Raw genomic sequence first — 72,089 nt, 5'->3', positions numbered from 1 at the left:
CCACGATTCTCCTATCCCAGCCTCCCAAGTACTGGGATTACTGGCTTCACCGTGCCCAGCTTCCTTTTCATCTTTGATATTGTCTCTGATGTCATCAGGGATTGGTTTCCTGCAAATATTATTACTCAGAGAAGCTGTAAAAGTGAGGCACACAAAAAATTCCCTGTCCTCATCATGTGAGGTATAAAACATACTAGCTTCTAGAATCACGGAATTTTTAAAATTCCTTTTCTGACTGTCTGGCCTTTCTGGCTTACTGATAACCCCATCCCTTATAATTACCATGCAAGATCGACAGGGGAGGAGCATTCTGTGGTCAAACAATACCAACCATCAGATGATACCTGGTGTTAGTCAACGTGACCGTCACTGCGTATGACTATTTTTAAGGAAATGTACCATTTGAATAATAAATAAAACTCTCTTCAAATATGGGTTTCTATTTTTGCTTGGAAACACTAGGTGGAGATCAATTACATGGAGAAAAAAAGCAGATAAATCTGAAATAGGATTTAATTCCCTAGCAATCTTGAGTTCACCAGTACCAGTTTGGGGCATCAACTCCCTCAAAGTTAGCAAGCCAAAGCAATAAGTTAGAAACATATAGAGAAATAACCTTGGCATGAGAGAGGGGTTAAACTTTAGAACATGAAATATGATTAAATATCATATAATTCAGGAGGGCATGGTGGCACACACCTGCAATCCCAGTACTTGAAAGGCTGAGATAGGAAGATCACAGGTTCATGGACAGCCTCAGAAATCTAGTGAGTCCTTGTTTCAAAAAAGCCTGGGATGTGGCTTAGAGATAGAATGCCCCTGAGTTCAATCTCCAGTTGTATGCACATGCTCGTGCGCATGCACACACACATAGACACACACACACACACACACACACACACACACACACACAATCATTCAAAACACTGGTACGTCCTAGTAAACTGAGGTTCAGTTCAAAGACAATTATTTGCTCAAAACTCCATAGAGCTAAATAGTAGTTATTTTTATCTGACACTGTCATGTTGCGTAAGACTTGTGCTCCTGTATAATGACCATTTAAGACGGTAAGCTGCAAACTGTATAACCATTTGGAAGAAGAGATAGTTTTTGGTGGCCTTTCCACCCACAGAGCAGCCGTACTACTGAAGCTACCCACCAGCAGAAGGCATATAGCTGTTTTAGGAAAAATAATCTAATAACTACCAAATTGGTAAATTTTACCATCCACTCTCTGTCATTGAAGATTATGTGTTTAAAAACTTTGCATAATTCTGTACATTAAATTCTTTTAATGACAGGTGTGGTGGTGCATGTTTGTAATCCCAGCATTCAGGAGGCTGAGACTGAAGGATCGTGATTCGCAGACAGCCTCAGCTACTTAGTGAGGTCCTTTGCAACTCAGTGAGACCCTGTTTCAAAATATAGAAAAAAATATAGGGCTGAGGGTGTAGCTTGGAGGTAGAATATTCCTGGGTTCCATCCCCAGTACCACAAACACACATGCACATACACATGCACAAACCCTTTATTTTGAGAGTTATTGAAGAGATAGGATATTTGTATACTTTAAAAAAAATGTAGTAGCACCTTAGTAATATAATGACTTCAGTATTATAGAAACTAGGAGAGTCAGTATAAACGTTTACAACATTCAGGGCAGAGACAAGTCAAACCAAGTATTCAGTGCCTGAAAAAATAATACTATCACATCCTTAACACAGCAATATTGAATTAATGTGAAATTATAGTATAATGAAAATGACTATGAATAGATTTAGAATGATTTTGACAGATCAGCCAGCCTTTACCTTGGAAATTAGGGAACTGGATCACAGGAATTAGAGAACTTAGGTGAGTGAAATGAAGAAAACATAGGAGAGATTCTAAGCAAGAAAACCTACCCACAGAACAGGTTTGGCTTACGGACCAAACTGCAGTATAACTATTAAAGGAGAAAATGAGGATATAAGCTACTTGAAGAAGCAGGTGATGAGAACAAAAGTTAGAGTACAGTGGCATAAATTGAGGGTAGCATTCAAATTTATTTCAAACTTTGAACCAAGTCTGAAAGCAGGTGAACAACTGAGAAAAGAACTTTTCAGAGAAGAGTTTCCTTTAATAAAAGAAAGTAATTTAAACTGATCAAGAATTACAAAATTGTTTTAATATTTTTACTAGAAACAGGAACAAATTTTCTACATACGACAAACAGTGTAAGCTTTGTGAGACAGAAACTACCTCCCTCATGTCTCATCCTCCATGATTCTCATGGAAAGTGACAGAACACCATCTTGCCAAATATGTGCTTCCAACAATGACGACATTTCCCTGTGAGAGACACAAAAAACGAAGTGTCAAGAAACTTAGTGCTGTGAAACATGGAGCAGAGTAGGAACTCTTTTGAAAAATCAGGCATTAATACAAATGACATCACTAGGGGAAAGTGTTTCTTATGCAGAGAGAATATTAAGAGGATTTTTTTTCCAAATTAGTATTCAGTGTTGTTGTAAAATTCAATACTGATTCTTCAGAAGGTTCTTTGTCAACATGAAAATTAAAAATAATTCATAGAGTAATTTGAATAAGAAGCACTCTTTCAGTATATGTGCTTAATTTCACTGCTTTTGGAAAGAGACAATTTATTTATGTTTATATTTTCACTGTAGAAACATAGTTTTTTTTTTTTTCTATAAAACCGGGGATTGATATCAGGGACATTCTACCTCTGAGATACACCCTCAGCCCTTTTTTATTTTTTATTTTGAAACAGGGTCTCATTAAGTTGCTGAGCATCTCCCTAAATTTCTGAGACTAGCCTTGAACCTGCTATCCTCCTGTCTCAGCTTCCCTAGACCTGGGATTACAGATACATGCTACCATATCCCTGACTAGAAACCCTGGTTCTTGAACCAATGTTTATTAAGTAGGATAACATTTTTAAGGGAGCTACCATTACTGATATGTGGTAGACGCTAAGTCTTAATAGACAGATAGTATTATTTCTGTCTCTCTTTATTCCTCAAAAGGAAATTCATACATGTTTGACACTTGAGTGTTGAAAATGATAAATTTTATTTTTAAAGTTATTGTTAACCATTTCAACTTGGTTGGCTGACTTTGTTTACTTAATTACCATTAAAATTTTGAATGACTATTTTTTAAACTTACAGGAATTTAAAGAAAGGTGACTTCAAGAAATATCTGGAAGATGTAATACTGATGAAAATTGAACTTGGTCATTGGCAAATGTCCCCGTAGTTCACTAGTCCACCTGGAAAGTCAATGGGCGGTTGTCAGAAAGATCTGAAGACACAATCAAGTTCCCCTGGGTGAGGGACATAGGTAAGCCCAGCCTAAAGCAGAGAGGTTGAAGAGTGAGGAAGAAAAAAGGAAGTTCTCAGCCTCAGCCTGTGCCTGCAGCAGTACTGGAGGCTGGATCACAGGCCATTCCTCCCATCCAGTACTTGGCTCAGATGTTATAACAGCATAAATCCAGCAGTAAATATTATACTGATTGAAAAATGAAACAAACCTAACTATTCCCATTAGAATCATAAAGAAATAACTTAAAAGAAATACATATATGATGTATGAGAGAGGTTATGATACAAACATGACTACTGTCCAGCATTGCTTAGAAAATTTTAATCAAGAGAGAAAGAGAAACAAAGAGAAAAATGGGGAAAGACACATGAAAAGAACAGAGGGAGAGGGAGATGGAAGAAGAAAGGAAATATATAAAACAAAATAAAGGAAAAAAAATAGGGCTAGTGTAGCTCAGAGGTAGAATACCCCTGAGTTCCATCCCCAGTATCACACACACCAAAAAAAAAAAAAATTAAAATTAAAGAAATGAAATTCATGATCACTTTTAATCAATAAAAGTACCTAAAAATTACAAGATAAGCAATGAACTGTTGATGTAAATAAAAGTGTTCACAAATCAAAGTATTCCTGGGAGGGGGGGGTACAGAAAAACCAATGCTTTCTGACAGTTGAAGAAAATAAAATGAAACCAAAGAAGAAATAAATTGAAAAATAAGGCGTTGGTAGATTAAAGAACAACCTATAGAAGAACCAGAAAGGAAGGACAAGAAATTCGTCAAAGTATTTGAAATAATTTGGCATATGTTGGAAATAAAATTCTGAATCAGTTTGATTTTTAATATATTAGTCTCAATGACTAAAAATCAGAGTAGATCAATATTTTTTAAAAAAATAAATGGTACATAAAACCAAAAAGGGAGGACTAAGGAAAGAAAAGAAACAGGAAAACAAGGAAAAAGTAAAAAACATTTTAAATAGTTAATGAAAACATGTAATTACAGACATAGTAGAATGAAATACTGGCAAATAATTTCAAATAGAAAAAAACCTATCATATTATGTCACCAAAGGAAGAATCCAATAATAATCTTGAAATTTTTTCTTTTAATTTATTATTGTTACTTCTTATTATTCTTCTTCTTATTATTATTATTATTTTTATTAGTGCTGGGGGTGGAACCCAGGGGCTTTCCTACCTCTGGACTACACTCCCAGACCTATTTTTTTATACTTTATTTGGAAACAGGGTCTCACTAAGTTGCTGAGAGGCTCACTAAGTAGCTGAGCCTGACTTTGAACCTGTGAGATTCTCCTGTGTCAGCCTCCCAAGCACGGGGATTACAAACATACACCACCATGCCCGGCTTCTTTTAATTTTGAAGACCTAGTATACAGGCAGTGAGGTTGTGAAAACAGAACACAGTAACCCACTTAAATCTAGAACTTGTTAGATGTCTTAATTTGGGAGCCTTTTGCTATCAGTGTGAATGAATACTTTGATGATCTACAGGTGATCAGAACAAATAGAACGGTTACAGGAAGTTCCATTATGGATCTTCAGATACATTTTTCTCAGCCTTGCACCAGATACGGTACTGCTTTCATCTATCCCCAAACATGTGGACCAGGAACCATCAGACCCACTATTGGAACACAGTACTTAGAAAACAATGATGGTGTTACACAAGGTCATGCAGATAGAATTATATCAACAGACAGAAGAAATCAATTCATAAAATACATCAGTAGGAACCTCTCTTTTGTTCAGAAAAGAAATTATATATATATATATATATATATATATATATATATATATATATAAATTGATTTCCCAGATATTTATATTTTTTAGAGCTCTGGCTTTATGAAAAGCAGAGCTAAAAAAAGATTGATTCAAGACATTAGTAGACTGTCATGGCAATGCATTAAGTCTGAAGAAAACATGCTATAAATACAGTTGTGTAATTTTCTTCTTTATGTCATGCATTGAATGAACCCAGAGGAGACACATGGCCCATGAATATTACATTACTGTGTAGCTTTAGATGTATATCCCAGTCCTGTGCACTATGGATAGTAGAAATGGCAATAAAGTTCTGAAATGACTTCTTCATCACTCTTGAGGATGCCAAATAAATGTATAAAACAATAATTTAAATTTAGATCTAAATTATGCCTTCCAACCTACACACACTTTACAAATGATAGACTATCAGAAGAGTTTTTCTGCCATGTACAAAGCATGCCCATATCATCCAGGAGCCTGGAGTCTTAGAACTCCTTCTTATGCCCACTCCCCTTGTAATTAGTAAACAATAAGAAAACTTCTCAACTCTGCTCCTCACTCCAAGTGCCCCTTGACTCTGTCTTCTCCCCCAGATCCATACCTTTCCTGCTCACTGTGCCCTGGCACCAAATTTCAGGTGTTCTATATCACTGTTTTCAAAAACCTGAAGATATGGATGCAGTAGTGGGGAGCAGGTGGGGACCAAGGAAAGCCTCTTCTCAAGTGTCTCCTGGGGTTTATTTTTCTAAAATTACCACATAGAGGGGAATTGCATGGCTGCATTGTATCAAAATGTTTGGAGGGAGTACAGCAGACATGGGTTCAGAAGAGGCATCCTCCCTCTTTGCTAGCAGCAAAATAGCAATGCTTTCAGTGTGGTCCTGAGAATGAGCCCACACATTATCACAATGCTGGACTAATCCTACCACTTAATTGTTTTACTTCATTCTTAAAACCAACCGATTTGTTTCATACAACAAAGGCTCATACACAAGACTATTCCTTGCAAACTCTGACATCTCACTCATTTCATATTGTATCTGAAACCAAATGCTTATTTTCTGCAAGATAATTTATCCCCAATTTTTAATCTTCAAAATTATCACATCAGCACAGAATTCTGGGTGTTAAAATATTTATTGAGCTGGGCATGGTGGCACACACTTGTAACTCCAGTACTTGAGAGGCTGAGACAGGAGGATCACAGGATAACGGCCAGCCTTAGCTACTTAGTGAGGCTCTTTGCAACTTAAGGAGACCCTTTCAAAATAAAAAATAGGAGCCGGGTGTGGTGGTGCACACTTGTAATCCCAGCATTCGGGAGGCTGAGACTAGAGGATCGCAGTTCAGCAACTTAGTGAGGCAGTCCGCGACTTAGTGAGACCCTGTTTCAAAAATAAAGAAGAAAAAAAAAATAGGGTAGGGTGTGTAGTCGGAGGTCGAATGCCCTGGGTTCCATCCCCAGACCCGCAAAAAAAAAAAAAAAATTGGGCTGGGAGTGTAGCTCAGAGGTAAAATGCCTCTGAGTTCCATCTCCAGTACTGCAAATAAAATAAAAATAAAATAAAAAATAAATAAAATAAATAGAATAATCCTTTAAATTAGTGCTTAAAATATGTAAGCACAGAATTATAAATATAGTTTCAATTTATGATAACTTTCTAACAGTCACATCAAGAAAAATAAAACTGCCCGGCGTGGTGGCACAGGCTTGTAATCCCTGCACTTGGGAGGCGGAGATAGGAGGATCGCACAAGTTTGAAGCCAGCGCTTAAGAGACTCTGTTTCCAAATAAAAAATAATATATAAAATAGGTCTGGGAGTGTAGCCTGGAGGTAGAAGGGTTTCGAGGAACCCCAGTACCACAAGAAAGATAGAAGGAAGAAAGGAAGAAAGGAAGAAAGGAAGAAAGGAAGAAAGGAAGAAAGGAAGAAAGAAAGAAAGAAAGAAAGAAAGAAAGAAAGAAAGAAAGAAAGAGGGAGGGAGGGAGGGAAAATTGCCTTAGATATTAAGTAGAATAAAATATAGAGAATGCTGAAATTCTCAAGATCATCACTGAATGGTCCAATACAGCTTATTCAGTATAGTATATTAACCTTTGTTTTGCTGTTCTCTGCTTAATGCTCTTTCCAAATGGTTTCTTAATTATTGCAAATCTAATTACTATTAATATTTACTGACTTCAATAGATGCTGATCAAATTATTCTAATACAACGTTGTACTACTAGTACAACAAAAAAGTCATGTAGCAACCTTAGACAAGTCATGTATACTTCCTATGCCTCAGTTTCTTCATCTATTAAACTGAGCAGAAGATTTTTGGTCCTAGTACAGAGCCCCCCATTGTAGTCTTTTGATCTTAGCTCGGTTCACCAAGCATGAATCTATCACCCAAGCAAAGTGATTCAGAATCCCTTCCTAGAGTTTTTCAAACTGGTCTTAGAAAGTGCTACCTAGACTTCCTTGAGAGTGAAAACCGCAAGATGCCGGTGCTGAAGAAAGAAGGGTGAAAAGCTGGTTTGAGTAGGGGGGATAATGAAGCAGAAACCAGAGATTAGCAGAGTCATTAGCCTGAAATAGGGAGTCCTGGCATTGTCCATGTCCCCGGATCCAGCAATTTCTGGAGCTCATAGTAGCCCTGCCCTTCGAGAAGTTGATTATTCCCACTTCTTTCATCATCATTGATAACTTGGCACCCTTTTTATTAATATCTCTTTGCCCCAGATAGTTTAACTTGAGTTATACTTTAACCAAAAAAAAAAAAAAAAATCTTACTAATCCAGATGGTCACTCCAGAGAGCATCCTTTCAATAGTCTAGTGGAGTGGTGTAAGCTTTTCCTCTGCCATCAATTCAGGTTTAACTCCCAGCAAATTTAATAATACCAAAATAAAAATATCCAAAGAGGGGATAAATGACAAGATAAAGAAAATAAGATAAAAACTTGTGGCTTACTAGAAGTAATGAAAATCCTGAAGAACATAACCTGCTCAGAACACTAAGTGCTTTGCAAATATCTATTACTGCTTAAAACCATCACTTGAATCCTAAAAGTCTAGATGGCTCAACTCCTAAACTCTACTCCTAAAGATTTTAATAATTTTGGAAGGTAAATGAGTGCTATAACTTCATGTGTTAATTTATAAAGGTCCTAATTTTATAATCATAAACAAAAGTCATATACCTATATTTTCTGGGTACTTAAATTCTCAGAAATTCAAGATTAAAGTTAATAGAAAACACCAGGAGTGATAGCGCATGCTTATAATCCCAGGACTTGGGAGGCTAAGACAGGAAAATTGCAGGTTAAAAGCCAGCTTCAGCAATTTAGAAAGGTCTTCAGCAATTCATCAAGACCCTGGCATCAAAACAGAAAAGAAAATTAGAAAAGAGCTAAATGAGTGATGTATGCATGTACCTATGCATGCATGTAGCATCTTGTACACCATTAAGATAAGTGACTACAATGCATCCATTAAAAAAAGAAAAAAAAATAGGGATGAGGTGTGGCTTAGAGGTAAAATGGCCCTGGGTTGAACCCTCAGGACCAAAAAAAAAAAAAAGTTAATAGAAAAGATACTAGGAGTTATAATCTGGCACAAAGTAATGTGCCAATTTGGACTATCTATCTATCTATCTATCTATCTATCTATCTATCATCTATCTATCTCTATCTCTTTCTCTCAACTGCCTACAGAAGCCCAGTTCTACAGTTCTAGCATGGGAACACAGCTAGAGGTATAGGCAAGAGATGGCTTAGGGACTCATTCATTAGAGTTCTTTCAGGCCCTACAGGAACACTCAAACACTCTAATTTGGAGCTGTGCAGAACCTCTCATAGCTGACTAATGCAGATCAAGTTATAGCTGCTACTGTGGTGTAGCAATATAGCATATGAAAAGTAAAATATGGTTTGAAAGCAGTGTTTTTTTATGACCATGAAAGTGTTGTGTTCATTCACTCTTCTGTAAGAATTTTCAATGAATACTAGAGGTTCAAGATTCTTTTTTTCGGATCTGGGGATGGAACCCAGGGGCATTTGACCTCCAAGCTACACCTTGTAGCCTATTTTTTATTATTTATTTTGAAACAAGGTCTCACTAAGTTGCGGAGGGCCTCACTTAGTAGCTGAGGCTGTTTGTTAACCTCTGTCCTCCAGTCTCAGCCTCCCGAATGCTGGTATTACAAGTGTGCGCCACCACTCATGGCTTCAAGATGGTTTTAAAAAAGATTCTTGAAAATATGATTTGGTTCTTCTTCTGGACTGGATCTAGCAATGAAATTGGTGAGAAAGTGATCTTCTATTAGGATTGTTTTTGTATATAGAGCTTCTAAGATTTCTTGACTGACTGAGGTGGTATTGGAAGAGAGAGGCAATAATTAATGGTTTTGCATTAAATACCTAGGAAAGATGGAGTTTCCACAATTGGCATTGGAGAACTACAGAAGATATCCAACCACTTCTTCACAGAAAGATTCTGCGTGTTTCATTTGGCCTCCTTCCTGAACTTAAGCTATGTCTCTCAATTCTTTTGCCTAAATTTATTTTCCCAGTTACAATATTCTCTAGTTAAAAACACTTGTGAACCACTCATAATTTTCAAAGCCTCACACTAGAAACTGAAAAGGATATAAAAATATATTATGCAACTTCCCATGTTTCTAACCAACTATATGGGAAAAATAATGTGTGTACTAGTGATAATATAACAATGTGATTCAAATATGCAAAACTTCCTGAACATAATTTTTTTTACATGTAAAGAATAGTGAATAGGGGGCCAGGCATGGTGCTGCGCACCTGTAACCACAGTACTTGGAAGGCTGAAACAGAAGGATCCCAGGTTCAAAACCATCCTCAGCAACTTAGTGAGACCTTGTTTCCAAACTAAAAAAAAGGGGGGGGGGGGCTATTGTTAAGGTACAGTGCCTCTGAGTTCAATCCATAGCATCACAGAAAAAAATAAATAGAATAGTGAATAGAAACAGAGGTACAGTAGGGCTAAAACTATGAATAAGACATGACCCTTCTCAAGAAACTATAATATTTATATATTTTTTATTATTTTTAATGTTTCAATGGGCATTTAATGGTGACAATGACAGTATAAGAACAGATTCTTCTCTTTCTTTTATTTTTTTATTTATTATTTTATTTTTATGTGGAACATATTAAACATAGCATATATTCAGACTGTGCTTATAAGAAGCTTATAATTTATGTTAAGAATTCAATAAGTATAACCGGGTGTGGTGGCCCGTGTTTGTAGTCCAAGTACTTGGGAGGCTGAGACAGGAGGATCGCAGGTTCCAGGCTGGCCTCAGCTACTTAAGGAAACCCTCTGCAACTTAGTAAGAACATGTTTCAAAATAAGATAAGAAATAGGGCTAGGGGTATACCTTGGAGGTAGAATGCTCCTGGCTTCAATCCCCAGTATCACACACACACAAAAGGGTTCAATAAGCGGTATCTACTCAATGGTTACTATATAAACAGTTTTTTCAAAAGGCCATAATTGAAAAAATAAACATGAGAATTAAAGTTAAAAGGAATCACAGTCAGCCAGGGGAATTAAAATAAATGGGTCAGACCTGCAATTCCTTCATGGCCAGCTTGAGTTATACTAATCTATGACACTTTTTCTAACCTAATGCCCCGCCACCAAGTTTTCTCATCACCTGCATATAATCAGCAATTGTAAGATTTGCACTTATATTTATGTTGGCTTAGCTGCATGCAGTAATTACACTCCAAAATATAAATTTGAAAGTAGAAGCTTTATATTATTTAATTTTCTTTGAACATCATAGATATGATTGTGAAAATTACAAAATATTCTAAAATGCTGTGGAATGTCTTACTTTACTTAAAAGTGTCTCTGAGAAAGAGAGAGAGACAGTTTTTCCAAAACCCCCCAAATAAGGTCCTCTTTTTTGAAGTATATATGTTTTAGAGCCCAACATAGGTATCCACTTAGTGTTCAATATCATTACGCAAGTGCAGCCGGGCATAGTGGCACAAACTAAGTAGCTGAGGCTGTCCACGAACTACGATCCTCCGGTGTCAGCCTCCTGAATGCTAGAATTACCAGTATGATGCTTTGCTAGTTTTATTTTTCACGTTTCATAGGGATAAGTGTTTAAGTGCACATGCATACATATGTATATTTCAAAAAAATTTTAATATTATAATTTTGCCTTTTAAAGATGCTGATATTGACAAGGCATGATTAAAAGATTACTACACAGTGCTGACATTTTCACTTTGAGTGAATAACTAGTTATTCAAGCAACATTTGAGATTATCATAGTAATATAAATTGATATATCATTTTTATTATACTTTCTGTGGAAATTATACTCCTTTTCCTGGTCTGTCTTCCTTTATTAATTTTCATAGTTCTGTATTTTCCAGTTTTAAAGGTAATCCAAGACTTTTTATAGTCTTCCTTTCTCAACTAAGTTAAAATAATAACTGCATCACTCTGCTTTCTGTCACTATGAAAAATATGTGAGATAATCTTCTTAAAAAAGAAAAAAGGTTTATTTTGGCTCATATTTCCAGAGATTTCAGTCCATGCTCACTTGGCCTGTTGCTTTGGGCCTTGATAGCACAGTATATCACATTGGGAATATATAGCAAAAGAGACCTTATCACCTCATTGTGGCTGGGAAGCAAAGAAAGAGAAAGGAAGGGCGGTCTCTCAACATCCTCTTCAAAGGCACATTCCAGAGACCAAAATCCTTCCCTGGGCTCCACATCCTAAAGATTTACCATCACCCAATAGTTTCATAGGCCAGAGTCCAATCCTTTATAAAGCTCATACACTTTTGCAGAACATTAATGATCCAAAATGTAGCAAACAAACACAATTGAGCCAAGAAATTATTTATTTCTGGCACTACCTAACTCTGTAAGTCTATAGGTAAAAATACCCTAGGTAATATATATATTCATAACCAAAACAAATTAGTTGGTGGTATTTCTACCATTCAGTTTTCTGGTATTTATGTTTAAAGTTTGAATATTCATGTTTAATGTATCTTTTTCAAGGTGGATAAGAGCGTTTAGAGAAAGCTAAAAGAGTATGCCAAGGCAGTCCTAACTGTCAGGCTGAGTGACAGCCCATCATTCTGAAAGTCTTCACTGAAAACACTCCTCATTAGCAGCATGTTTTATTCCCTTCAGGACCTCTGCTTACCAGGACTTCAACCTGTAGTGGCTATATCAATTCTCCTCTCTAAATCTGAATGGATACTTCAAATCCATCTCTGTAAGTGTTATGTTACTTGAGAGCATTCAGTTTCTCTTCCTTTTTGCTACAGTAAAAACTTCATATAAAGTGAGATTTCTGGAGTTTCTTTTGGAAGAAGGACCTCCAGGAGAGCTTCTCTTCCCTAGCAATCATTTGGTATAAACTGTTCCCATAACTTGCTCCAAATGAGTTAGATCTCTCAAATCACATTGCAAAGTGCCGCGATATCTTGTCATACATATATGGTGGTCTTTCTTCCTACCTGCTAATTTCTGGCCATAATTCAACTGGACATCTCAGGGACTCTTCTTATTCACAACCACCTTTAATTTTTTAAATAATTTTTGGTGCATTAGTTTCACATCATAATGTAGTTCACAGTGATAGTGCTGTTCAGAAACAGAGTTTTTGCTTTGAGACTGAAGTACATATCCCTTACTTGGAGACTGCAGCATCAGTATCCTTTTTTTTTTCCTTTGGAATACTCCATCCTATTCATATTTATGGTGAGATTTTCCCTACTTCATAGCTTAAGCAACTGGCAAGTGAGACAAACCAAATAGGGATAATTGTACATACCCATGACTATGGCAGGGGTGATCTCACAGCCTAACATGAAACAAAGACAGCGATGCCTGTAATTTCACTGGACCTACTGGAAACAGATTCCTTATTTCCCTAGATTTCTGAGCCTGGAGGCACAGGTTGTTCCCTACAAATGATGAGTTTACCTGAGATTGAATCTAGCACAAAGGAAAGCAGATGTTTAGGGGGAAAAGAAAAACTAGCACTGTGTGATTTGAAAGAAATCCAACTATGGCACCTTTTCTTGAAAGTGATTTTATTCCTGAACTACTTTTTTTTTTCTTGTGCTAAATGTTGTTTTCATTCCCTTGCCTTTTTCCTCTAGTTTTGTTTTGATGCATGCATCCCTAATAAGATATTGCTTGGTTTCTCATGTGTAAATTCTTACATGTGCAAATTCTTAGTCATGTATTTTATGATTTGCTTCTTTTGTTTAGGACTATGTTCTGGAGAATCATCTATTTTGTTGATTTTACTCATTTCTCATATTCTTCAGTAATACATTGAGTAATAAAATATTACAATTTTATTACTCATGTACCTATGAGGATTCTGATATTACAAATGTCTCTATGAACACACATCCTGGTGATATATAATACTTTCTCCTTTTGATGATGCTGCTATCTGCATAAATATTCAGAATAGATGATATAAAAGTTATTAAAATGCTTATGAATGTCAGGTGTGATGCTGCATGCCTGTAATTCCAGGACTTGGGAGGATAAGACAGGAGTATATTACAGGTTCAAGGCCACCCTCAGCAACTTAGGGAGACGCTCAGCCACTTTAGCAAGACCCTGTTTCAAAATATAAATAATAAAAAGGGAATGGGGTATAACTTGGAGGTAGAATACCAAAACAAAACACTTATTTATAAAAATATAATTATCCTGAGTTATTTTATTTTATTGGTGCTACTGAGGATGGAATCCAGGGGCATTCTACCTCTGAGCTATACCACCAGCCTGATTTTATTCTTTTTTTAAATTTTGAAATAGTATCTTACTAAATTGCATAGGGCCTAAGTTGCTGAGGCTGACCTTGAACCTGTGATCTTCTGGTCTCAGCCTCTCAAGTACTGGGATTATAAGCATGTACTACCATACCAAATTGATTCTGAATTATTAAACTAGTGATTCTTGAGGGGGAAAGTACATAGAATGTATAGAATAAGTACCAGACTTGTTAAAGATTTCCACTTAGATTAAGATAAGATTGAAGAAGGAATAAGCCTGAAATCAAGCATTCAACAATATTTTGGATACAATGAATGACTAAATATTGGGTTGAATTATGAAAACTGAATACTCGTGAGCATTTAAGGCAGTAATGTTACAGAAGTTTGACTGTGCAAGCCTTAACTGCAAATGTACACAGCAGCAAAGGCATTAGAATTTAAGTCTCCATGCCAAATGGACGTTCTCTCATTCACAAAACATCCTTAATTCAATATATAAAATATATTAACCCAAAAAGTGTTTGATCATAATGTTAAATTTTAACATGTATACATTTATTCTGAGATATTATAGAATAGCCTTTATTGAGATGTCTAAATAGGTAAAATCCAATAGATTTAGATACGATTTGTATATCCTGTTTAGATATGAAAAGATGAATCATGGTGTTTATAACCCAAGGAGTCTATGATTCATTGTTATCTAAAGAGCGAGCCAGAGAACAAATGTGGTGTGTGACTACTTACATATGCCAGTAAAGGTCAGGGCAATGGCACAATTCCAAGATTAATCACTCTCCAAAAACAAAGGATGGATTCAAAAACATCAGCTTTTTACCAATCACTTTGTATATATCGATTAGCTTCTATGTGTCCTACTTTCTCTTGGAGATAATGAGGAAAAAAGGAATATTATCTTAAGATATTTACCATTTGGATGAACAATTATAAAATAATTCAAGATTAACCAAGTGTTTCTCTAAGCCTAAAATTAATTAATTTTTTGTGTATAGTACTGGGGGTTGAGAATTCTCCCTCTGAGATATATCCCTAGTCTTTTATTTTATTATTTTTTTTAAGACAAGTTCTTACTAAGTTGCCCAGATTGGCATGGAATTTATAATCTTCCTGCCTTGAGCTTCAAAGTAGTTGGGATTACAAGTGTGTGCCCCCATACCCAGCTGATGTTATTTAATTTTATAAAATACCGGAATAATATTTGGTTAAATTAATATAGTAATATTAACAGGATATTAATGATAAATGTAAACTAATATTAACTGATAGTATAAATCACCAGGCATTGTAATCATCACTTACCATTAGTTATGATTACTATATTTCATGCAGTGAGAAGAATGACCTTTGTCATTTTATAATAATAATCCCATGAGTTAGAGACTATTAATAACATGAATTCAGCAATGTATGCTACATATATGAACAGATAAATCAATACATTAAAAACTTGAAGCTCATAAAACTTACCTTATTGGCTGAAGTTCATGATATGGAAAGGTTGGAAACTTAGGCTGAACTTTAAGATGTGAGCAAATTTTAGACAGGAGGGAAAGAAAAACTTACCAAGTAATGAGATAGCAAGAGGAAAGGTGCATAAGCTGAATAAGCCTACATGTTCATGGGTAAAAGAGACCCCCCAAAAATCTAAGTAGGTCAGAGAGCTGTGAAGTATTAGGGAGTACATTTCAGAACAGGGACAGTACATTTCCTTGAAATATAGGAAGGAAAGTTTAAACATGATATAAGAGTTTGAACTGTAATCAGAAGAACATGAGGAACTATTTGCAGCCACTTAAAACAGAATTACTGTAGATTTTGATAGTGGTTGCAAAAGAAATAAAGAAGAAAAGATAAATAAAAATACCTTAAAAGAGGGGATGGGGGTTTAGATTAGTGGTAAAATACTTGCCTTACATTCACAAGGCCCTGGATATAATCCACAAAACTACAAAAAATAAATTTAAAATATAGATAGAGGAAGAGGAATGGATATAGAAGAAAAAAGAAAGAATAAGTCAATCAAGAAACCAGTGCTTAGTGGGAAAATACATCAAATGACTGTTTAAACAAAAAAGATGTAGAATCTATTGGTTTGTCTGAAATAATAGAAGAATAGAAAGAGATACCAGTTGTAGGAAAAAGAAAAATTTCACATGGCTCTGAAGAAGGTGTACAACACTGTATGTACAAATGAAGTGTAGTATGTATCGGTGAAAAGATTTAAGTAGGAGACAAGTGCAAAATCAGCCTGAGACGTGTAGATTCTTAAGTTGTAGTATTTAAAAGGCACTTGACACAAATGATAAGTAGACTTGGAGGAGAGGAAAGATGTGATTGAAAAATGAATTTAAATAAGTCATTTAATATCCCTGAAATTCAGGTATTCCATGTTTTGAGCGAGGAAGATGATACTTACTTCACAGTCTTTTGAGTGTACAAAATGAAAGGGCCTTGCATAGTTTAAAGCTATATAAATGTAAATTTTGTTATATGGTTAAAGTCATAATTGAAAGGTAGGCTTTTTTTGTGTGTGTGGTACTGGGGTTCTTGGAAACCCTTCTCCGGGCTACACTCCCAGACCTATTTTATATTTTTATTTGGAAACAGGGTCTCTTAAACCATCGAGACTGGCTTCGAACCTGTGCGATCCTCCTGTCTCCGCTTCCCAAGCGCGGGGATTACAAGCATGCGCTACCATGCCCGGTGAAAGATAGGCATTTTAAGCTATATATTTCTCACGGGTTTCAAAGTTGAGATTTCAGCTCCTTCCCTAGAATGAAGATCTGGATCTTGCTCTTCTACAGAGTAGATGATTCATTATTGCAAACAAACACTAAAAGGTCAGTCATCAAGCCTGCTTCCCAAACAGCAAAATTAATGCCAAACTTTTTCTATATTCTAAAAATAACTTTGAATAATCATCTTTAAGATTTACTTATTTAAAGAAATTTAATTTTAACCAGTAAATAAGAGAATATACTAGAATTTTTTTAGTTCAAAATTTCATTTTCTTTCTTTCTCTCTTTCTTTCTTTCTTTCTTTCTTTCTTTCTTTCTTTCTTTCTTTCTTTCTTTCATTCTGGTGGTGGTACTGGGGTTCCTGGAAGCCCTCCTACCTCCGGGCTACACTCCCAGAACTATTTTATATTTTTTTAATTTGGAAAAGGGTCTCTTAAGCCAGCACGGCTGGCTTCGAACCTACACTATCCTCCTGTCTCCACCTCCCACCAAGTGTGGGGATTACAAGCATGTACCACCACGCCCGGCCAAAATTTCATTTTCTAATGACTTATATATATGGATAAAAATACATCTTAAATATTGCTTATACTTACCCCATATTATTGTATTTCTCAACTTGAATTATAAACTATCAAATTATAAAACAACTAGGCACATTGACTTTTGATTCAAGAATGTATGATAATCCATCCTTGATACTTATTAGATTTAGGAGGGAGGGTACTGGGAATAGAACCCAGGGGCATTATACCTCCAACCTACATCCTCAGGCTGCCTGCTTCCTTCCTTCCTTCCTTCTTTTCTTTCTTTTTTCTTTCTTTTCTTTTCTTTTCTTTTTTTTGTGGTATGGGATGAAACCCAGGGGCATTCTACCTTTGAGCTACACCCCCAGCCCTGTTTTTTATTCTTTATTTTGAAACAGGGTCTAAGTTGCAGAAGGCCTCACGAAGTGGTTGAGGATGGCTGTGAACCCCGATCCTCCTATCTTAGCCTCCCTAATGCTGGGATTACAAGTGTGAGTCACCATGCACAGCTGTTATTTTTTTTAAACATAGTCTCTCTAATTTGGTAAGAATAACCTTGAACCTATTATCCTTTCGTCTCAGCCTCCCAAGTACTAGGATTGCAAGAGTGTGCTACTACACCCAGCTTTTATTCTTTTTAAGTTACTGAATTTAAATAAATATTACAACCTTAGGAAAAATTAACACAGAGATTTCTGGACAAAGGACAAGTTATGAAAGGAGGAGCAACTATGTTTTGTATCCTTAGACTATGCTTACAATGTCAATAATTTATTTGTATCCCCTTTGGTTGAATAAAACCTGTGGGTATTATTATTTCTTAGGAGTATTACAGCTTGAGATGAGAAATTACCTAATACAAATTCAAACTAACTTGTGATTGCAATTCACTTTTACATACACATGCCCCTAGTGCCTTATTTTTTGGTATGCTCATCAATTTTTGTGCTGTAATTATAGATGTCACAGACATCACTTTTCTATCTCTCAAAAGTATTTTTAAAGAATATACAAATTATCTCAATTGTTACAATTCCCACCAATATACTTGAGCCTCTCCAGCAAAATTTCTTGATTTTTTCTTTTTATCCCTAGCACCTTGGACAGTGCCAGGCACATACCAATTCCTTGCTATAGATTTTGAAATATGAAATGATTCTGCTGTGATAACGTATTTGTCTCCTCTGTCACTAGAGATATTAATCACCAGGGACTGAACCTGAACCTTTTTTTTTATTTTGCTGTAATGATTGATGTGTGCAAACTACTCCTAAATTACTTTCATTTTATATTTAATATAAGATTTTCATTTTAAGACATTTGCATCTACTTACAAACCACCATACCCATGTAAGAGAAATCTGCCTTCAAAAACTGACACTTCCAAAACGGTGCTTACTTTTATTCTCACCTTCAAGTTCACAAAAGAATTCTTATAGGTAGGAGGGAGACTACCCAGCTTCCTCCCAAAACACCTCCAACTCTCTCTCTCTCTCTCTCTCTCTCTCTCTCTCTCTCTCTCTCTCTCTCTCTCTCTCTCTCTCCCCCCGAAGGAAAAAGATAAATTTTCACTTTAATTTTAATTCTTAAACTGTTATTAGTATGCAACCATGTGTATGAGCGTAAATTTTAAAAGCACAAATTCTGTACTATCTTTCAATATGATATTAACTGCATTCTTTTTTACTCCTGTTACTCGCCTGCGCTACAATAGATCGTGAATTGCAGAACTGCTCCTTGTTTTCAGGAGAAACTGGCACTCAATAAAGGAGAGAAATGCACCCAGGGCCCACTGGTCTGCAAAGACCTCTGCAAGCCAATATCCAGGCAGTTTGAACTAACCTAGTGGAGGCTTCTTAAGAACCCTTTGTCTGGGATGGTGGGCCTGGCAACCATTACCCGTGTGAACGACAGCCGAGGACTCCGCCCGGGCTGGGGGTGGGGACGGAGCACCTCGTGGAGAGCTCGACTGAGAAAGTGCGTGAACAAAGAGAACGCCCAGCAGCCGCCCCGCCAGCCGCGCCGCCGCGTCCGGAGACGCCAGGCGCTCCCGGAAGGCTGTTCGAATCCGCCTCCTTAGGAGAACTCAAGTAAATAATTGATGGAGATTGATCGGACCGGAGACAAAGCTCTGCAGAAAAGCCATGCCTCCGACTTTAAGCGGATTTGGAATCTTCAGCCAAGTACCGGATCCGAGAGCGGAGCTGGAGCTTTGAGCGCGGCTGCAGATCTTCCCTCTCGGGCGTGGCTCAGACCTTTTCGTCTTCTTCGCCCTCTCCCCCCACTTCCACCTCCGGCCCTCGTCTTCTCTTCCCTCTAGAAAGTAACCTCTCTTTCATTACTTCTGGCCTGCCCTCCCTGGCAACCCCGCCCTCTCCCCTGCCCAGTCCGGTGAGGTCAGCTCATGAATACCACTGCACTTTCTGGGGAGCGTCTGGCACTGCTTGGTACCTCGGATGCTCCCGGCCGCCGCAGCCCAGCCCAGCAGCCTCGGGAAAGTAAGGCGCTCCGAGGGCAGCTCAGCCTCTGGGTTACCGCCATTGTTTGGTGAAATCAAGTGGGTGTGGAGCAGGGAAGAGCCGGTCCAAAGTCAGGCTCCACCAGCAAGTCGCATATAATACTACGAAGTTGAACTTTCCTCCTCCCTGAAAGACACTGGAATAAACCCCAGAGGTTTCCTGAGAATCCGAAAGAAAGCTGCGTTGATTCGCATCAACTTCTTGGAATCATCGCCTCAGCCAAGAAGTGAGCAGTTCTTGTGGATTTCTAAAGGGATGGATAAGAGATGCGGTGGGTCAGCGGGCACATGGAACGTGAGGTTGGAAGTGTTGATTTGGGTCGTGCCGGGATTGCTAGGGTGGCGGTTTCCGTGGGGGGGGACTCCAAGAGACTCGGCAGCTTGTCAGTTTGTGGGAACCACGTGATGACAGCCAGGTGCCTTTGACTGTGGAGTTACTGGAACCAGAGCTTTCTTCTTGGGCTAAAGTTGTCTTGGGGCCAGGTTTAATCGTTTTCTGATGGCCTCTCAGCTCCAGAGTGGTTCTGCCTAATTAAAAAATAAGTTTCCATTGGCAATATAACTTTGTCGATGGCCCACATTTGTCTGACCCATGCTGATTAACTAGGCCAGACATTCTAGTACCTTCGTGGTTCCAGGAAAAGATGTAGAAAGTTAATGGATATACCCTCCCCCCAAAGCTAGCTTTGTTTGCTTTTATGTCCCAAAGTGAGTTGGAAGGACATCCCAGAAACAGAAAAGGATGTGGAGAAGGAGCCTTTCATTAATGTTTCTTTATACAATGAGTTGTCACTACATGGTAAGTTATGATGCTTAAAATACACAATAACAGGGATAGTGCAAGTAAAATGACTGAAAGGCAATCTTCTCTCTTAAAAACAGGGATTTTAGTTTGATTTTAAAAACAGAGCTTTATGCCTTGTCATGCTCTTGCAGTGCTTTAGAAAGAAATATTTCCAAGGAAAAGGTATCAAATTGACTAGCCGACTAGCTCAGGAGGGAGAAGAACTCATGAGACAGTGATGGATTTGTCTTAGAAAGATACACAATGGAAATTGATCTTATCATCATGAAGAAAGGCACACCAGCCCTCAGGTACAGGGTCATTCCATCTTAGAATATGGCTCTAGAAGAGGGGATGGAAACTAAATTTACAACTTATTTTTTACTACATACCATCTAAGAAGATGCTTAAGAATGAAAATAGTTCCTATCTTACAATTACACTTAAAACTAAAATGATCCACAAAACTGCAAAATTGGATAAATATAGAAAAAAAACAATCATCTCCTGAAACTTACAAAACTACACAGAGCTGATAAACTTTTTGAAAAGTTGGAGTATTTTATTAAAAATGAAAACAATACCTTTAGGGTTGCAAATAACTAAAAAAATACAAGTAATTCCTAGTGCCATTATCTTCCTGAAGCCGAGGTTTATATAGCCATTCATTATTTGTCTTTTCTTTTAGTCCTATTCTAAAGGGAAAAAAATGGTACATTTCTCTAAAGACAATATTAAGAGTTGCTGGAGAAAAGTGTTATCCATAGCAAATTTTCTCTAGGAACCTGTCAAAATTAACACTTTTTACTTTAGTTAATAGCTAGGAATACTAATTAATCAAAACATCTCCCACTAATCTAGAGCTTTGAAAATATATTTGATGATGAAGAAAGACAAAGTTGAAAAAAAAAACCGAGGCTTGACAACTCTAGTATAGGGACATCTTTGCCTTCTCAAGCCTTCTCTACCTTTCCTTTTCTTTTCTTTTCGTTCTCACTTCCCAGCAATTCCTTTCTTACCCTTAGGCTCCCCAAACCTTGAGAATTCAAGGTTCAGCTATTTTCAGATCCATCATTTTACTGACTTGAAGTGAGAGGGAGACAGCGCCACCCTGGGCAAAAAGAGAATTGACAGCTCTGCTTCCTATTCTAAAGTCAAAGCTTTTATTAATTGTCTTCCAAAGCTCCTAATTTTCTGATGCTTCTCTTGTACAGGAAGAATCACCCTTTACTCTGTAGCTGTGCAGACATATTGTATGTTGCTCTTCTTTTGTTTCTGTCCCAGCTTAGAAGGGAAGGTTGGTGGCGGTGAAGAAGGAAGAGGATGGTCTAGTGATGGACGCTTCCAAATCGCATCCGGTAGGTTCTTCCTAGACGGCCATGAGTCAGCCACCGACCGGGGGCGCTGCCCCTGCCGCAACCTCAGCTTCGGCCGCCGCCGCAGCCACTGAGGCGCGTCTGCACCCGGAGGGTAGCAGCAGAAAACAGCAGCGAGCTCAATCACCCGCCAGACCTAGGGACAATTCTCTCCGACAGACAGCCGCATCCATCCGGTCCCCGGTGGGGGCTGGCACCAAACTCAATTCAGTCCGGCAGCAGCAGCTGCAGCAGCAGCAACAGCAGGGTAGCAAGACCACCAGCCGTGCAGCGCCTCCAGCCGGCGCCCGCGGAGGCGGGGCGGAGAAGGCGGCGCCCCCGGCGCCCAAGGGGGCTGCTCCGGGAGCTGTCCAGCTCGCGCCTGGTGCTGAAGCGGCCCCCTCGGCGACCCTGGCCTCGGGGGCCGGCAGGAGGCCAGGGCCATTGGAGGAGACCCCGCGGGAGCTAGAGTCCGTGCCCTCGAAACTCGGGGAACCCCCTCCGCTTGGAGAGGGAGGAGGAGGGGAAAGGGAAGGAGGAGGAGTCGGCGGCGGCTCCGGGGAAAGGGAGGGGGGCGCTCCGCAGCCACCGCCGCCCAGGGGCTGGCGAGCGAAAGGCGTGCGCGCTCAGCAGAGGGGCGGCAGCGGTGGGGAGGGGGCCTCCCCTTCGCCATCCACCGCCTCTGCGGGCAAAACCCCAGGCCCTGGCCCCAGAAATTCCGGAAGCGGCGTCGCGGGGGGCGGCGGCGGCGGCGGCGGAGGGAGCTACTGGAAGGAAGGATGCCTGCAGTCTGAGCTCATCCAGTTCCATCTCAAGAAGGAGCGGGCGGCAGCGGCGGCGGCCGCGGCTCAGATGCACACGAAGAACGGCGGCGGCGGCAGCAGCCGCAGCTCCCCGGTCGCTAGCGCCCCTGCTCTCTGTGAGTCCCTCGTCTCTTCCCCCTCCCCAATGGCGGCGGCGGCGGAAGGCCCCCAGCAGAGCGCAGAGGGCAGCGCCAGTGGAGGGGGCATGCAGGCGGCGGCGCCCCCTTCGTCGCAGCCGCAGCCGCAGCAGCTCCAGGAGCAGGAAGAAATGCAGGAGGAGATGGAGAAGCTGCGAGAAGAGAACGAAACCCTCAAGGTGAACACGGGGAGCCCGGTGGGGGAGGGGAGGCGTGGGCCTGGAAGGACTAGGGCGTGTCCCAGCGGAGGTGAGGGGCTGCTAACCTGTTAGGGAGCCTTAAGGACGGTGGGGAAGACGGGGAGGGGGTGACTCCTGGCCTGGGTTTGAAACAGAACCTCATATTAGTCGCGTTAGGCTTTTCCCTTAAGATCAAATGCGGGCCTTCGTTTCTCTATTACGGTTTGTCCCACTTTTTCATGGAGAGCGACAGAAGGCCTAAGTGGGCCCGTTTTTCTAGTTTCTTCTTCATTCGGCTCCTTGTCACTCACTCCTGTCTCCCGGAGAGGGAGCAGACCCCCTGAGAATCTGAAGTTGGGATGGGGTGTGCACGGTGTAGGTCGGAGGGGCTGGAGGCGAGGCTGATTTTCACTCGTGGCCTGTCACCATCTCAGAACGAGATTGATGAGCTGAGGACCGAGATGGACGAGATGAGGGACACTTTCTTCGAGGAGGATGCCTGTCAACTGCAGGAAATGCGCCACGAGTTGGAGAGAGCCAACAAAAACTGCCGGATCCTGCAGTACCGCCTCCGCAAAGCCGAGCGCAAAAGGCTCCGCTACGCGCAGACTGGAGAGATCGACGGGGAGCTGTTGCGCAGCCTGGAGCAGGACCTCAAGGTCTGCGGCGCTGGGGCTGGGGGGCGCGCCGGGGGCGGCGGGAGGGGATTTAGTCCAGGGCTCTTGGCGTTGAAAGGCCTACTGCAGTTGACAAGCAAAACGATTTAGAGACACGGAGTTACGTAGCGGTGACCACTAAGTATTAGGATCCCGGAAGGGGAAGAACATGTGGGTCTAAAGAGTTTACGGTGATGGGGAGAATCCTGTGTTGCCGAAATCCACTTTCAGCTTGGGGGACTCTCCGGGTTGCAACAGAGACTCTTTCAGAAGTGGTAGGAAGAGGGCGCCTTCTCCGGGGCTGAAACATGGGCGTGGCACAGCTCTGGCGGCGGCCTTGATCTGGCCTTGAGTGTGGTCTCCCCAAGGAAGGCCAGGTGCAATCTGGCACTCCAGAGTGAGGACGATGCTTGCCGAGAAACTGATGCCCAGGATAGGAAAGAGTACTGGGAAAATATCAGTAAATACTTTTTTTTTTTTTCCTACAAGCCCCCGCCCCGCTTCTTCCAGGCCTTTCTGTTCTTATCACTTCAGTAACTCCCTGGAAGGGAAATTATCCAAATTGTAGGCAATAGGGAGACTTAGGGAGAGTGAAGCAAATGTAAGTTGCCCCTTCAGAATCTGTCCCAGGGGAGAACTCCCAACTTTGAAATGCGCTTTTTTTTACACAGGCGCAGTCTCTAAGAAGATTCATTGACAGTGCAAACCAGCTATTAAATTCATTGCCATAGACAGCCAATAAACTTTTAATTGTATTAACTTCAAGCTATGAAAATAAAATGTAATCACCATATATTTATTGTAAAGAAAGCTATATGAGCCAGGTGCGATGGCTCACACCTGTAATCCCAATATTTGGGAGGGAAAAACAGGAAGACTGCAGGTTCCAGGCCAGCCTCCGCTTAATGAGACCCCCAGAAATTTAGTGAGACCTTGTTTCAAAATAAGAAATTTAAAAAAGGGCTTAGGATCCAGCCTTAGCTTAGTGGGATCCTCAGCAATTCAGTGAGACCCTGTTTTGAAATAAGAAATAAAAAGGGTCTGGGGATGTGACTGCGATGCAGAATGCTTCTGGGTTCAATCTCCGATGCCAATAAATAAATAAATACATATTAAAAATAAAGAAAGCTATGAGTAAACATTTTGTGAAAATCATTGTTTTATTATTTTCCCCTAACATTTGTTGAAGGATCATTATATACCAAGAAGTGTGACAAGCATTGTTACATGTGTTATTATTTAGTGTTATTAAAAAAATTTAAAGTAGAGATTATGACTGGAGACATCTCAAGGAATGCAAATAACAGTAAGAGGCCATCAGGGTCAATCCCAAAGCTACAACTGTTTCCTGAGCCTCTGCATCAGACTGCTCTACTTTTCTTTCAGCCCCTACACTTTTCTAGATAATCATAAAACTTGGAGAAAAAATACCTTGAATTCTAATTAGAAGATCAAAATTTAAGCTCACCTTGACCCACGTGTAAAAAAAAAAATTTCCATGCCTAAATGTAAGGTAGAAGTAGAAGACAGGTGTGATTTCTCTACACATGGTAAGACAAACTGGGATATTTATTACCACCCTGTAGTATAAAAGTTAAGGGTACAAAGTCTGGGGCAGACTCCCTTTCTCCACCTTTACTGTGACCTTGGACACATTACTTTACCTTTCTGAGACTCAGTTTCCTCTTCTCTAAAACAATAACAGTAGTACCTACCATATGGGGCTGTTGTGAGGATTAAGTGGTAGAAACATGTTAGTGGCTTGTATGTAAAGTGCTTGGGCCGCTGGCTGGTGCATAATAAACCCTCCATATGTCTTGGCTCTTAATACTTCGAATGTGAACAATGTAATATATTACTGTTACAAATACTTTATTTTAGGTTGCAAAGGATGTATCTGTGAGACTTCACCACGAATTGGAAAATGTAGAAGAGAAGAGAACAACAACAGAAGACGAAAATGAGAAACTGAGGCAGCAGCTTATAGAAGTTGAAATTGCAAAGCAAGCCTTACAGAATGAACTGGAAAAGATGAAGGAGGTTAGTATTTGATTATCTCAATAGGTACCACATACTTTCAGCTCTTTAAAAAGGAACCAATATGACTACTAAAATACTTGCATCTTTTTTTTTTCTTATCATTGCAAGAGTGTTGTTCTCAACCAATGTGAAAATATTGGGTTCACACTCATTGTGAAATACCTGATTTCATACCAACAAAGAAAAAATTCTAACTCAAGCCCTGACTTTAACTTGATCTACTATGAGCTGTGACTAATGTTTAATCCTAAATGTATATCAATTAAATAAATTGCACATTATCTCAACTACCAAGGGTATCAAGAGTATCAAAAAATGTGACTTGTGTTATTTGAAGGAAATGGTTTTGTGAGATTGCTACTGAGTTTATAGAACCATGAGCTTGTAGAATGGACAAGGTTATAAAGTCATTCGATCTGTTCCAGTCATTGCTTGAATATTCTCTCTAACATAGCCCTCCAGACATAGCCTAATGCTTAGACTATCACCGGTGACTATCTGGGAAGACCATCTTTAGCAGCTATTTCTATCACAACATGGATGTGTTTAAAGGGATGTTTTTGCTTGTTTTGTTTTGAATTGAAATCTACTTCATTGCCAATGTAGACCAATTCATCTTAGTTGTATACTTTAGAAACATCAAAGTCCTCTCTTCCATATCAACAATGTAAACATTCCTCCCTGATTTACTTGAGTCTTTTCTAAGAGAATACAATAAGGACCACATAAAATAATTGGAAAAGAAAATGAACAGAAAAGATCTATTAATAAGTAATTAGCCTCATGATAAGTATTGGTTTAATTTAAAGTAAAACCAAAATGGAGCATGGTGTCACATGCCTGTAATCTCAGTATTTGGGAGGGTGAGGCAGGAGGATCACAGTTCTGCAGCCAGCCTTAGATACTTGGCAAAGCCCTCAGCAACTTAGTGAGACCCTGTTTCAAAAATAAAAAATAAAATGGGACAAGAGTGTAGCTCAGAGGTAGAATATTTCTGAATTCAGTTCTCAGTACTACAAGAAATAAATGAATAAATAAATAAATAAATTGTATTTATTGAAAATTACCTATGTACAGTGCAACTTGTAAAAACTATTATTTTAGAGAATTACTGTTATTATAGAGAATTAGCAAATGCCAGGTGACCGTCTAAATAATTTCCTCTGCTTAGATATATAGGATTTTTAGAAATATCCTAATGTATCCATGGGCTGAGATATTGAGCCACCTATATAATTCCTGTGCTTACCTCAGAAAGGTACAAAAATATATCTACCATAAAATGGTGAAAATACTGACAGTCTGATTAAGAATTAAAACATGTAATAGTTTTGGTAAACTTTTTTTATAATCATAGAGTCTACATATTCTGTCTTTAAGCATCTTTTTAACATGACAAAATAGGACAAATCATTTTAATGATATGTGATCTGTGGCTACCAGCTAAGAGTGGTTCTGTGCTACAGAAAACTGAAAACTCGGGAGATGGAAAGCCGTGTGACCTGTCTTCACCAGTAACTAACTGGGTGATGTTAAAAGGCTTCCGGCTCCTACTTTCCTCTGTTTATTCAATTACAAACAGTATGTTAAGGCCAAAGAGGCAATACACAGGCTCCTTTAGTTGTAAAAGCCAAACTCCAATCCCTGATTAGAGAAAACACCATAAAAATATGGCCGATTTAGAAGCATGTATGCAGGACATCAGCTTTTAATGTAGCCTTTTATTAATAAAAAGACATTAAAAAATAGACAGTGGTGGGGAATAAAAGTAGAAGTAGAGATGAAAGGAGAGTGGAGGATAAAGGTGTAAGGAATACTGAATATAATAAAGGAAGAATAGAAAGTATCCTGGCAGGACTGTTCTGTAATCCTTTTGAAGTTGACCTTCAGTGTGTTTAGGAAAGTATGAAAAATAGGAAAGGCAGTTTAAAAATGTTTAGAAATCAGAAATGTTTTATTCAAGTGATATTTTCGTAGCGGTAACTTTGTTATCCTCTAGGAAGATGAATAGTAAAACTGAGCCAAAGTAGTAACAGACCCACTTTATGGCATAGGCATCATTAACTATCTGCTTCCTTGGTTGTAAAATGAAACAAATTCAAAAATTTTTTGAGCATTAACCACATGGATCATAATCCCATTATTATGAAGAAGGCACTAGTTGTGAAGTAAAATCATAATATACTAAGTGAAATATACTAGAGAGGAGCAATCCTCTAATTTCGGTTTCTTAGAGTCATATAAATATTAAACAGCACCACGAGGACCAATTGACCATCTGCTAGAGCTTGGAACCATTTACTAAGGCTTTAACTAGTTTCAAGGGTATTGACCAATTGCTTTCAGGGCCAGTGGCTGCACAAAGTCCTATACACCTGCTCCTATGCATCTGTTTATCTTCTCCCTGTGAGAGCAAGAAGTAGACACCTGGGAGCAAGAACTGAGTCGAGATAGGATGGAGGTAATTAGTTTAGTCTTCTGCAATATACTGCTTATATGGAAACAGCTGATATTCTGCCAACTGCAAACGAGAGGGACCACTTAAAATACTGCCTTCAAATCTTAATAGCATTCTAATCTCAGTATAAAACATTGTTTGCTGCTAGCAGTGTATTTTCTTGCTAGAGAAAAGTTCCCTGACCTTCTGTAACCTGGGGAAAATTACCATCTGTCTTTCACATCACAAGTGGTCAAAAAGAAAAAGGTTTTAGAAAAGTTATTTCTTAGAAACAACACCTAGGTCTTTGAATGCCAGGATGGGTTGAGGCACAGATGGATAAAGTAAGGACCTGGAGGAGGCTCTGTGCAACACATTCTGGTTGGGTGAGTTTTTGCTCCATTAAGCGAAGGTCACTGCCCTTCATAATCCTGCTGCTGTAGGAGGGAACTTATTTGAAACTTTATTTCTAAGGCTTTGAAACTTCCTGAGATTCCTAGGAAGTAGGAGTCTAGTAATGTCACTTTTAAGGTTTAGTACTTAAATGTGCATTGATTACAAACATTTGAGCAAAGAATTCCCCACAAAAGACCAAAGAGAAGAAAGAGTAAGATGATGATGTGAACTGTTTATCAGGTATTTTTCATTTCAGAATCTACGTGTGTGTGTGTGTGTGTATGTGTGTGTGTGTGTGTGTGTGTGTGTGTGTGTGTGTGTTTGTGTGTAGGTGTTTCTCATCCCTTACCCTTACACAAGTTTTATAAGAAAATAATTAAAACTTTTTAGAGTCTTGACTGTAGAGGGCTCTTAACTGGCCCACGACAATAGCATCATCTGTCATGAGACTTATTTTCTGTGCACTTGGATAATATAGCCTATATATTACAATGAACTTTCATTCTAGGACACAAAAACAATTAATACTATAAATTTTGACAGTGGTGTCTTTGTATTTTTAGAATATATCAAGAGTATATCTCTATACCCAGATTCTCTTTATACTTCAATAGGCAATTACCTACATATTTTATTTTATAAAATAAAGAACTGATAATAGCTACACTTAATTTTAATAAGGCATATTTATAAGGTCATAAAGTGAAAAAAAGACAATTGAGTGAAATCTAAATTAGTGAAGCAATTCAAGAGACAGTTTTTGTTGTTGTTGTTGTTGTTTTTTGTTTTTTGTTTTTTTTGGTTTTTTTTTTTTTGGTGTTCCTGGAAGTCCTTCTACCTCCGGGCTACACTCCCAGACCTATTTTTACATTTTTATTTGGAAATAGGGTCTCCTAAGCCAGTGCGCATGGCTGGCTTCGAACCTGCGCGATGCTCCTGTCTCAGCCTCCCAAGAACTGGGATTACAAGCGTGCGCCACCACGCCCGGCCAAGAGACAGTTTTACTGGGGGAATTTATTTGCATTTAAATATTTCCTCAGGTTCTGGTACTTGTTGTTGTTATTTTATTTGGTACTGAGGATTGAACCCAGAGTCATTTTACCTCCAAACTACACCCGCGGCCCCTTTTTAATTTATTTTAAAACAGTGTCCCTTTCATAAGGAGCTTTGAGGTGTAGGTGTTACCTCAGTAGTCTATATGGTGCCTTACGGTTTTCAGGCAGTAAGAAACAACAGCATTCTCTCACACTCCTATCTACAGTGGCTGCCCTTTGCGGCCTGAGAAGGGTCATGTCCCTAGAAGTGGCATAAAATACCCTTTTGACTCTGTTTCAGCTTTTTGCATAAAGCTAAAAGCCAGTAACCTTTTATCTGACTTTAATTTGGCAAACATTTATTAAGCCAAACATTTATTAAAGAACAACATAATATTTTCATAGGGATAGTTTCTACCCTCAAGTTAATTATTTTTTATAAAAATATAATATTCTATAGGTTATAGTTTGACAACAGCTAAACATATGCATTGCTGTACCAACAGTTTTGATGTCCATCACCTCAGGAAGTCCTTACACAGCTCACAGACTATAAGCTTCAAGAGGTCAGGGTCTGGACCAGATTGGATTCCCTCAGCATCTAGTTAAGTCATTTTTTCTGCAATATGAAAATAACTTATTTCATACTTAATATATATGTATACATATAATGTATATATTTTTCTTATGTTAGACTATAAATTCTCTCAGGCTAAGCACTGAGTCTGTCATATGCATTTTTTTTCTTCCAAGAACCTGGACAAAGTGGATGAACAATATGTACTTTCACATAGCAAATGCATAAAATTAACAAGGTGTTTCCGGGCGTTGTGGCGCACGCTTGTAACCCCCGCGCTTGGGAGGCCGAGACAGGAGGATCGCACAGGTTCGAAGCCAGCCTCAGCTACTTAGTGGGGCTCTCAGTAACTTAGTGAGACCCTGTTTCCAAATAAAATATAAAATACGTCTGGGAGTATAGCCCGGAGGTAGAAAGCCTCTGGGTTCCACCTCCAGTACCACCAAAAAATAAATAAATTAATTAATTAATTAATTAATTAACAAGGTGTTTTGCCTGAGGGTAATAGAAGAAAAGTGACTCAAAACCAGGACTCTTTCCAGCGCTTAGTGCAGCACAAACAAGAGAGCAGATGGGTAGTGTCCGTCTCACATCACTCCTGGAGTGGAGGTCTCTTAGGACCTTGCCACCTTCTAGAAATTGTTAATCCTCTACCTTGCTTCTCTCAAATCCCACGTATCCCCTGCAACAAAGTTCCATAGGGTTCTTGGAAAGGATAATGAGAACTCAAGAATAAGAGTATCACCATGACACCCAGAGCTTCAGCTCTGTGGCATAATATCTATGGGCTTTGATGAGACAATGTGAAACACAGATGTTTCTTCCAAAGACTATCCCGTTAAGTTTGTTCTAAATCCTTACCGATAGGGACAGTTGATTAAGGAATTCATTAGGCTGGAGAGATGTGGACAATTACCCCAGATGTCCAGTTGCTTAGCTGTCACCAGTGTAAAGGGTTAGTTATATTCCAATAACTGTACCAGGTAATTTATGTATAATTGTGTTGTTAATAGTTTCATTTTAGAGGTGAAGGCTCCAAGGCTCAGATTAATACCAGCAGTAAGCAAGCCAGGTCTACAGCCATGTCTGTCTGCCTCCAATGCAGAGTCTTTTTGGGTGGCTTCAATACAGATAACTTGAGCTACCTCTCCACAGCCACTTTTATATTCTTCTGACCCACAGTGACCTGCCTTCTTTAGAATCATTAATACTTTAAAATCCCCAAGTGTTGCATCTTTAGAGCCTATTAGGAGATGGGCTGGGCAAACATTGGAAGAAGACTTCCAAGCCATCTAAAGGAAAAGTCTATTTTATCTCACAGAAAGGGAATCCCTGGAGACAAAATAGAAACAGCACTAGAATTTTTTTTCATATCTGTTGATTCTTTTATTTTTATAGACATACTAGCTATGTTATTTCAGATTTATCACTTAATAGCTGACTCCTAAAGGAAAATATTCTTCTTTCTCAGTGTACTCACAAATATAACAGGAGATAATCCGCATGGAAGTGTTTTTATTTGCAGTACTTTGTTAGATGTTATTGCTGTTTTTATTATTACATAGCCCCAGGTTAGCTCGTTAAAGCTTAATTCTAGAAGAAGCTTCTAAGTCCATAAGAGTACATTTTTAGATCCAGAAGGACTTCAGTTGTTTTATATAGACCTTGAAATGCTTTTGCTTTCTCCTATGAATGTCTATTACTCTCTGAAACGGAAACTCGTGGTGTGTGTGTGTGTGTGTTTGATACTGGGGATTGAACTCAGGCGCATTCTACCTCCAAGCTACAGCCCCCACCCCTTTTTATGTTTGTTTTTTTGTTTTTTGTTTTTTTTAACAGGGTCTCACAAGGTTGCTAAGAGACTCACTAAATTGCTAAGGCTGATCTCAAACCTGTGATCCTCCTGTCTCAGCTTCCCAAGTATTGGGATTACAGGTGTTCACCACCATGCCCAGCTCCGAAGCTCCTTTTTATAGCTTCACCAAAAACCATTCTTCTTTCATCTTTTCTCATCCTTTGCTTTTCCTTCATGATGCTGTCTTTACTCCCTGCTGTTTCCCTTAGCTCGTTTTGCAAATGCTTTGGGGGACAGGCAGACAACCAGATGCACTATCTACCACTGCGTTCATCAACAGAGCTATGGTGCTGATTTTAACGAGTAAATCTCTTTTAACTTGCTGCCCTATAAATACTGATCCTAAGGAGAAACGCCTCAGCAGAGAGAAGATACGGTGGGTGGTTTTGTAGCTTTTATTGACTTCACAGCTAAACCCCTGTGCTCTCTGAACTTCAGAACAGTATTTCTTTTTTTAATTAATTTATTTTTAAATTTTTATTTGTGCATTATAGTCATACATCTTAATGGGAGACAAGATGAGGAGACATATATGCACACATCTCCCAGTTAGCCCTTACCCAATTCCCACCCCGTTCCCTCTCTGCTCCCTACATCTCATGCTTGGCTTAGTGATTGACTTTGATGTGTTTGTTAAAGTACGTTATGTACATTAGAGAATTTCCCTCTTCCCTCCTCCCATTCCCTCAGGTCGCCTAATTTGCTCCCATTTAATTCACACATGTATATTATTATGCATGAAAAACTACCAATAAATGCTGAAACAGAAGAAGAACTGATCTTTGGGAAAGATCAGTTGCTCTCAGAGGAGCTCATTGTTGGCTCTTAATATTTGTGTTACTTTTGAGTAAATATAGCATGCAATTTCAATGCATATTGGGAAGTATTTTCCAAATTGAATATTTACTTATAATGTACTGATTTTAGGCTTGACTAAATTTTAATGAAACTAAAATTACTTATTTAATGTTGCTGTTCTAATTCCATTTTTAAATTTCAAGGTCACTTCAACTAATCTTTATCCAGATGGCAAATGACATTTTATGATGACATTTGAGGATGTCATTTAGCTTCTCTCTTGACACTTTTATTTTATACTTAAATATGTCACTTAATGGAGCCATTTATATTCAGAATGATTCAACTCAGGGGTACTTAAAATTAAAAATTCAAAGTATTCTATATTCATCTGCTGGCTATCTCAGTTATTTTCAAATCGTTTAAGCAATTAATCATAGAACTAGTAATAACATTAACTATGTTATTGTTTCTTCCACTCACAAAATAATAGTTCATTACCAATATATTAGCCAAGATCCTTGAATAATGATAGAAGTAATTAGTCCAATTGTTTATATTATTCAGGTACATAGTGAGCCATTATTATGTTTGTATATAGTACTATTCCCTGTCTCCTTGCTTAATGAAGAAAAGTTTTCATAAAACTTTAACAAGAATCCATCTGCCAATACTTAGGAAGATCTGCTAAATAGAAAGTATGTATTACTAGATTCATTATTTAGAAGTATGGTGAAATTTAAATTAGAATAATTACATTTTGCATTGAATCTAATGGTTGTTATTCTATTTTTAATTCTACTAGTGTTCTACTAGGGATTTTTTTTGTAGTATGCATATGGTTTTCAGTTTCCTTAATTACTAAATAAAAAATAAAACATGGAATTAAACATTCTTCTACCTAGTCCAACCTCTGAGACCACAGCCTGTTTAAAATAAGAGTGTACCTGGGCATGGTGGCACATGCCTGTAATCCCAGTACTTAGGAGGCTGGGACAGAAGGATCAAAGGGCTGAGGAACATCTCAGCAAGGTGAGACTCTCATAAACCTAGTGAGACACTGTTTCAAAATAAAAATAAAATAGGACTGGGGATGTAGTCCAGATGTCAGAACTATAGTTTTAAATAATCTTTAACTGATTTGATGCTTTTGGCTTTATTTTTGAGAAAATTTCATAGATATTGTATTTTCTGAGCTGATGCAATTTGAAAAGTAGCCATTAGTTGACTTTATATAGAAATGGCATAATGGAATAAATTATTGAGTAAAAAAATACTTTCTCATTATATATTCTGGTCTGGCTTTTGTTTTGCAGTAGACAAGTGTGAGATCAGTTTGATTTTTATTCCTTCGTAGGTAAATTGTTTTCTCTCTACTTATTTGTGCATAGTTTCCTTACCCTTTGTATTAGAGTCTCCCAGTGGAAAAAGAGAATCCACCCAAGGTGCTTCAAATGAACAGGGATTACTCACAGTGCTGTGGGGCAAGGCTAAAGGAACAAAACAGGGCTGGTGAGACATCAGAGGATACCAGAGCAGAAACACTTGGAAACCACCAGCACCTCTGCAAACAGAGCTGAGGAAGTAGCATTACAGAGTCCAGGAAAGAAAGAAAGAAAGAAAGAAAGAAAGAAAGAAAGAAAGAAAGAAAGAAAGAAAGAAAGAAAGAAAGAAAGAAAGAAAGAAAGAAAGAAAGAAAGAAAGAAAGAAAGAAGAAAGACGGAGGGAGGGAGGGAGGGAGGGAGGGAGGGAGGGAAGGAAGGAAGGAAGGAAGGAAGGAAGGAAGGAAGGAAGGAAGGAAGGAAGGCCCTGCAGTTGTGGGATGGTGGTGTTGGAACAGTGAGAGAACGAGGAGAAATACCCTGATCTGTCTTCCCACCCACCTTCCATCCCTCACCATTCCTGCAGTGCTTTTTGTTGGCCAAACCAATCAGGAGCCAGGTGGGATCTTGGGAGAAGCAGGGTACAGAAATTAACTTCCTGGACCAAAGAGCAGGGCAGAAAAGGAGCAGGAAGAATCTGAGTAGTGAAAGGAAAGCAACCAGTTCCAAATATTGCCTAGATATATTGAGGTCTGTATTTATAATATGTTCAAAACATGTAAACCATTTAATCTGAAAATGAACATTTATTTATTCATCTCACAAAAGCGTTCTCGTATTATATGTTTGATAATCGTACTTTTTTTTCTTCTTCTTGGCTTTATTTATTTATTTATTTATTTATTTATTTTTTGATGGCACTGGGGTTCCTGGAAGCCCTTCTACCTCCGGGCTACACTCCCAGACCTATTTTACATTTTTATTTGGAAACAGGGTCTCTTAAGCCAGCGCAGCTAGCTTCAAACCTGCACGATCCTCCTGTCTCCACCTCCCAAGCGCATGGATGACAAGCGTGTGCCACCACGCCCAGCTTCTTGGCATTTTTTAAAACTTGTGTTCCATACTGCTAGCGTCTCATCCTCCCTCTTCTTTATTTATTTTTTTTTATCTCTACATCCTTGAAGAGTGCCTTAATATCATTGAATCACTAATGTGCCATGTCGATTCTGCTTTTTAATGACTGCACAATTTAACTCTTGCACTGAATTCTAGTGTCTTTTGAATTTTCTTATTCCCAGCAGCTCCTTGATCTTCATAGCTTAATTTCCTCTTATGTTCTTGTTCGTTATTAAAAATACAATGTTTTCTAAAACTGTCTTCTGTTTTACATCATAAATAGTTTTCAGAGGTATATAGTTTTTGTTTTCTTTCACCCTTTAGCTGATTTATTAAATCAACCCAATGTATTTTATTGTAATAACTTTACTGATATATGACTTATATACCATAAATGTACTTGTTTCAAGTATACATTTAACATAAATTTTAATGACTTTTAGTAAATGTAAAGAACATGCAACCATTATCATAACCTAATTTTGGAACAATTCTATCACTCCATAAAGATCCCTTGTGCTCATTTGCCTTCTCAACTCCAGCATCATCAACCATTGGTCTATTTTTCTGAATCTATAGAGTCATATTTTCTGAATATTTCATATGATTGTAACTATATGATGTATGGCCTGTTGCATCTGGCTACTTTCACTTAGTCAGAAATTTTTGAAGGTCATCCCTATAACATCTATAACTACATTATTTTTTCATGTCCAAGTAATATTTAATCATGTGTATGTGACACATTTGGTTTATCCATTCATCAGTTCAATATTGCATATTTTCTATTTTATGACTAATGATGTTAACAATACTCACAAATTTTTGTGTGTATCTATTTTTTCATTCCTTGTGAGTAGATACCTTTAGATACCCTGAAGCTGAATTTCTGGGTCAGACAGTGAATTTATGTTTAACTACTTTTGTACTTTATTTTTTATTTTGAAACAGAGTCTCACTGAGTTGCAGAAGGCCTCACTAAGTTGGTGAGGCCTAGCTGCAAACTTGCGATCCTTCTGTCTCAGCCTCCCAAGTACTAGGGTTACAGGCATGTGACACCAGGCCTTGCTTTATGTTTAACTATTTAAAGAAGGTGCCGCCAGGCATGGTAATCCCTGCTCTTGGGAGGTGGAGACAGGAGGATCGCACAGGTTCTAAGCCAGCCATGCTGGCTTAAGAGACCCTGTTTCCAAATAAAAAAGTATTAAAATAGGTCTGGAAGTGTAGCCCAGAGGTAGAAGGGTTTCCAGGAACCCCAGTGCCACCAAAAGAAAAAAAAAAAAAGAAAGAAAGAAAGTGCCAATTATTTTCCAGAGTGGCTGTATCATTTTGTATTTCTTCCAGCAATATATGAGAACTCCAATTTACTCATATCCTAGCCAACCTTTTCTATTATAACTACTCTAATGGATGTTAAAATATTGCAATTTTAATCTTTAATTCTCTAATATTGGTGGACATTTCTTCATATGGTTATTGTGCATCTGTAATGTGTTCTTTTTGCAATGCATGTTCTAATTTAGGCTCAGTTTATATTCTGGATGCAAACCTTTGTCAGACATGTGATTTGAAAATGTTTTCTTCTACGGTTTTCCTTTTTATTTTTAAGTAATTTCAGTTGGCATATAACATTATACTTATTTGGAAGTATGGTATTATAATTTGATACATATATATAATGTATAATGATCTAATCAGAGTAATGAGCATTTTTAGCTCCTCAAATATTAACAATTCTATGGGTTGGAAACCTTCAAACTCTTTTCTACAGTTATTTAAAAATATAGAATAAGGTATAGACTCTAGTTACTCTACTCTGTTATAGCATATTAGAGCTAATTCTTCCATCTAACTCTACTTGGGTAACTGTTATCCTGGTATTCTCTGTCTTCTCTCTCTGCTACCTTTTCTAGTCTCTAAGGACCACTGTTCTACTCTCTGTTCTACGTGATCAACTTTATTAGATTCCACAAATGATGAGAACATGTGGTATTTGTTTTTCTGTGCCTTTCTAATTTCACTGAGCATAATGTCCCCCTGCTCCATCCATGTTTCCACAAGGAAAAAAAAATTATGGTGGAATAATATTCTATTGTGTATATATTCTACATTTTTAACTATTCATTTATTCAGAGAGATCTCATTGATTCTGTTATCTTGGCTATTGTGGATAGGGCTGTAAGAAACATGTGTGTGCAGGTATCTCTTTGATATAATGATTCATTTTTGGGATATATAAGCAGTAGTGGTAGTGTTGGATCATACGATAGGTATTTTTTGAGAAATCTGAATACAGTTTTTCATAATGTCTGTATAAATTTATTTATTTATTTATTTGTTTGTTTGTTTTGTGGTACTGGGGATGGAACCCAAAGACTTTCTACCTCCGAGCTATACTCCCAGACCTATTTTTTTATATTTTATTTGGAAACAGAGTCTCACTAAGTTGCCGAGAGCCTCACTAAGTAGCTGAGGCTGGCTTCGAACCTGTGCGATCCTCCTGTCTCAGCCTCCCAAGCGCAGGGATTACAAGCATGCGCCACCACGCCCGGCTTTATTCTTTATTTTGAAACAGGGTATAACTAAGTTGTAGAGGACCTCACTAAGTAGCTGAAGCTGTCCATGAACCGCGGTCCTCTGGTCTCAGCCTCCTGAATGCTGGGATTACAAGCCTGAGCCACCACACCTGGCTGTATAAATTTAAATGCCCATACTTTATCCTTACATACTAACTTATTTTAATGGGTATATGTTGTAATATCTGCAGGTTTTATTCCTCTTTCTTCTCATCCTTACCATCATTTTTTGTGTCTGTTTCCTTTTTATAATAGCCATTCTAACTGGGGTAAGATGGCATTGTAGTTTTGATTGTATTATTATTTTCTAAATGATGCCTTTTAAAGTGAAAAAATTTAAGTCCAATTTGTACATTTTTTTTATTTTATTGCTTATGTTAAATGGTGTCACAGCTCAGAAACCTTTGCTTTATTTATAGAAGATTTACTTCACCATTTTATTCTAAGGATTTTGTCATTTTAACTCATATATTCAGATCTGTGATACACGTTTAGGCAAATTGTGTGTATGGCCTGCGTTAGGGGTCAAAATTTGTGTTTTTGATGTAGATCTATGATTGCCTTAGAAACATTTGTTGAAAAGAAACTTTTTGATTTCCTTGACCTGGTACATTTTTATCTCTTTTATTTTCCTTTTTTTTTTCTTTTTAAAAAGTAATATCATTGAATGTCAGGGTAACTCTGTAGAGTCAATGTCGGTTCAGGAACCTCGCTGTGTATCTTTTTGCTTAGTCTTTCTCAGCATTCACTTGCCGTGAGTTGTGCAATCTCTGACCCAAAGATGCAAAGTAACTTGATCCGCGCACTGTCCTCCCCATTTCCTTCGGTTGGTAGACATTCATTTAGCTCTGCCCTATTGGCCTGAACTAGAAAAGTTTACTACGTAGCCCTGAGGTACACCAACTTTGAGGAATTCTTCTATCTTAGAGAAAAATTGAAGCAGCTTGTAGTTGTTCTTCACTTAACTTTTAGTATATACAAATCAATACATCCCAACATGGATATCTCCCAGTCTTTTCTACCTATGTTTCTACTCATGAAGTTCTGGATAAGGAATGGTACAGCTCATGATGTGTTGCAGAATTAGTCATCTAGATCTTTCCTTACATAGCTTCTATCTGTACTGGAATTTTGGTAACTAGAAAGTTGCTGGTTGTGAATGAACCAGGCTATTTCTCAAGATATATGATAAAGCCAGGCATGTTGGCACACACTTGTAATCCCAGTACTTGGGAGGCTGAGACAGGAGGATAGCAGGTTTGAAGCCAGCCCCTGCTGCTTCGTGGGGCCCTCCTGTAAGACGTTGTTTCAAAAATAAAAGAATAAAAACTAGGGCTGGGGTTGTAGCTCAGAGGTAGAATGCCCCTGGATTATATCCCCAGTACCACAAAAAATAGATACATAATAAAGCAATGTCTGTATTTTCATTTTTATCTTTGCTTTCTGGTATATTTTAATAACATGGCTGCATGCTAAGTTAATCCATAATTCTGTAAATTTCAGTAACAATGTAAACGGTAAATTAAAAAAAAAAGAAAAATACTTTAGGAAACAAATGTAATTGAAACTTTCCATAACTTACTTAGTATGCATCTCAAATGCCCTTTAATAAAAAGTAAAATAGAATACTAATTTATTTTAATGGGTATATGTTGTAATATCTGCAACATTTGGTATACGGAAAGAAGTTGTAGAAGTTTTGAGCATCTTTCATCAATTAGCAGTTTTTAAGGTGTGCTGAAATTCCTTCCAGAACCTAAAATACAACCATGTATACATATGTACATACACATTCACATATGCACATAGATATGGACACATACTCGTATACATGTGCTCTATGCATGTATATATATACTCAGAAGAATCCACTCCATGGATGTGATATTTGATTTAAAAATGGGTTCAGTTGAAAAAAGCAACCATTTCAATATACACTGAATTATTAATGAAACCAATTTCTTCTGCCTTTACTTTTGCTATCTTTAAAAATGGGAGCCAGGAGTGGTGGCACATGCTTTTAATCCCAGTACTTAGGAGACAGAGACAGGAAGATCACAAATTGGTGGAATCCTCAGCTACTTAGTAAGGCCCTCTTCAACTTAGTGAGACCCTGTTTCAAAATAAATAAATAAATAAATAAATAAATAAATAAATAAATAATAGTGCTGAGGGTGTAGCTCGGAGGTAGAATGCCTCTGGGTTCAATCCTCAGTACCTTAAAAAGTAAGTAAATAAATACAATGGGAAAAGGCCAGTCCCCAGGATCAGTTGCTTATAATTAAAGTAACAACAAAGAGAAAACTTTTTCAGTTGTCTTAAGATTACAGAGAAAATAGCCTATACTTTATTCTATATTTTATAATCCATTTGTGATTTTTTTATTTACTTGGAACACAGAGGTTATAGAGATTGTACCATCATGATTTATTATCATGCATTCATAAATTTGTCACAGGAAATTAATTTAGTTTTTCTTTTTTGTGTCTTTTGTTCCCAAGTTACTTCAATTATGTCTGCCTTAAATGCCTGTTTTATTCTAGTAAAAATATTCAGAAAGAATCCTCCTCATTAGGAACCAAGAAAGATACAAACAAGAACAGAACAAAAAATCAGAATGACATTAACAAACTAGTGATAAACTCAAATTGCCGAGGTGAAATTTAATATTAATAAATGCTATGTCTCATAATTTGATATTTTGACATAAAATATTTAAAAAGAGGAGTGTATTCTCAGCTACTTATACAAAAGAGGCTTAAGAGGTTTAGTTGGCCATAAGCTATGTATGAAACTGTGTGATAGGAGAAATACTGGCAAAAACTGGGACATGGATGTATCCCAGAGAAGAAAACACTTGAGATGTGATCACTCTATTCTGTTTAAAAGAAGAAAATGGAGATTTATTATCTGGATCACTTTCAGTGATTTTAAACTTTCTGTAGATTTGAAATCAAAGTAAAGGCATTTTTAATAGAGGCATCTGTAACAGGGATTCATTACCTGTTTTATGTGGAAGCAAACTCCAGGTCACCAAAACAGAGGCAGGGGCTAGGTGGTGTAGAAAGGATTCTTGTAAGGCACTGAATGGACGACTGGAGTTCTTGGGCTCTCCCACGTGCATTCCAGTGTCACCAGGGTCCAAACAGGTCATATGATTTAGGGGTGCTTTCTATGTTAAGAGTGATGGGGCAAATTGAAGAGTATTTATCTTTACACTGAATTTCAAACCAGAGTCGCTATGCCATAATCTGGACCCAACTTTGCTAGGTCTTCCAGTTTCTCAAATGAAATTGGAAATCTGTACTTTTCACATATAACTTCTCATTTTAAAATTTAGCAGCTAATTTCAATATTTCTTTTTTTTACATACATTTACTGGTGTGCTATAGTCTCACATCTTAACGTAGCTCATAGTGACGGTGACATACATGCACACAGCACTTAGTGGGCTTTCCCCCAGCTCCCTTCCCACTCCACCTCTTCCCCATGTATGAACAAAGGCAGGCTATTACTTTTTAACCTAGTCCAGAAATTTGCTTTTACTCCCTTTATGGTTCATTTTACAAGTTACTGAATACCCTGGCTTGTAAGATTTTATGATCAAATACCCTAAATGTGCAATTACGTAAAAAATAACTTTAAAATACTTTTGCAATACTCACCTGACATTTTATAATGTCACCTTCAAGCATATTGCCTACTAATTCTGAACCTGACATGACAGTGCTGTTAGGCTCATGCACTCATGAGTCCAAAGTTGGTAGAGACACAATGTGGAAAATACTGGACAGTTTACCCTTTTACCTTATAAATGATGGTGACAGTTTTTGTTTTGCTTCATTTTAGAGAAAGGCTATAAAAAACTGCTTTTACTGCCCAGTCATGATTTTCTAAATGTGTTTTAATTGTTCAAAAAAGCAATGGTGTTTAGAACCAGTTCATTAACAAGAACAAGGAAAAAATAAGAAAATATCAATCTCTGCATTTTCTGATGTCAGTCATAGCTAAATAAGCACATATTTACTATGGGTGGATTATCCAAAGTATAAAATAATTTTTAGATATTACTGTTTCAGAAGTCATTAAAGTTTATCAGATTAAAAACAAATTTAGCAGAAAACATCTTCCAATCTTAAACCCATTTTCTTAGGTAAAGTTTTCAGGCTTTTTCATCCTACCCATTCAAATATAATATACAATATTATACTCTTGTAATCCCAGCATTTGAGAGGCTGAGACAGGCGTATCAAGGTTTGTGGATAGCCTCAGCTACTACGTAGTGAGGCTCTCTGCAACTTAGTGAGAACTTGTTTCAAAATAAAGAATAAAAATAGGATTGAAGCCCGGTGTGGTGGTGCATGCTTGTAATCCCCATGCTTGGGAGACAGGAAGATTGCGCAGGTTTGGAGCTAGCCTCTCTGGCTTAAAAGACCCTGTTTCCAAATAAAAATATAAAATAGACCTGGGAGTGTAGCTCAGAGGTAGAAGCGTTTCCAGGAACCCCAGTACCACCAAAAATAAAAAATAAAAAATATAAAAAATAAATAAAAATAGGGTTGGGAGTGTAGCTAGGAGGTAAAATGCCCCTGGGTTCCATCTCCAGTACCGCACAGTAAATAAATAAATAAACAAACAAATAAATAATCACTTTGTTTTATAAAAGTAAGATAGTCCTGCTTTGAGATCAGTGTTTTAATTGGTAACTCTCATACCCTTTAACAATGCATACCTTACTCCGAAAGGTTTCTACAGTGATGAAAGAACTACTTGTTTCAAAAATTATCTCACAGTAGTCTTAACACTTTGGAGGTTCTAGAGAAAGTTGGCAGACAAAGAGAATAGTTATTTCCGTGCATCCAGGAGTTGCCTTGATCATATGGTATAAACCATGTAATGAACAGAAGCAATTATTGATCCAAACCTAACTTTTAAACTTTTAAGTGGAATATTTTCACAAAGATTTTACAAGTTCCAAATATTGCAGTTTCTTCTCAGTTCTACCTTCTCTGGTTCTATTGCAAACAAACAAACAAAAAAGTAAGTACTTTTCAAGTTTCTAGTTTATCTAAATTTCACTATACTTTTAACAGAGAATGGGTTCCAGTCTAAGCACATTTAAATACTATTAGCAAATAATACCCTAGAAAAAGAACATATGTATTATGAAGTAATTGTTGACATTAAAGAATGACCTTCAAAAGAAAAGACATTATATATAAGTTACTATATATATTTTCGCTCAGGATATATGTATGTGTGTGTGTACTATATATATATAATATAATATATATATGTGTTCTGAGAAAAAATAAAAGGTAGTACATATTAGTCTTTTTTAAAAATTTTTTATTGGTGCACTGTACTCATACATCATAGTGGGATACAAAAAACTTTTGTAGACATACATGCACACATCGCCCAGTCAGCCCCCACCCGATCCCCACCCCATTCCCTCCCTATCCCTCCTTCCCATGCTTGGCATAGTGGTTGACATCTAGTAATATAGCAATTTATCCAAAATTAACGTTGATAATCTCACATAACAGTTTCATTTGTCTGATACCAAGCTTTTGATGACTTAAAGATAACATTTCAATATTTCTTTTTGCTTTCTTTCTTACCAGAGAATATTTTTTTCTTTTTTTTTTTTAGGTGAAACTATCATATATTTATATATTTATTTTTCAGAAAAAATCTATCTTAATATGGAATATGGACTCTAGATACCCAAAACGATCTTGAAAAAGAACAAAGCTAGAAGATATATATTTTCTAATTTCAAACCATATAAAGCTACGATAATTGAAACAGTGTCGTACTGTTCTAAAGGCAGATATATAAACCATTGGAGTTAAATAAAAGCCTAGAGATACATTCTTCCATATATTGTCAAGTTATTTTTGACAAGGTTTCCATGAACATTTGGTGGAAGAAATAATAATCTTTTAACTAAATATTTTTGAAAAATAATAATTACATGAAAAAGAATAAAATTGGACCCTTACCTAACACCATATACAAATATTAACACAAAATAGATAAAAGACCTAAATATAAATATTAATATTATAAACTTTTAGAAGAAAATCTGGGTCATAAAACCTCACAACATTGAAATTGGCAGTGATTTCTTGGATATGATTTCAATGGCACAGGCAACAAAAGGATATACAAACTCCCTAAAAAATAAAATATTGTATATCCAAAGACAATGTAAACAGAGTTAAAAGTTACTAATAGAATGGGATAAAATATTTCCAAATGCTATATCTGAAGGTATATTAATATTCCAACTAGAAATCCTAAAAATTAACAACAATAAAGGCAAACAATACCATTTAGAGATAGGTAAAAGACTAACATAAATAATGAATCTCCACAGATAACTAATCTTTGTTGTCTGTTGGATGGAAACTCTTGTTTCTCTGGTTCTGGTGTGTGTTACCTATTTCTTCTTTGTAGTTAATCTCTTTGAGTATTTTCTCTAGCGCTGGTTTTGAAGACATAAATAATTCCTTCAGTTTCTGTTTGTCATGGAAGCTTCTTATTTCTCTATCTAATTTGATAGAAAGTTTTGCTGGGTAGGAAATTTTTGGCTGGAAGTTGTTTTCTTTCAGAGTTTGGAATATGTTACTCCAAGCCCTTCTGGATCTCATGACTTGGTTTGGGAAGTCTGGAGTGATTCTAATTGGTTTGCCTCTGAATGTCACGTGGCCCTTTGTTTTTGTTGCCTTTAAGATTCTCTGCTTGGCTTCCACATTGGTCATTTTGACAATTATGTGGCGTGGGGATCCTCTTCTCCAATCCTGTCTAAAAGGAGTTCTATAAGTTTCCTCGACCTGTGTATCGACCTCTTCCCCTATGTTTGGAAAATTTTCTGCTATTACTTCCTTGAAGAGATTGTTGATCCCTTTGTTTTCACCTTCTTTTCCCTCCTCTATTCCAATTATTCTTAGGTTAGCTCTCTTAAAATGGGCCCATATTTCTTCAATGTCAGATTCCTGCTGTCAGATATTTTTTTCTAGATTAGAAACTATGCGTTCATTTTTGGATTGATCATCTTCTAAGAGCGAGATTCTATTCTCCATGTGGTCTAATCGGCTGTTTGTACTTTGAATTGAGGCTTTTACTTCATTAATTGCATCCTTTATCTCTTTTTGGCTCTCTCTGAATTCTTTTCGAAACACCTCTATTATTTCTACAGTTATTTTCCTGATTTGATCTTCTAGAAATCTCTGAATTACTGTTTTATCAGGTTCTGATGTTGTGGGATTGTGGGCATTCATTGCTCCATTGTTATTCCTCTTTCCCATGATTTCGGAAGTTTGTGCCTTCTCTGGGTTCTTCCCTTGGGTCACTATGACTTCACTTAAGGTGCTCTGAATCTCGAGGTTGTGGTATCTCAGTCACCACTACTCCTTTACTGGGTTGTATCGCAAAGTCTCAGACCCAGGGAGTCAATTAGAGGCTGCTTTAGACTATGGGGGGTGGGTGCCAGGTTGCGCATTCTCCTATGGTGTGATATCTCTGCCACCGCCACTCCCCCACTGGGTCAAGTCCCTGGGAGTCAGTACTGGGATTTCTCCTCTGTGGCCCGCAATTTGACTCACTGTTGTTGAATACGCAGATGGAGCTGTAGTGGACTCGGTGAATTTGCTGCTGGTGCCGCTGGTGGCAATATGGTGCTGCTGCCACGCCCTCGGCCATGAGGCTGGTGTATTTCTTCTCTGTTTTTGAGCTCTGCTCTGAGTCCCTGCAGCGTGTGCTGAGCCCAGCCACTGGAATCTTTAGATGCTCCCTGCACCGAAAAATCTGCCGAATCCCGCCGGGCTCTTCCGCAGTGGCTCACCTCGGCTCGCCGTCCGGGCTCTTCCGCAGCGGCTCACCTCGGTTCGTTGTCCGCCGCTCCTCTCTGCAGCCTGGTGGGCTGTTGAGTGCTTTGGTCTGGAGCCATCTGGTGAGCTTGCCACTGCCGCCGGCAGTAAGGCGCTGCTGCTTTGTCCTCGGCCGTGAGGCTGGCGTATCTCCTCTGTGGCTCTGAGCTCTGTTATGAGACCCCCTCCTCTCTGGGGCTGGTGATTTTTTTGTTTCTCTGGTGATGGTGTTTTCTGGCTATGAAAGGTGCTGATTTTGTAGTAATAGAGATTGGTTGTTAGCGGGGCTCTTAAGCCCTGCTTTTCTCAGTCGCCATCTTCCCGGAAGTCCCATATTAGTCTTGAGGACATAACCCTGAATCCCACACAGGAAAAGACTTAAACATATTCTTTTTTATTGGTGGCCCACAAAGTTCACTGATTAGTATTTCTCAATAATAATGAATTCATATTGCCCTGTATCAGTCTCATCTCTGCTGTAGTTATCAACTTGGGTACAATGGGAATAGGAAAAAAGACCCAAAGAGAGGGTAATCCACTTGATTTCTTTATGTGTAAAACATTTTTCTAATAAGGAACTTAATTCCAGAGATTCCAGTTTGGCACTGAATCAAAGTTTTTAGAGCAGAAAGAAATAGTTTTTTAGCTTTTAAAAGTTGCTTTTTTTGCCAGGTGTGGTGGCAACGCTTGTAATCCCAGTACTTGAGACAGGAGGATCGTGGTTCACAGACAACCTCAGCTACTTAGTGAGACCCTTGTTTCAAAATAAAGGATAAAAAAATAGGGCTGGGGTGCAGCTTGGAGGTAGAATGCCCCTGGGTTCCTTCCCTAGTACCACAAAAATGTTTTTTTTTAAGCATTTATTGGAGATAAGTAAAACAAGTACACTTGAGTGCTTCATATCTCAGAAGACAGGTATAGGTGAGGGCTTGTGAAATGGAGAAAAGACCAAAGAATCTGGCTAAAAAAGATTGATTTATTGGCCATATAGGTTTGGGCCTCCATCTTCATACCTCGATATCTGTATGCCAAATACACCTCTCCGCCTTTGACATGTACCTTCATGATCATCCCCAGAAGGGAATCATCATCTTCACCAAGAACTACCGAAGATTTTTCATATATTCTTACCTTCTAGAAACATATACCAGATGTAAACTCTCGATCAGCTTTCTTTTCCATATTTTCCAGTGTTGATCCTTGGAACAGATGAGTTAATGATGGCTCCTTTTATCTCCCAGCCCTTTTCTATTCTTTTCTAAATTCTGGCCTTCTTAAATATCAGTAGAAGCTTGCGACACCTAACCTTAAATTATACTTGAGAATTTTTTAGGTATCGCTCCCTTTGCTTTTGTCTTTATGTTTCACCTCTGACTTAATTAGGGGGTGTTGTAAAAATAGAAGTTATTTTTCTTTCTGTGCAGGAAAACTAGAAAAAAGGACAAATAAAATTTACTAAAACTGAGGTTGGAACTGACAGATTTAAGTTAGAAATATAGATCTGGGGGAGCACCATGAAGATATCTGTTGACTGTGAAAATAAAAAATGAAAGCTAAGTTCAAATAGAAGAAATACTTCAAAAAGGTGGTGATGTAAGTGTAATAAGTTTAGATGTTAGAGGAATTGTTTAGCTTTTAATTCATATCACACCTCTGGTGCTAATTGAACACCTACGTTTATTAAAAGAAACATCTGCAGTTTAGATCTGAATGGTGAGCTTTTAGAACAACTTTCCTATTGCCTAGTTTCATTAAAAAATTTTTTTCTGAAGTCAAAATATTGGCAAAGACAGGTATAAAATAAAGATGAGGAAAATATATTGATCTTCAGTTTTCTTTATTTTTCTATATTTGATAATATATCCTTCAACTCTTTCTCCTGAAGTTTTACTTTTTTTTTTTTTTTTTTGCTTTTCTGGGATTCTAGGATTTGAACAAAAATATTTTTCATAAATATGGACAAAGTTCATTACCTAATGAATATCTTTTTCAACTCCAGTAGTGAAAAATGTTTGGTAAATGAGTTCACATTTGTTGTAAAACAAAGCACCCCCAAACTAGTGGCTACTAGAACCAATTATTCATCTCATAATTCTGTGGGATACTATTTAGGTTATTCTGGTCTCGGTTGGGTCCATGTATGTATATTTATGGTCAGCTGACAACCACCTAGGAGACTCTGCTTTGATGGGTTGCATGGTTATTGGCTGGAGTAATGGGACCAAAAGAGTCATGTCTGACATAATTCTTTCACCAAGCAGGCTGTCCCAGATTTAGTACTCTGGGCAGTAGATTTCTGAGAGAGAAGGAGCAGAAGTATATAAATTTTCTTGAGAGTAGACTTAGAACTAACCTGTCTTCTCACCCATGTTAGTCAAAGAAAATCCCAAGGCATTTCAGTTTGAAAAAGTGCAGAAGTAGACTGGGACTTTTAATAGGGCATATTACAAATGAACTTGCTTACTGAAAGGTGAAAATTGCAGCCAGTTTTTTATAAATAGTTTATGAGCGAAACCTTTAATCATTAATAAATGTCTTCAGCCCAATAAGAATAGACACTTTGAGGGCCAGAGGTTGTATATTCTTATTTCTATAATTTCCACATTATTTTTTGTAAACCATTGGTGAATTACATAGAAAGTAACAGGGTGCAACCGAATGGTCACATTTCTGCAAGACAAAGAAAAGTAGAAGAATCAAGAATCAAGAGCGCCATTGGCTTGATTCCTGCCCAAGCAGCAGGGAGGCCGAGGTGTGTGGGCACTTGGGAGGCCAGAGCCAGGAAAGAACTCGTGGGAGAGGAGGTGCTGAGGAACCACAAGGGCAGAAAGGCCATGGGAGGAGGCTTTTACCAGATAACCTTTATAGAATGATTCTGAGATCTAGGTTCTTAATGACACTGGTAGAAATGGATGGGTAAAAATAAGGTAAAATAGTAGAATAGAATAAAGGTACATGATAGGTCCTGTTTTAATACGTATCAGCTCATACAGCTTTGCTCTTTAGTTTTTTGTTATTGAAAAATTTGAGACATTTTTATTTTTCTAATTTCAAATGGAAATTTTCCAATTTACTGTAGTTCTTCCAAAACAAATCTATGTAAGAAATAAGGCGGAAACAGCCATTTCTTCATTAAATTGAAACTGAACAAGCAACTACTTTGTGCCAGGTGTACCTCTAAGAGCAAGTGCTATAGCAGAGACCAATCCTAGGTTCCTGCTCCTATAGAGCTTATATTCCAGAATGAGGAGTAAAACATGAAGCAAACATAAAAGTCAGATGGTAAGAGGAGCTGTGGAGAAAAATACAGCAGGGTTAAAAAAAAAAAAAAAAACAAAAAACAGGGAGCATGCAGAGGAAGAGGATAGGGGGAGTATTTTTTATTTTCTGTGAAGTGGACTGAAATGGTCTCTCCTTTTAGCAACCCTGAAGGAATTGTGCGGGTGGGTCCTAAGAGTCTATGAGGGAGGATTGCTTCAGGCAAAGCAAACTATAGCTCAGATGCTCCAAGTTTGGAGCATGTACGTACAACTACAAGGCTGCATATGACTCTGGAGGAAAGAGAGTCAGGGGAGAGTTGGGGGATGGCATGGAGGCCCTTTCTTGGGGTACTGGGGTCAAGCATGTAGAGCAAGGTGATGGTTCCCAGATCCAGCTATACAGTCTACACTTTGGCAGCTTTGGAAAAGTGTCTGTGCCCAACCTCACGACCTATTTTAAAAGCCAAGTCAAGTCTTTATAAAATATTACTACAATAAATCCTCCTTTGGAAAGCACGGCTCTGAGTCTGAGCAGGATGAAAACCACTGGGCTATTTTGTGGAAAAGAATGGCATGGCCTGATGGCCCTGGCGCCTGCCCCTCTTCCACCCACATTTCCCCTAAACAACTTTAGGTGATGCACAGCTCACAAGGGTTGTCAAGATTAAATGAGCAGATACATACAAAGTGCTTAGAAAGTGCATTGTGCATATTTAATGCTCAGTTAGAAATCCTCAGTATTAATGTAGCTATTCTTCTTGCTTTAATCATCATACATATACGTCTCTTTTATTGTTTGAAATATCTAAAACACATATATAAAATATGTAACAAGTATATAAGTAACAAATATGTAAAACACAAATATAAACACATATATTTTAGTAACATTTTTAGGCAGGGTTTTCTCTGTTGTTTAACTGCTAAAAAAAAATAAATAAAAAAAATAAAGATGCTACATACTAAGAAGTGAAAAAATTTCCATTGAAGGAAAGGCAGCTTCAAAACATTTTTAGAACACAAACCACCCATTTTATATAATTGCTGTGCAAACACAATTATTGGCAGAACTGTCTAATTCCTGGCCTTCACATGGATAAAAAGAACAGCAGTCTCTTTTGGACAAGCTGAGGCTGGGAATGTAAAGAATTAAAAAGTGGATAATAAATGTTTTCTCTGTATTTATCCGGGGAACCATCTGAAGTGCCTGCTTTGCCAACAATGATGAAAACCAGATTATTTAGCTCCGGCCTCCGAAGCTGCTCCCCTCGCAGAGGTCACAGAGGTCACGTCTATTCCAGTAGATGCAGGAGGGGCAGGATGACAACCGAGGTGATGAAGTACCCTTATAAATCATAAAAGTTAGAAAACTAATAAAAACCTACTGGAATATGAAAAGATGATTAAATATTTATTGAAAATTTAAATGTGACACTTAATGTGTCCTAATAGTCCTTGAGATCCCTTAAAGGCAATGTACTTTTATTGAAGGGGAAACTTTGTTTTGTTCAGAGCTTCATTCACATTTAACAGCCAATTTGAGTGATTTTTAAGTAAAAGTAAAATAGAAAGTGCCTCCTAGGAAAGAATGTCCTAGTTTCAGCATTTCTCTGGTATTAATCTGGAGCTCTCATTTTAACACTGCCTACAGGATGAAGTGTGAATTTCTCAGCCCCACAAGCTAACCTGTCGTTTCAATGTCTCATCTACCCCATGTCTACAGCAACCCTCCCTCCATTACTGCTCATCAGAAGTGGGTAGCTGTATTAGGCACACTCATTCCTCCATATCTTTCCTTCTATTTTTCTCATTTATATTTCTGTTGAAATTTTACACAGCCTTCAAAGACCTTTTTTAGAGGATTTTCTCTAATTTCCTAAATCTGGAATCTTTGCTGCTTCCATTATTCTCTCAGTCTTTTAAAAGTTTGTTCTTCCTGTATTGCTTTTAGTTAATTCTGCCTTCTGCTTTAGGTGATTGCATCCATCCTTTTTTATCATGATAAATACCTCTTCAGAGAAAGAGAAAAAATATTTCATAGTCATGTTTGTTTATCATACCGCATTTATGCCAAGAACCCAACTAATGTCTGTGATATTGGTGAAGCACAGAGACAAAAGTCATTCTCACAAATGGAACATATTTTTCCTCAGAACCCTTGCACGTTGTTCCTTTATCACATGGCCATTTGGATTCCATCTGTGTCTTTGTACTTCTCAATATGACAATCTAATTATGACATCCTTGCTTAAAACTCATCACTGTTGAGAGCATTGTTATCTACTTTGAAGTCACCTCGGCCTGTCTTGGGAGAGGCAAAAACTGCCCACCCAAGTGGGAATTGTTTGCAGGCAAGTTTCCAAGGACCAAATGGGGACTGATAACCAGGGACCCTGACCAATAAGCAAGGACCCTAACCATGTCCTTGTTTACCCTTTCCTTGCCTGATTCATCTGTGACTAACTTGGGAATAACTTGGTGTTATTTCCTGACTCACCCCATGATTTCTTTGTTATTTCCTGTGATGAATAATATCATATAATGTTTTGGTTATAACCCTCAATAAAAGCAAGATGCTAGTGGAAGGACAGCAGGAGTAGAGACATTTTTCTCCTCCTCTGCCCCCCTAGCTGTCCTGTCATTCACGGGAGAAACTACTTTTCATCAATCAACCTCAACACCCATCTGCAGCACATCACTGCTCCTAATTGACCTTAGAACAATAATTTGACTCGTGTTAGATAAAAATCCAAATGTTATTTAATGACCTTCAAAATATAACTTAGGTTACCAGCAAGTAATCACACTGTTATACACATACACACACACACACACACACACACACACACACACACACACACACACACTGAAGGTCTTTGTAGCCCAGCATTTTTGTTGTTACATGAAATACTTTGTTCTTCCCTTTCTTTTCTCTTCATTTTCCATTTGGTGACTATTCATCTATCAGATTCCAGATGAGATGTTATCTCACTTTGGACATCATAATTAGTTGCCTCATAAGCCCCAGTCTCTCTGTTATCTAATAGATAACAAATATCAGAAAGACGGTCAAGATCTGATTCTGCTATTTAGCAAGGAGTAACTGTAGACTAGAAACTTTATCATAGGTATCACCTACAAAATTTATTAAGTCATAGATGATTGGGGCCCCATCCTCAAAGTTTCTGATTCAAGGGCCCTGGGTTGGGTCTTGTCTAAAAACTTCCCAGGTGATACTGATGATGCCTTCTGGTGATGATCACAATTTGAGAACCACTGCTTTAGGTAATTGATTTATCTACCTTTCTGAGCTTTGGTTCAGCATATACAAAGTGAGACTGAAAGTGATGCTTTAAATATTAGTGCTGTGTGTGTGTCTGTCACTGTCAACATGATTTACATTATGATGTAAGACTATAACGCACCAATAAGATCATATTAAAATAAAAATTAGTTGAGATATGCTCAATCAATCCTAGCAAATATCATCTTTATATTTGCTTTATTTTACTGTATTTAGCTGCAGACTGAACCAACCATGCAAGGAAGCTGGGAACCCCATTAAGAGGAGAGATCACTTTGGTTTTATTAGTGTTGTAGCACAGATTCCTTATGAAGTACACTAGTGTCACTAATTAAATATATAGCTGCATCAACTCAATATAAAAGCATTTAATGAATATCTAGTAAAATAAATTTAGTGCTTCTTGTCGATAGTCTCTACCTAGAATGTTCCATGTGATACAAATCAGCTCACTCTATTTTTGGTATCTTGGTACTGATTTTTTTTTTCCTGATTTGCTTGTGGTGATTGATTCCTAGATCACTTTTGGTTATGGTATGTCCGTTCCCACCATTTTAATTTCTAAGAAGATTACACAAGCAACTTCTTTGTATAAAGAACTAGAAATGAACAATCACACAGACTAATCATTTGTCTCTTTAATCTCATCTTCATAAGGAATAAAAGCAATTGCAACAATATACTCCCCTTGCCTTCTGAGCCTGAACATAGACCTTCATTTACACTGGATATAGGTTAACAATGAAGATGTAAAGAATTTAATTTTAGTTCTTTGTAAAGTGATGAGGTCTCCTCTCCAGAGCCATTCCAGTTTTTACTGTCTCTAACCCCATCATCTTTTGAAATTTAGAGTTCATGTTTACTTGTTAGTTCAGCAAATATTTTCCAACGTCCTCCAAGTGGCAAGTATTATCCTCATGGAGACGATGCCACACTGGCCAAAAGTCCATGCTTCACAGAACCTAAGGCAGGGCACTTACAGGCCTATGCTCTAATTATTTGCTTCCCTCTTTCCCATGCTAGATTTGAACCTCTTGATGGCAGGATCTAATTGATCTTTGATTCTCCAGTTCAGTATCTGGGATATAGCAGGTATTCATTCATATGGATAATTAGTATCTAAGTAGAAAGACAATTGTTATTATATTGGTGTGAGAAAAGGAACCGAGCAACAAAGATTATATGTTGCTATTAATGAAACAGTTTGGTACTTAGTATTCTGCAAATTACAGAGTGCTTGTGTGAATTTTAATTAGGATCAGAAAGCAAAATGTGAGAGATTTTTACATTACAATCAAGATTTCCAGCTTCTCTGGAAAAAAGCCCACATTCCTGTATCCTGGAGCTGCTCCCATCCTAGAGATGCGAGCTGCCCTCCCCTTTGACCACAGCCTCACACTCCTTATCACATTACATGTTTATGTGTATGGCATTTTTTCCCCAGGTATTTACTGCAAGAAGAATAAATTTTATATAAATCTACAGAAAATTAATGTTTACAAGCTTACCAGCAACTTAACTCCAGCAAAATGAAAAAGTAATCTTGCTTTTACTCTCCTTTAGTGATGTAGTTTAAATGAAAACAAGTGAAATTTGCTACATAGCGTATTGAGTCATCAATCTACATTTTGTCTGTGTTGCTTTTCAGAACCTATTTCACAGTGGGATTCCTGCATATCTCGAATTAATCAGGTCATTGCCATCTACTTTTTGTCGACATATTCTATTTTAAAGTAAAAATAGTTCATTGTCAGCTACATTTTACTCTGTATCCTAGTTTAAAGTAAATATGTATCTAAATCTATCTGGGTTGGGTATTTTTCTTCCTTTATAATCATTGAACTAAATCTATTTGTCTTGGTTTGGTCATGTAAGATTAGGGCACTGATAAAACTGAATTAAAATTACAGTTTACCAAACTAAATATATTCATGCTTTGTTTTCAGTTATCCTTAAAAAGAAGAGGAAGCAAAGATTTGCCAAAATCTGAAAAAAAGACTCAACAGACTCCCACAGAGGTATGTGGAAATAAAATTTCAGCTGGTCTACCAAGCACCTCTAAATGTATATTGCAATAAGCTACATTGGTAAATAGATAGAATGGCCAAATAGACTTATGCAAAACATTGTCAAATTGTGCATATCGATTATCTAGCTGGAGATACATGTAGTATAAGGAATTCAGTATAAAGCCAGTACTAACATCTCTATTATAATTGCTTTTACCTTATAAGCAAATAGCCACATTAGTATTTTATGAGCTATTATATTTGAAAACTGTACCCAGGGTGGCCGGGCGTGGTGGCGCACGCTTGTAATCCCCGCGCTTGGGAGGCGGAGACAGGAGGATCGCGCAGGTTCGAAGCCAGCCGTGCGCTGGCTTAGGAGACCCTGTTTCCAAAATGAAAATGTAAAAATAGGTCTGGGAGTGTAGCCCCGAGGTAGAAGGGCTTCCAGGAACCCCAGTATCACAAAAAAAAAAAAAAAAAAAAACTGTACCCAGGGTGCAAATCTCACTTTTTTCATAATTAATAGGGCCAATAGAATGGCCGTTCAAATAGTACTGAGAGATCAATGTTGTAGGAGAATAGCAGAGGGGAGAAGCAGGATTGTGATGTCTTTAGAGAATCTTAGAATAAAGTAATTCTTTAGACCAGTGATAGGAGAAGCATATGAAAGGTAGAAAATAATAAAGATAAAACTAAGAAGATGTAGTCATCATGGGCTTGCTAAGAATATTAAAAATGGCCACAATAAAGAATAGCTCTGCTTCCAGGGTGAACAGAAGGTGCTGGTGATTGTAATGAAGAAGATTCTAAAAGACAAGGAAATATTTGGGACAGAAATGACATCGTGGTTTTCCAAAAGCACTTAGTTAGATTTTTACTTTATTTATTTATTTATTTATTTATTTATTTATTTATTTGTTTTTGTGTGAGTGGTATTGGGGTTCCTGGAAACCCTTCTACCTCCAGGCTACACTCCCAGACCTATTTTTATACTTTTTAATTTGGAAACAGGGTCTTTTAAGCCAGCACGGCTGGCTTCGAACCTGCGTGATCTTCCTGTCTCCGCCTCCCAAGTGCAGGGATTACAAGCGTGTGCCACCACGCCCGGCTAGATTTTGACTTTAAATGTGTAAGTTGGAATCTATATTATGAATCTATCTCTTAAAAAAAAAAAAAAACTTACAAGCCGGGCGTGGTGATGCATGCTATCATCCCAGCATTTGGGAGGCTAAGACCAGAGGATTGCGGTTCTTGGACAGCCTCAGCTACTTAGTGAGGCCCTCTACTACTTAGTGAGACCCTGTTTCAAAATAAAGAATCAAAAATAGAGCAAGGGGTGTAGCTCAGAGGTCAAACGCCCCTGGGTTCCATCCCCAGACCCGCAAAAATAAATAAATAAATAAATAAATAAATAAATAAATAACTTATAAAGTGCTTTCTTATTAGATAACTAATTTTTCAATATTTAAAATATGAAAAGGTTGATTTTAATTATTTTTAAAGCATGACATATTAAGTGTATATTACTTCTCCTTTTCCTCTCTCTCTCTCTCCCTTATGTTCCTTGGTTAATTTTTTTCTTGGCACTTAATTAAGAACATTTCTAAGCCTCAGCACTTCTAGAATCCGAGAAAATCTCATAACAACATCATAATACCTTTTTTCTTTTTTCTTGGTGTGGTACTGGGGATGGAACCTAGCGGCTTTCTACCTCTGGGCTACACTCCCAGACCTATTTTTATATTTTATTGGAAACAGGGTCTCACTAAGTTACTGAGAGCCTCACTAAGTAGCTGAGGCTGGCTTCGAACCTGTGCAGTCCTCCTGTCGCAGCCTCCCAAGTGCTAGTATTACAAGTGTGCGCCACCACGCCCAGCATAATATCTTTTTTCTTTTTAACCTTTCTCTGCATTGCTTTAATAAATCTAAGTATATTCTTTCATTAAGCTTTGACACTCTGTCTTTGCCATAACTTGAACCACCTCATTCTAAAAAATTTGCTGTGGGTCACTTCATGTGTTGCATGAATCCTCTTCTGTGCCTTGGTTAGGAAATAGATGCTATGTGCTTCCAGTTCTAAATCAGCTTTAATTGGCAGTTTACTTTCAAAAAAAAAACTTATGTTTTACTTACTGCATTACAGTTTATTTATTTCTTCAACTATATTCTTGAATCTAGGAATTCTCAACTTTGTTCCTGGCTCTATGGACTCCCACTCCTGTGCATGGAGGCATCTTTCTTCAAAACATCCACAGCTTTTATCACGTTCCCTCTGGGACCCAAAATGTTGCAAAAGCCAAGATGCTTTACAGTCTGCCAGTTTTTATTTCAGAGACATGGACTTACAGGGAAATTTATAAGTGTACTGTTTTGGCATTTGCAGGTCTGCTATCATTTTCAAAACATTTTTTTTCAGAGGTTATGAGTTATTATTTAAAAACCCACCCTCAGAGACTGAGTGAGACTGCCTTGGATCTTACTTTTGAAATGGTTCATTTTTATAAAATTATAAAATGATTATATTGGCCAGGTATAGTGATGCATGCTTGTAATCCCAGCATTTGGGAGGCTGAGACTGGAGGATCATAGTTCCTGGACAGCCTCATTTACTTAGTGAGGTTCTTTGCAACTCAGTGAGACCCTGTTTCAAAAAATAAAGAATAAAAAAGTAAGGCAGGGGGTATAGCTTGGAGGTTGAATGCCCCTGGGTTCCATCCCCAGACCCGCAAAAAAAAAAAAAAAAAAAAAAAAAAGATTCTGTTGTACAGTCAAGGTTGAAGTTTATTGATCCACATGCCTACACTACTGACAGTGTCCCATTGTGTTGTAATTCTTGCCGTGAATTGATCTCTTCTGTTTAGGGTATTTCAGAAACAGGGGCCATCTTATTCAGCTCTGAATCACTTGTGTGACCTGGCTGGCATCCTGTGCATGTTCAGAATACACATTTGAATATTCTCATGTTCTTCTCTTTGAGATTAAACTACAGAAAATTATAAACATGGTATTGATTTGGACTTGCAGTAATGGTGATTTTATAAGGGCTAACCTCTGTTATTGATATAACTTTGTATTTTGTTTTGTTATTTTACTTCAGCTTCTTTGATTCAGTCTTTACATGTTCTCTAGCAGCAAGGTGATTTTATTTACTGACAAAATGCATTGCAATTCAGAACAGTACCTTTAGGGCCTGGCCCAGGGTGAAACTTCTGGCATATACTCGCTGTATTATTTGATCTACACAGTTGTTTACTCTTTCTGTGCCACTGTTTCCTCTTCTGTAAAAAAATCAAAATCATAATAGAGAGTCAACTATATATACATATGTAGTCAAATATAGATGTATATCAAATATATACATCAAACATATAGATATTTGATAAGAATACAATTTAGCTTCTAGCAGTGGCTTTTTAAGTAAAAGTCAGGCTCAGTTTTCATCTTATTAATTAATTAATTTATTTATTTATTTATTGGTGGTACTGGGGTTCTTGGAAGCCCTTCTACCTACAGGCAATACTCCCAGACCTATTTTATACACTTTTTTACTGTGGAAACAGGGTCTCTTAATCCAGCTGCGCTTATCCTCCTGTCTCCGCGATCCTCCTGTCTCCGCCTCCCAAGCGCTGGGATTACAAGCGTGCGCCACCACGCCCGGCGTTTTCATCTTTTTTTAAAAATATACTTTTATTAGTGCATTGCAGTCTCATGTAATAATGTAATAGTTCAAAGTGATAGGGACATACATGCACACAGCACTTGGTGACCTTCCCTCTGGCCCCTTCCCACTCCCTCTTCTTCCCTGTACATGATACTGAAATGGGCATTGATAATTTTACAACTGTACATAACATATTATTGATCTTTCAGTAATTTTTCATATATAACAGAATCTCTTAAGCCAGCACGGCTGGTTTTGAACCAGCGTGATCCTCCTGTCTCCACCTCCCAAGCAGTGGGATTACAAGTATGAGCCACCATGCCCGGCTTCTTATGAGTCCTTAACATACACAAAAATAACCATTTACTTTACACCTCAGAGCATTTTGATTTTTTTGCCTACTATTTATTGTAGACAATAGGAGCAAGTATTTTATGTTCAGTTACCATAGACCAGGCACTTTCCATATATCTGTTATTTTTTTCAACTATATATGATATTTCTATGCCTAGTTTCAAATATCGCCAATAATAGGTTATAAGGTAAGGTTTCAATGCATTTTGGCATATAGGGTTCTTAATCTCTTAGCATTGCAGAAACTAGCACACTTTCTACTGTGGAAAGATTTAATTTTAAATAAGAAAGGTAATTAGCATCGTTAGGATAAGCAGCTCAGTCACACCAAAGATGGCGCCTCTTTGACTTCTCTTCTGGATTGTGTTGGCTACCTCATAGCCTGTCAAAGGGGGCCACGGGATGCCCAACAACCAGTCCCCTGGTAACACACTCACTGGGGTATGAGCCATCCAATCAGTAAACACCCCATACTTTGTGCGATCTTCCACTGTGAGTGGAAACCCCCTCCTATTTTCAGAAATCCCCAGCTCCTGGAGATATAAGGGAGAGGGGCAGCCAAAGTAAAGTATGCTTGCTTGCTTGCTTGCTTGCTTGCTTATCTCCGATGGTTGGCCTTGGGTCTTTTCTGCGCTGGACTTTCAAGCATGTCCATCATCCTCTTAATGTATTTCTTTCCCTCACAATGGTTTTATTACTTGCAGAATATGTCTAAGTCTTAAAATAATCTTTGTGTGGGTCTTCATTCTTTTGAGCCAGATAGTTTATATACACACAAATCAGATATTTTCCTCTTTTTTGTTTCATAGCATAGCACACTGAAGTGTTATTATGCTCCAGTCTGTGGCTTATATTATGCCCACTTATGTTTTACTTAGATTCAAACTATAGCATATGCCAACCTTCCAGCATTTTTCTTTGTGATAAAAAAGAAAAAATTTCGTTGTACACATGGCCTGATCCAGCTACCCAGTCTCATCTACTCTTACTTTCAAATAGCACTTTGCCTATGCAAAAGCATATTTGATATTGTTAGTCACCGTCCTATTCAGACATTGTTTCTTACTATTAACAGAATGACCTCATGCGCCCCCACCCAAACCCTTGATGATTTATCTATCTCGCCTTCTCTACTCTTCTCCCTGCTTCCATAATCATTGAAAGGGCTCCACCCATCACCTGTGTACATATCACTCTAAGTCCTCCCTCCAGATCTGCACTCTCTCCAGGTACCACGATGTAATCCTTGTGACCTGGGGCCTTAGACTCCACGAGACTGTGGCTTGATGTTTCCACTTAGTATCCCTCCACTGCTATACTTCAAAGACCGCATTTCAAAAGCCCAAACCCATGTTCTTCACACAAAACCTGTCTTTGTCCATTCATTCCCTGTTATCGGCAGCACACTCCAGGGAGACACCTAAGTTCAGAACTTTAGAGTTATCTTTGATTCCTTTGCTCATCTGGTCTTGAACATTGTAATTTGTTCTTGGTCTCAGTGCAGTCTCTTGTCCTTGTGCAATGAATTAGCACATCAAAACTTCCTGTGGCACATCTTGTCCTCCTTTCTGTATACTGGTGAAGTTGTTTCGTGTCCTCTCTATACCTTCCTCCTGTCTTCTAAACCTCCCTTGTTATACCAGCCAACACATCTGACTTCTTTAATTTTACCCCCTTGCCTTTTGCTTCTTCTTTTATAGAGGGAATATGTGCAGTGCAAGGAATATGAGTTTTTGAATCAACTTGAATACAGATTCTACCATCACTTTTTTTTTTCTTATGGTGCTATGAACTGAACCAGGGGCAGTCTACTTCCAAACCATACTTCCAGCCCTATTTTATTTTTTATTTGAAAACAAGATCTTGTTAGGTTTCTGAGAGTCTCACTAAGTTGCTGAGGCTGTCCTTCAACCTGTGATCCTCTGGTCTCAGCCTCCCAAGTACTGGGATTACAGGCATGCACTACCACACCCAGCTTGCCACTTACTAATTTGTGCTCTACTGTGTTAAAGAAACATCTCTTCTCTATAAAGGAAAGAGAATATCACCTGCTCAGAGCACTGATGTTTGGACTTAACAAGAAAAGAAATGTAGTAGTCAAGTCTGCATGACCAGCAGCTCTCCAAACCTTCATACTCTCACTAGTAAAAGATAGGACAGAAGACCTGTGCCCAGTTTGCAATCTCTTCGTCACAGAGGTTCTGGGCCACATTTATGGAGTGGAGCATCTTTTGCAAAGGCTCACTTTTCTCCTCACCGTCTTCTACTTTTTCGTCAGAATGCATTTCAAACACAGATGACTGATTGTTGGGGAAGGAAGAGATTTTTATTCCCATTTTTTAAATGACCGCTGAGGCTATAGCACAATGGTAGAACGCTTGCCTGGCTAGCGTGTGCAAGGCCTACTAGGTTTCAATCCTCACTGATGCTAAAATAAAAAATAAAAATGAGGAAACCCAAGTTCACAGAAGTTTCACAATTGGCCCAAAATATGCTTAGAATTTTGAGAAACTGTCTCTGGGAAATATGTTTCTTATACTTAACGTGCTTCTCTAAAAACTTGCAGAGAAAGAGTGTGGATTTCTCTTGCTCCCCCACTTTTTTGGTGCTGGAATTTGAACCCAGGGGCATTCTACCTTTGAGCTACAGCCCAACCCTTTTAAATTTTTTGTTGCTGTTGTTTTGAAACAGGGTCTCCTTACGTTCTGTCCTCACTAAGGTGCTGAAGCAGGGCTTACACCTATGATCCTCTGGTCTCACCCTCTCATGTACTGGGAGTACAGATGTGCCCACAGTCCTGGCTTCATTTCTCCTTGCAATTTAGTTAATGATCAGGATTTTTGTGAGACGACCTTTTACTGACTCTCATGTATACCTTTACCAGGAAGGGCCAACTTTACCTATTTCATATCAGTGGCAGTATATCCTATTTTAAGATTAATGTAAAAGGAGGACCTCCCAGTTTCTCCTAAGATGGACCATTCAGGTGTCAAATCTTCCCTTCTAAACTGATTTTTAAGCACTTCTCTGAATAGTAATGGAAAAAAAATTTGTTTTTCTGGATAACAGAGTAACCATATGCCTTAGTTTTAAACTGAACTGAATTCACATTTCTCCTTTTCTTCCCATTTATTAGTTGGGTGACCTTGCACAGGTCACCAAACATCTTTAAACCAAGAACTCCTACTTATAACACCTATTTACAAGTTTATTCTGAAGACTCAATCATTAAGACCTTTACAGCATCAGACTCAGGGTGATGCTCTTAAATGCGGATGAGTGAGTAGACAGGAACCATGTGTTCCTTCCAGTGAACAGACTGCATATGTATTCCAGTTAGGGGAGTTCAGCCCATATCTAAAAGACGCACACAAAAGGAACATTGCTTAAACGACCACCAAACAGCTGCGTGCAGTTACACCACATAACGATCTCTGAATAGCGATGGCCGGTTTATTCTGTCTTCTTGTCTTCCTTTCTCTTTTGGTTTCCAGGACGTAACATTGACCTAATCTTTAATTGGCCAAAACAATGTAAGTGATTTGGAGAAAATACACATCTACTCTCCCCGTGCCATTAAAATCCTATTTACAAGAGAAAGAAGTCGTTTTTGCAGGTGTCCTTTTCTTGTTTGTTTGGTTTAAAAAAAAATACATAAAAACGATCTCTATCCCTTCTCCCTTTTCCCTAAATGAGGAGGACAACGAAGATCTGAAATGCCAGCTGCAGTTCGTTAAAGAAGAAGCCGCTTTGATGAGGAAGAAAATGGCCAAGATCGACAAAGAGAAGGACCGATTCGAACATGAACTCCAGAAGTACAGATCCTTCTATGGGGACCTGGACAGCCCTTTGCCCAAAGGAGAGGCGGGGGGACCGCCCAGCACCAGGGAGGCGGAGCTCAAGCTGAGGCTCCGGCTGGTGGAGGAAGAGGCCAACATCCTGGGCAGGAAGATCGTGGAACTGGAGGTGGAGAACCGAGGCCTGAAGGCCGAGCTGGACGACCTGCGAGGCGACGACTTTAACGGCTCCTCCAACCCCCTCATGCGGGAGCAGAGCGAGTCCCTGTCGGAGCTGCGGCAGCACCTGCAGCTGGTGGAGGACGAGACCGAGCTGCTGCGGAGGAACGTGGCGGACCTGGAGGAGCACAACAAGCGCATCACCGCGGAGCTCAACAAGTACAAGTACAAGTCGGGCGGCCACGACAGCGCGCGGCACCACGACAGCGCCAAGACCGAGGCCCTGCAGGAGGAGCTGAAGGCGGCGCGCCTGCAGATCAACGAGCTCAGCGGCAAGGTCATGCAGCTGCAGTATGAGAACCGCGTGCTCATGTCCAACATGCAGCGATACGACCTGGCCTCGCACCTGGGCATCCGCGGCAGCCCGCGGGACAGCGACGCCGAGAGCGATGCCGGCAAGAAGGAGAGCGACGACGACTCGCGGCCGCCGCACCGCAAGCGCGAGGGGCCCATCGGCGGCGAGAGCGACTCGGAGGAGGTGCGGAACATCCGCTGCCTCACGCCCACCCGCTCCTTCTACCCCGCGCCCGGGCCCTGGCCCAAGAGCTTCTCCGACCGGCAGCAGATGAAGGACATCCGCTCCGAGGCCGAGCGCCTGGGCAAGACCATCGACCGCCTCATCGCCGACACCAGCACCATCATCACCGAGGCGCGCATCTACGTGGCCAACGGGGACCTGTTCGGACTGATGGACGAGGAGGACGACGGCAGCCGCATCCGCGAGCACGAGCTGCTCTACCGCATCAACGCGCAGATGAAGGCCTTCCGCAAGGAGCTGCAGACCTTCATCGACCGCCTCGAGGTGCCCAAGTCCGCGGACGACCGCGGTGCCGAGGAGCCCATATCCGTGAGTCAGGTACAGTTCTGCCTACTGCGAGCCACGGCGGTGGCGAGGCTGGCCCGCGGCGCTGTGGTCCCTCGTGGGTGTCCTCCAGGTCCTGACTTCCACACCCCGCCTTAGGGAAGCCCCGCACTGAAGTTGCAGGCCCAACTGGGCACCTGTTTCTCCCCATGGTGCTCCTGCAGGCCTGAGGTTTCTATGACCCCATTATCTTGCAGCTGTTTCCCCCCCCTCTCTCTCTCATTTAAAAGGGGAAACTTAACATCTCCACTCAGAGTTTTTGGGTAAAGATGAAAGGATTTTTTAATATGCATTGTTTTATAAGGTCGACATTTTTGTTTTTCACAGTTACACCACTAACACAGAGCTGCAGGGAGATCATGGACAGGAAGGAATCTTCAAATGTTGACTTGAGAGTTTTGAGCCAAGATTCACATTGAGTTTAAGGTTTTTATTAAAAAAAAAAAAGTACCAAATAAACACACAGGATTGATGGGGAACTGCTGATAAATGTAGACAGCATTGGCAAAGAGATAGGGTCATGTGCCCTAGAGACCTGCCTAAAGGAACAAAAGAGGGCCACCCCCATTCCATAGTTGAAGTAGCACGGCTATTTCTAGGCACAACCTCTCCAGGTTCTATAACAACCAGTCCAGGTTCAGGACTGGTGAAGGAGTGTTATGTCCTCACTTTAAGGGAAAGCTAATTCAAAGAAATAGTAATAACTATTCCAAGCCTGGCGTGGTGGCACACGCTTGTAATCCCAGCATTTGGGAGGCTGAAACAGGAGAAACCTGCTTCAGGGAATGTCTTGGCTACTTAGTGAGGCTCTTTGCAACTCCGTGAGACCCTGTTTCAAAATAAAGAATAAAAAATAGGGCTGGGGGTGTGGCTCAGAGGTAGAATGCCCCTGGGTTCCATCCCTAGTACTGGAAAAAGAAAAAGAAAAAAGAGGAAAAAAAGGAAGGAAGGAAGGAAGGAAGGAAGGAAGGAAGGAAGGAAGGAAGGGAGGGAGGGTAATAACTATTCCAGAAGAGGGAAGACCCAGTATTTTTCTCCATCCTGATTTATTTGTAAAGGCACACCGGATGAGTTGGACTGAGCTGCTTTGGCCAGGTAATAGTGGCCACGGAAAGACCTATGCATTTTTTCAAAGTTAACCACATTAAAGATAACTTAGGAAACAAAGGAGATAGTTCTGTCTCCTATGGCAAGCCCAGTGTCCCGTGTCCACTGGAGAACCCATGCAAGTACAACAGCATGCATGGCTTTCAAGACACGCAAGACATTTATATGTAAAAATCAGCTAATGCACAGAAGCATGACATTAGATGAACTGCTTGCTAAGTCACAGCTATCAAAATCGCAGCTCTTCTGCTTATTTATCTTGCATGTTGCTCTGCTTTGCTATAAATAAGACAGAAACTTGTTGAAATGTTAAAGCTTTCTTTCTCTATCATATCAAATAATTAGTTTTTAGTTTCTTCATTGCAGAATTTTGAATATTGTGAGCATGTGGTTATTTCTTTATGCCTAGTGGGCGGGGGGGGGATATAAATCAGAGAGAAAGCACCGTGTATAACAACAAACTTTCAGGTTTTGTAAAAGTAAGCTTAAGAAAGTGTCTTTCAAGTTGAATGAATACTTAAATTGGTTGATATAAATATTTTAAAAATTATTAATTAACTTTTTCTTTGTCTTTGCATTTACCTTCCCAGATGTTCCAGCCTATCATTTTACTTATTCTCATTCTTGTATTATTTTCGTCACTTTCTTACACAACAATATTTAAACTTGTCTTCCTTTTTACGCTATTTTTTGTACTGTAAATCTCTCATCGTTTACCATTCATTGTAGTATTTTCAGTTTGTTTTATTTTGTTCATCCTTCAAGACAAGAAGTAAAAGAAGTATAATTTCTGTAGTAATCAATGCTGTAAAAACACTGAAGACTGCTTATTTCTGTAAAAAGACACAATTCATCTTACCACTACCAAAATTCAATAAGAAGGCTAAGCACGAAAATATTTCAGGTAAGAAAGTAAGTGTGACTTTTGGGGGATACAAATCATCTTAATATTTGCTTTTTTCTTTTATATCTTGATTTTTACTCATAATAAATAATTGGCAAGCTAACTATAAAATGGATTAAATCTCTCATAATTATTTCTTACTATAATTCAAAGCTAGACATTTTAAGTAAGTCTTATTTCCAAAAATCATATAGATTCATTAAGTACCTTTGCTTTATAAATTTCTCTATATAGATTTTTTATTAACTTCTTTTGCTATATAGATTTATAAGTTGGTAATTATATCAGATCAACACGATAGTTTTTTTGTTGTTGTTTTTGTTTGTTTGTTTTTTTATTTTGCGGGTCTGGGAATGGAACCCAGGGGCATTGGACCTCCAAGCTACACCCTCTGCCCTATTTTTTATTCTTTATTTTGAAACAAAGTTGCGGAGGGCCTCACTAAGTGGCTAAGGCTCTTTGCAAACTGCTATCCTCGAGTCTCAGCCTCCCAAATGCTGGGATTACAAGCATGTGCCACCATGCCCTACTAACAAGATAATTTTGACATTCAGTATATATCTATGAAAAATATGGTGAACAAATAAAATGTGACTGTCGCAGGAACTAAATAAGATGCTGTAAGGCTGACAGTGTTTCTCTGCAGAAATGTGTTTGGAAGGCTAACAATAGATTAGGCCTTACTTTGTTGAATAGAATGATTATCCCTATATTATTGTATTTGACCCACCAAACCAGCTGTTTCTGCATTTACTTATTATACTTAAAGGCATATATATCCATAAGCATTCTTGCAGCCATAATTTAAATATGTGACCATGTAACTTAGAGGAAAGATTTATTTTCTTATGGTCCATGTGGGGCTGGGGACCACAGGTCTCAGGGTATGGTGGAGAGAGGGCACATGAGCTATGCTCCTCACATCACAGAGGCCCTACGCTAGAGAGAGAAAGAGGGAGGGAGGAGGAACCCTCTATATAATCCCCAAGGTCGCACCCCCAGGGACATACTTCCAGCCATACTCTACCAGCCTACTGGGTACCACCCTGGTAAATACATTACAATGAATTTATACACTTCTGGGATTATAATCCTCAAGAATGAATTATACCAGCCCCAAACATTAAGTAAGCCCTTTAGGGGATATTTTATATCTAACTTTAATAGCATATATTTCTATTTATGAGCTTTTTGCCTAGAATCTTACCTCTTTAGTAGATGGGCACACTGAACCACCTTCAGAGCAGGAAATATGTTAGAAATGTGGTATTTGGCATATTTTAAGTGAGTAAAAAATATTGTATAGAATTTTATTAAATCACAATGCATGACCAAAACCCTGGTCTCAGTGGGAGTTTCTCTCTAGACATAAAGTTGACTTTGATGAACTTGAATATCCCCATATCCTCATACCTATAGTGGCCTGAATAGCCTCTTTGTACTCTAAATCCCTATTCTGTCCATCTTATCAAAAGTTTACCCAGTAGAAACTTAGAATGCACTTGTGCTACTCAAGATTTAGAAATTACAGCACTGGTTGAAGTTATATACATATAACTATAGGTTGGTTTATGGGTATGAAAAATCTATGATAAAGTGAAGTATCTTGGCCTCCACAAAAAGAATAATATGTGGGGAAGCTTTGCTCTCCAACAAAAATTGATACTGGTAGTGACATTTTTAGTCCCCCAAATTTAATTTTCAAAGAACTTTAACTTATTTATAGCCTTATTTCCATCTGTATCCATTTCCCTTGAAGTGAAGTGTGTGTGTGTGTGTGTGTGTGTGTGTGTGTGTGTGTGTGTGTATTTTAAAAGTTCCCAATAGTCAAAAAGTTCAATTTGGAAAAAGTGTTCCTATGCAGGTATGATGGCACATATTTATATTCCTAGTACTTCAGAGGCTAACACAGTTTAACTCAAATTTGAGGCCAGTCTCAGAAAATTAATGAGACCTTATTTCAAAATAAAAAATAAAATAGGGCTGAGGGTAGCCAGGCATGTTGGCACACGTTTATAATCCCAGTATTTGGGAGGCTGAAACAAGAGGATCCAGGTTCGCGGACAGCCTCAGCTACTTGATGAGACCCTTTGCAACTCAGTGAGACCCTTTTTCAAAATATAGAATAAAAAAATAGGGCTGGGGCAGAGCTTGGAGGTAGAATCCCCCTGGGTTCCAACTCCAGTACTGCAAAACAAACAAACAAAAAAGGGCTGAAGGTATAGGTAAATGGTAGAGCACCCCTGGATTCAAACCCCAAATACAATAAACAAATGAATGAATGAATGAATGAATGAATGAATGAATAAATGAATGAATGAATGAATAAATAAGTGTGGGCTTGGTGGTACACACCTGTAATCCTAGTACTTAGGAGCCTGAAACAGGAGTATCACAAGTTCTAGACCAGCCTCAGCAACATAGTGAAACTCTCAGCAATCCAGAAAGACCCTGTTTCAAGACAAAAAAAATAAAAGGGCTGGAGATATAGTTCAGAGGTAGAACACCCTGGGTTCCATCCACAATACCACAAAAAAGAACATTAGATAGATAGATAGATAGATAGATAGATAGATAGATAGATAGATAAAAGTGTTCTTACTCTCCATAGCATTTGTCTTGGCTTGGAGGGATTTATTTTGTTTAAGGTTTGGTTTGGTTTAGATTTTTTTGGTAGGAAGAAAAAGGACATGGCTGAGAAGTAGTAAACCAACAGTTGGAATCTTCCGACTTTTTATCCTAGAGCTGCAGAGGGCAAAGGGTTACAATAGAATTTTATGACAAAAAAAAATGGAATGGAATAAGATAGATTCTTTGTTTGATCAAATACTCATTTTATTCCCGTGTTTCCTTTTGTTAACAATTGCATCTGAGGGATAGCAACTACCTTAAGAGCAAAAATCTGTAATTTTTTAAAATAACTCTTCTAAGCCACTGTCTCAAAGGAACTGAAAGTAAATGTTTAGAGGTTGAAATTGATCTGAAGTCTCGTGGTCTTGGGAGCCAGATATCCCCAGTCAAGCAGTGATTCCCAGCTACCTATACATCCCATGAAAATGTCTGGAACTGTTGTGTGTGGTCACAGTGGCGGGGAAGCTCTCTGGACCTTAGAAGCATGGGGTTAGAACTTGAAGCTTTCTGTGGTTCTGTATCACAGATGATTCTCCTGCCCATGTTGGTGATAGAACATGTCTATGCACAAATACTGAACACGATGCCCTCCTTCACTACAGAAGCACCATGCATATTCACCATGCTGTATGACTTTAAGAAACTGGCTTTGAGATCTTAAGTTTCTTTATCAAAAGAAGAATCAGAAACTAAATATTTAGATAATAATTATCCTGGCTGCATATTAGAATTCTTGGAACCCTTCTAAGAAGAATCAGGGCCCCACCCCATGCTAATTGGAACTGAATATATAGATCTGGGAATTTTTATATTTTTAAACTCCAAGAACCATTACCTTAGATATTTATCTAAGATTTTTACGTAAATCAAGAACCATTTATTTAGATATTTGAGTTATCATACACAGCATATATATAAGCCCTTCATTATATTTTTTTATTTTTACATCATAGTACATTTTAAGAAACCATGAAAGCTTGCAACTTTATTTTCAGATGCTGGGTTTTGGTGGTATACTATTTTGGGAAACAGCTACAGGAAACCACATGCAACTATGAACTGAAAACTTTTATAACTGTAACAATGAAACCGAATAATTAGGAAATGTCAATAGATTTAAGTTTACTAAAATAAACATCTGAAATACAAGATAAGATGGGACTCTAATGAATATTATGAAACTGGTGGTAGGATCATCTGGGTTTGAGTAGAACATAAAGTTTCAGCCTCCATATCTGAATCCTCCATCTAGCATTTCTACTCAGTAGTCATACAATCTTTACCAGAGAACTCCAATAACAGAGAAGTTCTATTTACACAATGATGGTCATATTAGCAAACTCTCATTAATGCATGTTCTCAAAACCAACAAAATCAGAGAAGACAAATAGTAAAACTGTGTAATAGAAAGAAGAACCAACGTAATGCACACTCAAAAATACAGGCACAGGTGAGCTTTGAATTAAAGCCTCATAATGACCCCCACAAGGACCTATATGCTATTACAATAAAATCCCTCGGCATTCTTAAAAGACACTGTAAATGCATACTTGGTGGTACAAATCTGAATAAGGAAGAAGGTATCTAGACCTGACCAAACACCAGCCTCAACTTTAGATCACTTTTTGGCAGTTCTGATCATCCTAGCAACAGGAGTATTAATCTTACTTAGGAAGAACTAATGCATTGTTTTGTTTTTGGGGTGTGTGTGCGTGTGCGCGCATGCGCGCACGCATGGTACCAGGGATGGAACCCAGGGGCATTCTACATCCGAGCTACACCCCAGTTCTGTGTTTTAGACTTCTTTTTTTGAAACAGGGTCTCACTGAGTTGCAAAGGGCCTTACTAAGTAGCTGAGGCTGCCCAAGAACTGTAATCCTCTGGTCTCTACCTCCCGAATGCTGGGATTACAAGCATGTGCCACCATGCTCAGCTGCATTGGTTTTATAGAAGAATTTCATGAGAATCTTGAAGCCCATCCATGCTCTCTCTGTATGGAACCCTAATATGATATTGGGGAGGGGAGAGTAGACTAAAACAAGACTGACTGAACTGCTGCTCACAAATTCCGAGACGTTTTGGGGGATCTCTTTGACAGGTCCTCTGAATTTACTGAGGCAATTTTACTATCCTGTTGAGTTCTAGTTCTTTCCAACTCCCTTGCTCTTACTGCATAGCTGGCTGCCTGGTTGTGCTCCAGTTTACACACACACACACACACACACACACACACACACACACACACACACCTTCATCTTACTGTGGTGTACAATGAAAAATTCATCCAGAGTCAGGCCATTCAGACACACTTGTGTCACAGGGACCATGCTATCAGCCAATGAGAGGACACTTGGCCCCAGCAAAATGCCACTAAGTGCACAGAACCAGACTTGGGAAGAAAGTTAAACAAAGATGATGCCCAAGATCTCCAAAGATAGTGTGCGGCATCTCCTTCCCCTCCCGTCTGATCCTTTGCCTTGTTAGTTTTGTTATATTAAGCTGGTTCTGCAAGAAGATTACTCAGGATTCTCTGTGCACCAAGAAACCAAAGTCCCCTGATAACTGAGATGAAGGATATTCTATTTGTACCTTTGAAGTTGAGCTATTTAAGTATCACACTAAAAAAAAAAAAAAGCAGCATTAATTGTAGAAAATTTTCTTGCATGGCACATTCTTGCACATAGGAATGAGTGTCTTTATTTATTTGGTTTAGAGTTAAGAAAAAAGAAATTCAATTGGCTATTTTTAGGCATAAGTGGCTCAAATTCATAAAACAAAGAAAAATTCAGTACCTAGCCTAGAATGTGTCTTGGCCAACATTCCCCAATCTTCACTTTAATCTGTGGGATATGGTTAATCAGTTGCCAGCAACATTTGGAATTTCAACTTGGTAGCTTCGCCTAAACTTAAAATGTGCATGCCATGTTCGTAGCTACATTCTCATAGAGCAACAGTCCAGTCTCATTTGGGAGAGTCGTGCTTTGGGTCAGATGCCTTAATTGAATGTAGAGGTTAAACAGAAACTTGTGGAGAACAGTAGTAAAAGGTAAGAGAAGGTAACTATTAAACTAGTAGGATGGGTTTATTATGATTCAGAAGGAGCATGTCTGAAGATACAACTGCTTAAACCCTTGTTATCAACCTATTAGGTCTAGTGAAAAATAGTTATAATTCTGTTTGAAGTTTGATCTGGTTTTTTGTAGGTGAAGCAATCACATATACATTTTAAGGAAACTAGCATTTCATAAATATATCCTGATATTCCCAGAAGCCTACTTTTGTGGAACTGCAAAGGAAAGCTCAAACACACTGTTCATTCTTTATGGCCTGACATGGCCAGAAAACCTTTTAGTTAGAGTAATAATTGTGGAAATATCCCAAATGCTTCTAAACAGTACATTTGTGTTGTTTAGTGGGAAAAAGAAAGTATGAATGCCTTTTTTCATGTGGGCCATTCTGAAAGTATGAGAAATTATAGATTCTCTAAAGTGTCTTTCCATGTAACTCAATAAATGCATTTACCCGTGTCTTCTTTGCTGGAAGGTATATTTTCTCTATTCACAGGAAGTTCTAACCTGTAGCTATCCTAATGAAGATGTGGATAATTTTTTAGGCACCTCTAAGAATACCTTTTTGAGTCTATTACTATGATAGCCCACTTGAACAAAGAACATGAATAGCAGCTGTAACACTTGTTTCTCAGAAATAAGGAGATGCCCCGGAAATTTGTGCTGCTCACTGTTAAGCCAGGCTGTCTTGTCCTGAAGAGCCCCATCTTATCTTGTATTTTAAATGTTTATTTTCATAAACTTAAATTTATTGACATTTCCTGGTAAATCAGTTTTATTGTTACAGTTATAAAAGTTTTCAGTTCATAATTGCATGTGGTTTCCTGAGGCCATTTTCCAAAATAGCATACCACCAAAACCCAAAATCTGAAAATAAAGTTGCAAGCTTCCATGTCTTCCTAAAATATACTATGATAAAAACCAAGTGTGGTGGCACACATCTGTAACGCCAATACTTGGGGAGGTGAGACAGGAAGGTGACAGGTTCAAGACCAGCTCCAACAACTCAGCTGAGACTCAGCAACCTAACAAGATTCTGTTTACAAACAAAACAAAATGGGCTGGGGAAGCTGGGTGTGGGCGTGCACATTTGTAATCCCAGTACTTGGGAGGCTGAGAAAGAGGATTGTGATTCTTGGACAGCCTCAGCTACATGGTAGGCCCTCTGTAACTTAGTAAGACCCTGTTTCAAAATAAAGAATAAAAAATATGGCTGGGGGTATAACTCAGGGGTAGAATGCCCCTGGGT

At 38.5% G+C, this 72,089-nt stretch overlaps 1 protein-coding gene across 1 annotated transcript; it reads left to right on the top strand.

The window, feature by feature from the left end:
• Positions 1 to 21,885: 21,885 nt before the first annotated feature.
• MTCL3 (MTCL family member 3) lies at positions 21,886 to 64,938 on the top strand (the record flags this gene model as incomplete). The annotated part of the gene is made up of 6 exons (XM_080700032.1): positions 21,886 to 22,980; positions 23,415 to 23,639; positions 25,518 to 25,676; positions 54,175 to 54,246; positions 61,949 to 63,124; positions 64,828 to 64,938. 6 exons carry the CDS (start codon positions 21,886 to 21,888, stop codon positions 64,936 to 64,938), a joined length of 2,838 nt encoding a protein of 945 aa, XP_080556158.1.
• Between the last annotated feature and the right edge of the window lie 7,151 nt (positions 64,939 to 72,089).

Source organism: Muscardinus avellanarius, assembly GCF_963383645.1.
Source record: "Muscardinus avellanarius genome assembly, chromosome: 8".
NCBI classification, from domain to species: Eukaryota; Metazoa; Chordata; class Mammalia; order Rodentia; family Gliridae; genus Muscardinus; species Muscardinus avellanarius.
This window is presented reverse-complemented; position numbering and strand designations above follow the sequence as displayed.